At 41.8% G+C, this 72,089-nt stretch overlaps 2 protein-coding genes across 7 annotated transcripts; one reads left to right on the forward strand and one right to left on the reverse strand.

Moving 5' to 3' along the window:
- Positions 1–2,657: 2,657 nt before the first annotated feature.
- LOC140907483 (vitelline membrane outer layer protein 1 homolog) lies at positions 2,658–6,909 on the forward strand. The gene is made up of 3 exons (XM_073333563.2): positions 2,658–3,639; positions 3,731–3,846; positions 5,773–6,909. Exons 1-3 carry the CDS (start codon positions 3,367–3,369, stop codon positions 6,068–6,070), a joined length of 687 nt encoding a protein of 228 aa, XP_073189664.1. The 5' UTR covers positions 2,658–3,366; the 3' UTR covers positions 6,071–6,909.
- Positions 6,003–50,737, reverse strand: GALNT15 (polypeptide N-acetylgalactosaminyltransferase 15). 6 transcript variants are annotated; one of them, XM_073333555.1, is made up of 11 exons: positions 50,568–50,737; positions 46,743–47,306; positions 41,249–41,415; positions 39,214–39,418; positions 19,032–19,199; positions 16,343–16,460; positions 15,325–15,519; positions 12,714–12,845; positions 11,354–11,455; positions 9,549–9,689; positions 6,003–7,956 (listed from the first exon to the last, which is right to left on the reverse strand). In XM_073333555.1, the coding sequence occupies exons 2-11, from the start codon at positions 47,303–47,305 to the stop codon at positions 7,810–7,812; spliced, it is 1,938 nt and encodes a 645-aa protein (XP_073189656.1). In that variant the 5' UTR covers position 47,306; positions 50,568–50,737; the 3' UTR covers positions 6,003–7,809. The 6 variants fall into 6 exon arrangements, with proteins under 6 accessions (XP_073189656.1, XP_073189658.1, XP_073189659.1 ...); XM_073333557.1 differs by lacking the exon at positions 50,568–50,737 and adding an exon at positions 47,501–47,786; XM_073333558.1 differs by lacking the exon at positions 11,354–11,455.
- Positions 50,738–72,089: the final 21,352 nt, after the last annotated feature.

Genomic DNA, 72,089 nt, shown 5'->3' on the forward strand with positions numbered 1-72,089 from the left:
ATCCCCTTTAGGTTTGTCTTTCTGATTAAATGAAGAAAGAAGGATTAATGGGCTCTTACTGCATCTGCATGGTCTGCATGCTGTCTCTGTAGCTTGTCTTAGGCCTGGCCCTTTTGAACAGTTACCCAAATGCTGTTACCGTAGCTTACTAAAAACAGTCTCTTAAAAATATTCCTTGTATTTTTTTCCTAAGAATGAGTAGAAAGTCTATCTTCTCCTCTTTGTATGTATAGCAAAAACTTATCTTTTGTGTAAACATCATGAGAGTACACATCAAAGTCTGTGCAGAGAAATATTGCAGCTGTTTAGAAAGAGATTCAATTATTCAGCCTTCAGCTTGTACTGTACACTACCCAGGTTCACACTAGAATAGAACAGAATATCAATGCTGACATCTCACATCTGTTCTGTATCATCAAAGTTCCTGATTACCTTTCTACCTCATCCAGAAGCCTGGCACAATACAGCTTTCTGGTGACTAATATAAATTATAGATCACTTTTTAAAAACGTTAGAAATTATATTTTTGAAAATGCATATTGTTATGACAGGTCACTAGATGGTGCTGTTACACATAATCTTACAAGTACTTTTTCTTAGTTTGTGAGGAAATTTTAAACTTGAAAGAAAATGCTGTGTTGGTATTGGGGCCTGGGTTTCTTTTGGGGAGATGTGGTAAGCAGCAAGTGTGTTTTCTCTTGGCTTTAATCTCGAACTACAGTCCATTCTTGAGGCAGAGTTGCTTCCTGGAAATTGGGCATTGGTGTGTGGGCTGAGAACCCTGGAAGAAGGTATTGCCTGCAGGCTGTCTGTGAGAACCTCTGTTCCAGGACTGATGTATGTTTGTGTACTATACACCACACCTCTGATTTCTCCTCCAAAGGCAAGCTGACCTGCAAGGCCTGACATCTACTGCTTGGCAAAGAGGTAACAATATTACATGCAATATCTGTATCCACCTACTCTATAATCATAATGTTAGGAAATGTTTCTGCACTATAAGTGTCCAAGATGTGTGGTCATTCAGCAAGGTAAAAGTCCCTGAGGTGGCCTTTGGGGTGTTTCACAGGTTGTGCTCTCTAGAGGTTAGTTGCTGCAGTGCCGTCACAGACCTGGTCAGGCTCCCCTTTGCTGGATACACACCAGGCTGCTGTATTTGGATCCATACCCTGAATGTGTGCTTTTAAGTTCTTCTGGGACTGGGTAGGTTCCAGGCCTTTCTTTGGCCACTAGGCTCACTCCCTGGGCATAGACTCTGCGGGCTACCTCTTCTTGTACATGGGACCCAATATTCCAGCTGCCCTAGCCCCAAGACCAGTATTGAACCCATCCCAATACACTCCAGTAGCTTAAGCATACCCTCCCACAGAGCTCCACCCTCATGGGTACATTAGTTATAGTTTAACCCTTCAGGAACATGTAATATTTGAAGCAAACAGACACAATCGTTGCAGATGGATTTCTAAAACAAAGCATACTTTACTCATAGACAGCACAAAAGATATACAGATGTAGGTAAAATAGTAAATCCTCTGTAAACCAGTCTAGGACTTAGGTTTTTTTTTACCACTTTTGAATGATCCTTGGGATCTGGTCAGTGTCCTTTCAAAATTCCAAGTCCCATCTCCTGGACTTCACTCCTCCAGCCCAGGCTTCTCCTCCAGATCATGGAGTCTCCTCACTGACTCCTGCATCAACTTTGGCTGGTGTGCCAATCAAAAGGTTCCCTCATGCCCAGAAAGCCACGCCCCTTTTTCCTCCACCCTTGATCTTCTCAGCCTCTGTGTTTTTGAAGGTGTGCACTAACACGCAGATCTCCTCTTTCCCTTTGGGGAATCTTCCATTTTCTTGTCCTTCATAGATAATCTGGAGAGGACTGATTTTACCTAGGTTGCTGCGACACCATTGCTCTGCTTGGGCAAGGTCTATTCGGTTGTTTGATGGTCATTAGTGACTATCACATTCAGAGGTAGTTGGCCAGGTCCTACTCCCTCTCTCATTAGCACAACAAATGCAATGGAAGAATACGGTGAAGACTACCAAAAGGGCCTAATGCAGTATTGCAAACACTTGTGAGTTTTGTGCAAGTGACAGGATTTCAGAGGTGTCTGGAGCTCATCTCATGATGATGCAAGAAGCTCCAATCCCCTCACAAAGCTCAGCCCCACCAGAAGCCAGCAGAGTCTCTCCTCTCCACATGCCATGCTCACAGGGGAAGGAGGGAGCAAAGAGCTTAACAGCTCAGTGCAACACTGCTCCCTCATCCCCCCTCTCCTACTGTGAGAAAAATGGACAGGGCAGCATTTCTGCTCCTCCTTCTCCCCTTGTAGCATCTGGCCCAGGAAGGGACAGACGGGGGTGAAAAGTCCCTGGAGCTTACCCCTCATAGCATGGCAGGAGGAGCGGGGACCTGGCTGCAGTCCACCCAAGCATGGGAGAGAGTGAAGAACCCCAGGAGGAGTAGAGCACACTGGTGGAGGCTGAACGGGAGGGATGAGGCTGAATCGATGGAGGCTTGGACTGATGGGGGGACTGAACTGATAAAGGGACTGGGGACAAGATTAATTGCTAGCCAGGGGGTGGCTAGATGTGGCGGTGAGAGCTCCTGACCAGGAGGTCCACATCACCTTACTTAATACATTTGGGATTGTGGGCAAGACTAATTGTCGCATACAGACTCAGAATGGGCTGGGGCAGTTCAGTAGCCAAAAGGCATACTGAAAAAACAAAACATAATCTTTTTTAAACATCTCATGATTTTTTGGGCCAATCTCAAGATTTTTTTGGAGTCTGAATCATGATTTTGGAGTTTGAATCACTGAGGTCGGCGATGCTGATAACCATACACAGAGTTCATAATATCAAATAGCATTCATAAGCTGTACATAGATTGCCATATCATCACCGGTGCCTACTCAGACAAAACTCCTATTGACTTCAATGGAAGTTATGTTGAAGGACTATAGGATTTGTTTCCAAGTTAAGGTGGCACCAAGGAAATACAAATCTCCTACAGGGCTCTATGAGGCTGCTAATCAATTGTGATGTGGACACCTTTCCATTAGGAACCTTCCATGGAACTACTTTCAGAATAATGTACTAGTCAACGTGAGTAAGGGTGACAGAATCTGACCCTAAATAATTAAATAAACTATGTAATAAATAACCCCTAGGAACAAAAATGCAACATTTCACTGTGCACTGATATATTTCATTCAGGGCAGAACCTGAGGGCTGCAGACTTTCCAGATTTAATTTAAGAACACGAGCCAGTAAATCACCATTGCAAAACACACTGTTTGTTCTACTTTCCCATGTGACAATCTTGAACACATTTGTTATTTTAATCAAATTGGCAGAGATAAAATGGGGTATAAAAGACAGAGTGCAGTAACTAGTGCTGTGGCTCACACTACTTCATCCAGCTGTTATAAAATGCAGGCCAGTCCTATTCTCCTTTTGGTTGGCTTAGCCTGTGTCTGCCCAGTCTTTGGCGAAAGAGAAATCCGTGCTAATGGCACTTTTTCAAACAGAAAGTATTACAGCTCAATAAACGTCACTAATGGAGGACCTTGGGGCGCTTGGACATGGATTGATATGTGCCCAGAACATTTCTATGCTACGGGATATAGTGTAAAGGTAACTGAACCTGATTACTTTATCCATACCCTCGTCAGAGCTATAGGTTCTTATCCTGTTAATGATCTTACTGTATTTCTGTATATTTTAGGTGGAGGAGTATCGAGGAGCTAGTGATGACACTGCACTAAATGGGATCCGTTTATTTTGCATACAAATCAACAGTACGAATAGTGCTGTCTATACTGTTGAATCTGATTCTGGAAAGTAAGTTTAATGTTTTGTTTGATCTATAGTAAACCAGAAGATGAGGAACCTGAGAACTTGTAGCACTGTCAACCACAGTGCAGCCTGTTAGTGCCTCCAGGTTGCTCTTTTTAAGTTTTTGTGCTGGGAATATAATTGTTTACTACTACCGAGGAAGCGGCCGCGTTATGGTCTATGTTACACCAGGGTAGCCCAATGAATTTGGCTCAAGGTATTAATTATGCATGATTTGCAAAATTCAGAGAGAAAAGGCTACAATTTAAATAGCAGACATTGACTGTGTTGTGTCTGAATTTCCTACCTTTTCCCCCAGGCACGCTTTGATGGTCTTTAAAGTTAAAACTGACACCTCATCCTCACTTGAATATTTGGCCTTTACAATTTTCTTAACTTGTGTTATAGGGACACAGTCAATCTGGAATCTAGTTACTTTAAAAATAACAACTTTAAAGTAATTCCCAGGTACTTTACCTGCTCCTGAGGCCAAAATGTTGGCAATCACATTTCCCTGTTTTTATATATATTTTTTCTTTCCCCACCTTGCTGTGTAAAAAGTTCTGCCCAAGCAGCAGAAACTAAGTAACTAAGCCCTGACACTGCAATCAGATCTACTAGCGTAGACCCTTCCACCCCAATGGGGCACTGCATAAGTGGAGGGGTTCAGCTAATAGATCTGATTGCAGGATCAGGACCTGGCTGACTACAGAGGGGAAACAGTGAAAGTGACTATACACCAAGTTCTGCCAAATGCACAACGAAAAGAAACAGAAAAAAAAAAAAAGAGAAATATTTCCCCTTCATTTTTCAGTTATAATAGTCTTTGGCATTACTTGTAATGGTAATAGGGAAATGTTCAGACAGAAATGTGATTATTTTAAAGTTGATGATGTCCCCTTAAGGGCCCAGTTATCAGTTTCAACTTTGAATGCCTCACCCTCTATCAGTTGTATCAATGTATTTATGTAATATAAAGAGTGTTTTTTAAATGTAATTTGTGTATGAAAGGATCTGTGGGTCACTGATATATATGGCTCAGTCATTTAGTTGAGTTTATATTATCTGATTTTAGGAACTGCCATATTAGATCAGACTCAAGTCCACTTAGTGCAGTATCCTCTCCCCTACAGTGGCCAGCCCTAGATGCTTCAGAAGACATGCAATGATCTTCCAGTAGGCAGATGGGAGAATGCACCCTGCATAGGTCTAATCCTGGTTTCTGATAGTTAGAGATTGGCCTGAATCCTGAAGCACAAGGTTTAATATCCCTTCCAAAATGTTTGTTGACATTAATTATGAACACTCTAGATATTCTTAATATTCATGTAAATATCAAAGTTTTAAAGAGTAGACATAACATAAATCCAGATTTTGAAGTATGGGTATAATTTTTTTCCAGGCAGACACTTACAATTATTGCAGGCAACAAAGAGTAAACTGCAAGCTATTTTAAATTGATATTAAGAAACATTCTCCTCTTACTTCCACTGATGTGAATGGATTTACTTTAAGGCTTTTTCTGGTGTGCATATATCTACAGTGAATCTTGTTTTCTCAGGTTTTCTTGAGTTTGACACATATACTGTGAACAGGACATTCACATTTCTTCAGTTTTGTTCCAACTTTTTCCTGCCCTCAGACAGGAAAAGCTTCTTGCTGCTTTGTCATGAGTTCAGCTTGTGATAACCTGCTGTCATTGTGCTGTCACTTTATTTTTGGAATGTAAGGAATGGTATCCGCTGTGTATTCTGCAGAGTCCAAACACAGCTGGTGTTCAACACATAATAAATAATACATTCAAAATAATTCAGAAAATCTGGCATACTTCCCATTTTAAAAATTGATCAAACTTGATTAAAATAACATTTCACTAACTTTTATGCAACAAGTAGAGAAAAATATATTGAAATTCTCTTTCCCCCCCACTAGGTTTGGGCAATGGTCAGGAATCACTTGGTGTCCAACTGGGTTCCTAACATCCTTTCAGCTGAAAGTTGAAGAACCCCAAGGAATTTTAGACGATACAGCCGCTAACAGTATCAAATTCCGCTGTAGCAGTGGTGCTATCATAGAAGGAACAGGCGGTAGTTTTGGTGATTATGGTGGATGGAGTAATTCGTGCACAAGAGGTGGAATTTGTGGCATTGAAACCAAACAGGAACCATACCATAATATTTTTATTGATGACACAGCACTCAATGATGTTCGTTTCTTCTGTTGTGACTGATTTCTATTGTTGAATGTTATTTTCTGGGATTTCCCAAAGGCTGACACCTGGATTGTTCTGAACAGAATATTCTGTTATTTTCAGCCTTGTGCCAAGCCCCACTGCAAAGTCAATTTGCTCTAAATCTTAGTAATAGTAACATTTTCTGTCTCTTTAAAAAAAGTCACAATAAATTAGGTTTCAATAGTGATGTGCTGCCCCCTAATGACTGTCTGAAAGCTGTGATTGATTGATATGGAAATGAATTGTGAGCTGATCTAAAGGAAAGCCAGGTAGTTAAGAACAGGCTCCATCCTGCAATCACCTCTCTGTTTTGCCAAGCTTCTCCCCCTCCTATTTTGGAAGCACCTGAAGGTGTCAGCCCTATTTGATTTCATTCCTAATTTAAGGACTCCAGATAAAGTGTTCATGCAAGTTAGACTTTCTGACACAGAGAGCCTGACACTATGGTCCTCATATTATAATAATTGCTGTTAACTTCAGTGAGAGACTTGAGGTCAGAAGGGATGCATGATCACGCTCCCAGTAAAAGAACCTTGATGAGTTACTTTTGAGGACCATCTATGAGACCCATGGTGAGTAAGGGGCTACAGGAATCCTTTTCTAGAGTCAGCAATGTCAACACTCTTATTCTTTAAAGTAGCTAGCAGCAGATACAGGAAAAGGAAGCTAACACTAATATGTTCTTTTTACGTAGCTATAAAGTCTTGTGCACCTAAAGTTCTTCCATTTTCTGCTTTCAACTGGAAGTTTTACAACTTTGCTTTAGTACATTAGTGATACTTTGCTTTAGTACATTAATTCTTCCCAACGTTTTATGAGTCAAAATGGAATACCTTCAATAAATTTCATGTCAAAATACATGTTGTTTGGGAGGTTTTTTTCTCCTAAATATTTCACACTCTGCTCTTGTTGGGGGTCCTGAAGCCTACTAATGGAAAGTTTGCTGACAAGGAGTTACTAAATCCCAAAGGAAACTAAAGCGTGAACATTGTACATCTATCCATTTCTTTGGAGTCATTGTCCCATCCAATTTAGATTGTGGATTAAGGCGGCAAGAGACAATGGGCCAAAGACAGGGAGCCTGATTGTACTCCCATTGACATCAATGAGAATTTTTAACAAGAACAAGATGTAGCCCAGTTCTGAGCTAATTCACACACACTGTGCAATCTCACTGAGAATGGGGTATTGGCTCAGTGTATTTGGACAGGAATATATTAACTATTTCTTACAAAAGTAATTATGTTCTACTTTGATACATACAAAACCTACTTTGTTTTATATGGGTCAAGTACACTGTACAGCTTGGCTAAACTCTCATCTCAACAAGGCAGACTTCCTTTGAGAGAGTTTCTAAAGTTTCACAAAGATTCATCTTCCTGTTTTCTTAGAAGTTTTAGAAGAGAGACCCTTTGGCAATTTGTCTTCCAAGTTTCCTTAAAAGGGCAAACTTCTTGTCTTCTGCAGGTGTAGAGCTGCAGAGTCATTACCGATACTCACAGTACTTTTATTCTCTGGTTGAAGAGAACAAATAGTAATTTTTCGCTTGAATTGGTTAAACCAGGAGCCTACTGCAATTACTTGAGCAAGACTTTCCAAGCAAGGTCTTTCTAGCATCTCCTGAAGACCATGGCAGACATACATAACTTTCTTTTGCATGCAGGAATCTGTGTGTCTTGAATCCTAAATGAAAGTGACCGTGAGGTTTGGAGACAGTCTTCACATAGACCTGTCAGTCATCTCTCATCTAGCACATGTGAGTGATCAAATCGCCACAGCTGATTCTCATTCTTATTACATACACGTAAGGACAAGTCCTTCTCAGCTTCAATCTTCACCACCTCTAGGCATTTACCAGAAAGGATGTGGACAATCATTCCACTCTACAAAAAGACAGAAAGGGACAGAAGGAATGGAGAAAAAGTAAAGGACTTTCAATAAAGATCAGAATGTGTATTTTAAACTTCTAACAAAGAAATGCAATCAGTAGGGATCGGTGATTATTTCTTTGTTTGGAGTAATACTTTAAATTTAATGATTACTGAAAAAGCCTTAGGGTTGATCCTGAAAGGTGGTGAGTACCCATAGTTCCAATTGAGCCAATGGGAGTTGTGCATACTCAGCACCTATTAAGATCAGACCCCACCCCACTCCCAGTGCCTTCTGCTTTTTAGAGGGTAAATGTTGTCCCCAGCATAAATTGCTGGACTGTGTCTTGCCAAGACTAACCTAGTCCAATGCTGGGGAAAATGAATCCTCACTGGGATTAGGAAGTAGAATGGTAGCAGAAGTGCCCCATAACTGCAACTATAATAGACTCTGAGCTGTAGTACGCATGTGATTGCCATGCACCTGTTCTGTGTGTAGAAAAACTGGAAGTTCATCGAGTCAGAGTTTAAGTCCAGGAGGGACCTAGTCTGACCTTGTGTATATCCCAGGCCACCAACACCACCCAGCATCTGCACACTAAACCCAACAACTGAAATTAGACCAAAGTATTACAGTCCACAGAGGACTAGACAATGATGTGCCACTGGGAGAGAACAGGTGGGAACGACAGACACCAGTGCCCGGGGCTCCTGTAATGGCAGGGAAATGATTAAGTGAGATATACCCAGATAATCCTGGCAAGTGACTCTCACCCACATGCTGCAGAAGAAGGTGAAAAAACCCCCAGGTCACCACCAATCTGACCTGGGGGAAAATTCCTTTCCGACTCCACACATGGTGATCAGTTAGACCTTGAGCATATGAGCAAGAACCAGCCAGCCAAGCACCTGAGACAGAGAATGCTTCATGCCACCTCAGAGCCCTCGCCCACCCTGTCCAGTGTCCTTCCATCCTTTCACAGGAAGGAGACAAAAAAAAAAAAACAGAATACATTGGCAGCGGTGGGGGAATCCCTTCCTGACCCCTGCAGGTAGCTGTCTGAAGCCTAGACACATGAGCTTCTAGGAACATAAGACATAAACTGGTGAGTCCCAGGGCTGCTGAGCTCTGCCCCCTACCATGACAAGCAACCCATCATACAATCCCATTTATAAATCTGTCTAGATCTCTTTTAACACTTTGTTCCATATATTGACCTGGAGCCTTAAAATTTCCCATGCTGCAGATAATTTCCTACCTTGCTGGGTGAATTCCACTGAATAATACTGAATTCTTATAGAAGGAGATACTCCTATACTGCAGTAGAGGGGGAATTTTAAGGCCCCATCCTACTCCCAAAAGGGAGCCAATTCAAGCCAAGCAAGGGGTTCTAGAGCATGCGGTTCTATAGAATGATTGCTTTAACTCTTATTCTTAACTAAATTTGTATGAGGAAGTTGGTGTGAATAGGACAAATAGCTTCACAGTACCTCGGATGCAAACTGTGATGCAGTGAAACCGTAATCTAAAACTTCTGGTAACCCCTTCCCCACAACTTTTGGGCTGTTTTCAGTTAGTCTAGCTTCATCACAAAATCACTACACACCTCTTGGACATCCCATTGTTGCTGGTTATTTTCTGCCTCTTGCGTACAGTTTTGAAGGATAACCTTCTCATGTCTGACATCAAAGCAAAACTGCAGAGCGGAACCAAACCGGATTTCCTTCATACTGTTATATTCAAAATGCTAGAAAAAGAAGGGTTTGTTTGCATTAATAATATTCCAATTCATTTTTAGTTGCTAGTATCCAAAATCATTTCCTGTCTGTTAACATACAATGCCAAGATGAATGAAGGAGACACACTAGGCCTGAACCTGCAAACCTATTTTCTTACAAGTAGTCCTTGCACGACTACTTTCCTGGGACTATTTCCATAAGTAAAGGTTTTTAGGATTGGATAACATGTACAAAGTAGATGCAGAATATAATATTTGTAGGCAATGTTTTTCTGGTTTGTTTGTTTTTTTTAAAAGGTCTGGGAATGTCCGGCTGGTGGGACATTCCCAGACATCAGAATATGGGAAAAATCCATCTCTGTTATTCTAGAGTTGCTATATTTGTTCCCTAAACTTCCTAGTCTTCCATTTCCCCAGATGCTACTGAAAATAATAAATAATCACTTTGTACTCACAGGCCCAATCCACATGTGCTGGACAGTTTCAACTCCCACTGAGTTCATTCTCAGCATTCAAAAAGAGAGATGAATTTAAAAGTTCAGGGGAAAACATCTATCTTTGAGTCAATCAGGAAGCAGAACTTTTACAAACCAATCAAGACACAAATATTGGCATATACAATCTAAAGTCCTGGTCTTGTATTTCTTGAGCTACCAAAACTTCCCCTATCTTTAATGGGAGTTTTGGATGTAAAAGGATCAGAGCATAGAGTTCTAATTGTTTAACGTTATTGCAGAACTCAGTATTGTTGACTGACCTCTATGGAGATAAAAAGTAAAGACCTCATTTTTAGCTTGATGTAAGCCAGGCTTTCATTTTTGCATCCACAAATGGACAGAAACACTTTAGTTAATGTAGATTGAGTGTGCTGCAGATCAAATACTTAAATATCAAAATGACCTAAAATGTTCAAAAAATTTCAGGTGAAAAACAGAAGCCAGCTTTAAATATCTGTCATGGAAAATGAACAGACATATCCTAGGTGTTGGTGGTTAAATTACACTTTGCATATTACCTTAAAAAGGAGAGGCAGAATACAGTAAAGCTGTCACAGTGCTGTTTGTATTTTCATTAGACAAAGACTGCTTACTGAGATTTCATTTGAATGAATGAATGTTTTTGCTGTATTGTAAATCTTTGCTTTAAATTATTGTTCTGTCAAGCAGTGTGCTAAGTAATCATTCTGTTATATTAACTAAAATACGATTTTTCCCTTTCTTAACTTTCCAAAAACTGATTGAAAAAATAACAGTCAACTTCATGAAAATCTTGACATTTACCATTTGCGATAATTCAATATACTTCAGTATTTGTTGTGTTTCAGTCCAATCACATACATTTTTCATTTTTAGTATAGAGAATACTGAAAATATCATGGGATAGTGGTGTGGTGAACCTCAATATTTTAAGGTTCAGATGAACTGATTCCCAAATGGAAAAAAACCCATATTTTTTGGATGGGACAAAATCAGCAAGACATATTGTTGCAGTAATTTAGCTGGTCAGCATTTAGGCCCTGATTCAAGAAAGTAAGTAAACATTTGTTTAACTTTAAGCACGAGTACTCTTATTGAAGTCAATGCTTAAAGTTAGTTAGGCACCAGTTTAAATACCTTCCTGAATTGGGGCCTTAAATTTGATGCCAGTACACAAAAGCTTTAAATATACAATACCTGGTTAATATTGTCACTACAAGGAGACAGCTCAATAGGACCTTCTGCAGCACCCCATGCAGATCTGTAATCTGCACAGAAGCCAACACCAGTATTGTACAGCTGCAAATAAATATTTGTACTGAAATAAAGTACAATCAGTTAAAAAGGAAACGTCTTTTAATTAACTTTTAATGATGCTTGGGTTGTATCCTTTTTATTGTACGTGCTTTGGCTAATTATTCAGCCAGTAGAGTTCTTTCACTCATAGGCAAGATCAAATAGTCTCGCATATTGAGCGAAACTGAGCCTTGTCAGTAGAGTGACACAAGAGATTAGCTTGGCCCAATGCTATTTGGCAAAGTTAAAGTTAAACCTCCACTTTATCATTAGTAGATCTGGTCAAACCTTTTCCAACAATTTTTTTATGGAAAACTGGGTTTTTGACAAAATTAAAATTTTTGCAGAAACTGTCTGTATTCCCTGAAAATGTTTGACATTTTTGTCAGAAAAACTGAACACCCAAAACTCTCCAAATTTTTGGGTTTGGGTTTTCAGTTTTCAACAGAGAGTCACTATTTTCCACAAAAAACCCTATTTTCTGATGACCTCTAATAATTGCCCTGTTTGTGTATATGGTACTGAATTTAATACATTAGTCACAAGAGTGTTTTCAGTATCATGACCATATTACATATCCTGGTATGTTATGACAAACGTGGAATTATATATCATTCCATACAATATGAGGATAACTAGTAGTATATTATATTACAGTTTCTGAATCTATCAACCAGAATGCTAGGGCTATGTCTACACTCTGAGCTCAGGATATGATCCCCTGCTCATGTACACATACTCTCACGCTCATTGAGGTGCCACTAAGCCTTTTCACATTGGGTCAGATTTTGAGATCCTAAAACAATGCTTAGTCTTTTCTTGGGCAAACTCTCATTAATGTCAATAGGAACTTTCCTGAGAAAGGACTGACTAGAAACTAAGAGCCTCAGGATTTGGCCCATTAAACAGTTTTATTAAATGTGTGTTTTAATAAGTTATAATTATTAAATGTGAAATCCTATAACTTTTGGGGAGGCAGCATGAGCTAGGGAATAGGGCACTGGACTGGGAGTCAGGAGAAGTGGGTTCACTTCCTGAGTTGGAACTTGTTGTGTGATATTGGGCAAGTCACTTTACTTCTCTGTGCCTTTGTTTTCCCTCCAATTCTTTATCTGCCTTGTCTATTTACATTGTAAACTGTCCAGGCTAGGGACTGTCTCTTACTATATATTTGTACAGCACCTAGCACAATGGGATTCTGATCTCAATTGGGGTCTCTAGGTACTCCAGTAATACAAATAATAATAAATTTCCCTTTTACCTTGCCAGAGAATCTTGGTTTGTACGCTGGTGGGTAGAGTTCGGGGTATACATTTGATATAAACCAATGAAATTTTCTACAGCCCAGTCGCTTTTGGAGTTGAAGGCGCTCGTTGCAGTCTGGCTTCTCAGCCTTATATGAGAAAGCATAGAGCAGTTGAATGGATAGTAAACAAGTACTAATATATTTGGTTTTGAGAAGCTGTAAAAGAAATATACTACCCAGGGAGGGCTCAGTTCTGCCACCCCATATGTACAGCAAGTTACAATTACAGGTTTCAGAGTAACGGCCGTGTTAGTCTGTATTCGCAGAAAGAAAAGGAGTACTTGTGGCACCTTAGAGACTAACCAATTTATTTGAGCATAAGCTTTTGGGAGCTACAGCTCACTTCATTGGATGCATACTGTGGAAAGATCTTTTAAAAATGGGGCGGGAATAAGGATTTTCATCATCCATAACAAGTACAATTATCTTGCAAAATCAGTAATTCTTTGCCCTCTTTTTAACAAAAAACAAATTCTACACTAACTGCACTGAAACCAATGGGGTTGCATAGGCTGTTAGAATTTGGCTTATTAATTGCCATTTAATGCCCTGGCTTTAACAGACCAAAATCTTCTCTTGAATGAGCTTAGAAGTTGGTCTAACATATGCAGTAATACTGATCAAATTGTATATATAAACAATTGATTTGACTATTTTTCCCATTAATTGCTCATTTTATTATATGAATAATTTATTTCTGCAGACGCTCTACGGGGCAGCAACCATCATTTTGTTCTGTGTTTGTACAGTGCCCAGCACAATGGTGTCCTGGTCCATGATGACGGCTTCTAGGCAGCATGGTAATACTGGTAATAAATAATAACAATAAATGGTTGAATAATATTCATAGGATATGTTATTTTCTTCTGTCACATAAACTATTCCAGCTCTGGGCCTGCGATGAAGAAACCACATCCTAAGAGTTCAGACCCAGAAAAAATAAATTCTGAATGGAAAAAAATGTATAACGCAATCTAAATTGCTTAAAATCTAAATACTTAATAGATGTCAATGTTCAGCTAATATTCCCTGGATTTTTCCAGTGGCCAGTAGATGGCCCTATTTACCCTATTAATTCAACAAATCATGGAGGGACAAGACTATTATGATGATTGCAAGTGAATGCATTGCAAATTATTTCATTCATTACCTGTATGGATTAATACACCATGCTATACTAACACAAAAATACTGTATGTGGAAGAAGGTAATAGATTAATATTACATTAGCTGAACATGAATATCATTTCAGGGTACTTCACATTTGTGAGATAATAACAGTAACCTAAGCAAAATAAACTTTGAGGCCAAAGGCAAAGGTTTTGATAGCACATAAACTGCAACGCTGGAAGCTGAAGGGTTTACTAGCTCAGGATAAAGTTATTACCAGGTTAACAAGAAGCACCTTCAGTTAATTATTAAATGAAATAAGAAACCAGTCATTGATCTCTGCAGACCTGGGCTCACATTCTCCTCTCAGTTACACTGCTGGCTCATTGACTCAAAGAGACAGCAGGGGTATAAATTAGATGGAAATTTGGCCCATGGGGTTCAAGTCCTGCAATATAAGTAGCAAGAGAAAATTCAGTTGGAAAAAAATCAGATGAAAAATATTAGTTTGATATAGTCTCAAACTTATCATAAAATTTAGCATGATTGGGCAACTCAGGACTACAGCAACTGGAGTTTGGCAGATCAGGATTGAAATGCAGTGCCAAAATTGTTTGAGGAAACTCATACAGTGCTAAGTGCCAACCCACACAATGCTAGATGTAGCATCAGTCCTCAGTTTTGTAAGCACAGCATTTTAAAATTAATGACATCTCTCCTTTACTGATTCTACTTTTTCACCTGCTTGCTAAAACTGCTCAAACTTCTGCCCTACCAGTGAGTGGAAAAGGTTCCTGGTATAATGAAATGTACCAGAGCCAAAGAAATAGGGCTAGCAGCAGGATTGTCAACAACTCTGCTGTCTGGATTTTAAGAAACCCATGTTTGGGTATATGACATATTTCAGTCACAGGGTTGAACCCAAACAGCCACCACCTAAACTGTGGTTCTGGAGCAGGCTGAGTCACTCCAGGAGGATTTGTGAGGAGTGATGCTTTGTCATTATGGTACCACACCCTAATTGTAAGACAGAATGGCTGCTAGTATCCAATCCCCTTTTCAATACATCCTTATGACTCCTCAAATGAAAATCTAATTGTTGTATCATGGTTGGGGTGTCTGTCGCTCTTAAAGCCTTTCTGTTATCTTCCTGTGTGCTTCACTCTAGTTTTGTGAGAATATAGCCAGTTTCTTCTGGACAACCCTGAGCTAAACAGGACGTCACCTTTACTGTGAGTGTTATACCTCAATAAATGCTTTCCTGAGTCTGGTGTACTAGCTGTCTGTTTCTCTTCAGACAAAATTATTTCTCTCTGGAAGTGGCTAAACAATAGGTGGGACATTAACAGGCAGCATTCATCAGCTATGAAAAGAAAAACTCTCTCTCCTCCCCTTCCCCAAATGGTAAGGATTTACTTTACTCCCTCCTGAGATGGACCATCACTTATGTCTTTACTTTACTAATTAGGAATGCCACTGTGTCATGCTTGTAGAAAATCTCTTTAAAAGAATCCAGCCAGGTCTCTGCTATTCGGATTTTGTTCCTCACTGCAGCCTCTTCGTTGGGAAAAGTGTGCAGGATGTGATTTCGAAAGATGTGCCCCACCCGTGAGCATGGAAGGATTTCAACAGAACCACCACAGAGCCAGGCCTGTAACACAGATGAAGACAAAAAGGACTCTAACATGGTGTATCCGCTATGCAGGCAGTACATCGCTATCAGCACCATTTAGCAAATGGTAAGTAATCGAGGTGTGCAAAGCAAGGTGAAATAGACACTGACATGAGTAAAAATCTGTTCTGGCCAGTAGCCTTGTGGATTCATTTTATCTGATAGCAATACTGATGGGGCCAAATTAGGGGTGCCCCAAGGAGGAGGCCCTCAGAAGGAGGAGGAAGTCCATTCTCCCAGTGCACCCATGAAGGAGGCAGCTATAATTTGGTTGCTTGTGTTCTGAGGCCTTATCTAGACTAGGATTTGGGAGGTGTTAGCTAACATGTATTAACAGCCTAGTGTAGAAAAGGCAGTGTGTCTTTAACATGTGTGCAACTTGTTGATTTACTCAAGTCTTTAACATTAATTGTTAAACATGTGTTAAAGGCACACTGCTGTGTCCATTCCAGTTGTTAAGATTCTGCAGCTAACACTTTCCAAATACTACATGCATGAAAGGGTTCATTTGCAAAATGCAGCTTTCAGAAGGTGCTAAAAATATTGTCCTTTCATGAGATGAGGGTCAGCCAATGAGACTTTGTTTTGATGTCATACGGCTTCTAACTTAGTGGTTGTGTGTGTTGTCACTTGACATCTTGCTGGACAACTTTAGGGGTAGATTTCTCTGAGAAAACAGTAATTTCTCTTCACCTGATGCAGTTTTGTATTTGGTTTTTATTTTCTGAGTTGCTTCTGGGCTCTTAAATGCGGTTCTCTTCAACACACAATAGTTACTTGACATTTTTCTTCAGATTCTTACCCTTATAGATAATTCTAGGTTTTCTGCCCCCCAAAGAGTCATGTCGGAATCATAAGCGCCAATATTTTGGAAGTAATGTCGGTCCATTGCCACTACTCCACCAGGCACCACGGGACTTCTAGACAGAGCACAGTTTAAAAGTGAATCTTGCTGCAATTCAGGATGGAGAGTTAAACAGAGAATGAGATTTACTCTGATCATGGAGGTTTCAGAGTAACAGCCGTGTTAGTCTGTATTCGCAAAAAGAAAAGGAGTACTTTTGGCACCTTAGAGACTAACCAATTTATTTGAGCATAAGCATCCGATGAAGTGAGCTGTAGCTCATGAAAGCTTATGCTCAAATAAATTGGTTAGTCTCTAAGGTGCCAAAAGTACTCCTTTTCTTTCTGATCATGGAGAGGTCTCTATAAAACAATGTATGATCCTGTGGTGGGCCTTACAATCACTGAGAGGGCAGCAGGGGAATTTTAAAGTGTCAACTGTGTTTCTAGTTTAAAAGGTGTGTGTGTGTGTGTGTTGCTTTCCACTTGCTGACTACTGGCAGATTTTGGGACTTTGCAGTGAGCCATTTTGCTGTTGGGAGAGAAATGGGGCTCAGGGTATTTCCCAGTGTAATTTATTTATTTTACAAATGTACACAATTGCTGTTTACTTTAAACGGAGATGGCCAAAACTACACTTGCAGACACCCCAGGCAAGACACTATTGTGTAAAGCTCTGCAGAGAAGAAGCTGCTTCCTTCCCTCTGACCCTCTTGCTCTTAGCACCCTCTCTGTTTTTGAGTCCTGCCCTCAGTCTTCTCACCAAGGTTACTCATTAGCCTAGATTCTAGGGCTTACCTACAATTTTACCATGTTTGAACATGGTTATGAACACCTGAGTTAGCTGACCTGATGTTGGCCATAAGTTTGCGGTCAGCGTGGACCAGCCAAGAGATGTGCCTGGCATTGGGTCAACTAAACTGTGGAATCACTAAAGGCTGCTGCTTCTTTGATCTCTCAGTAGCAGAGTTCTGTCTCTCAGGTTATTGCCTCATCTCTTCCAACATTCCCCAGCCCTCTGTGACCTCCAGTCCATTCAAGTCTATGACTGCTCTTCTATACTCATTCCCCCCCGCCCCTCCCCATTCTCCCTGCTCAATCCTCCTCTTTCTCCACTGACTCTGTTGCTGAATCCCTTCACTTCTCTCCTCCACCATTGACTCTTTTCTCCTTCTTGACCCCCCACTGTAAACTGTCCTACTAACCCGCAACCCTGGCTCACCTCAACCTCCAATTTGTTTGTTCTGTCCCACTGAATGCCTCAGAAATCATTCTCATTGTTGCACAGACTTCTTCCACTACATATTTGTTCTCTTTTCCTTCATGTTACCATTTTTCTTGCCAAACCAGCACTACACTGCCACCTTCATTGAATGCCTCTGACCTCCACTCATTCTCTGTCACTACTGAACACACCACCATTCTCCCTGTCACTCAGTAAACTAGGTCTGAACTTCAGCTCCTCCCTCTTCGGACACTTCTAGGTGATATCCAAATCTTGCAGCCTTTTTTTTTTTTTTTTCCTGCACAATATTTTGAGGCTCTTAGCTGGGTGAACAGAGAAAAAAAGATTAAACCTCCCCCAGATTCTCATTTCAACTACTTCATCACCTCCTCCAGGCCATAAAAATAGAGCAGATAAGATTATCCTCACATGTTGATCTGACCACATCTCCCCACTTGAAACCCTCCTCTGCCCCCCCCCCGCCCCTTGTCCACCTCCACTAAGCTCAAACTTCTTGTGGCTGCCTTTAAGGCTCTGCATAATTCTGCCACACTTTACTTTACTGCCACACTTTACTTCTCCCTACTTGTCTCTTATTTTGTCATCCCTCTCCCTGCTGCTCCACCTCAGTCATCTGCAATTCCCACACTTTTTTCTACTCCATATAAAATCCTTTTGCTTTCAATTTGGAGTTAGGTGCCTAAGTATCCTTGAGGATCTGAGCCTAATTGAGTACATCAACTATTAATCTATTTCATTTATTGCATGACTGACTTGTTCAACTCTATGGAGGGAAGGAAATATGGAACTGAAGTTGGAAATTGGTACAGGAGAAAGAGGCAAGAGAGGAATGGTTGAGTGAGGGTCAAGGGATGGGGAAATTAGCATATTTTAAACTTATACACACACATACACCCCACATCAACATGTAATTAATAAGCCATGTGACTATCATTATCCTAATAACTTTGTATATGGCATCTTCCCCTCCCCCCATTCCTTGTCTTTTCAGTTTGTGTAGGTGCTGGAACTAGGGGTTCTGGGGGTGCTTCCATACCCCCTGGCTTAAAGTGGTTTCCGTTATATCCAGGGTTTACAGTTTGGTTCAATGGCTCTCAGCATCCCCACTATACAAATTGTTCCAGCCCCGCTGTCAGATTGTACACTGTTTGGATCAATGTCTGTGTCTGGAAGCACGTGCCATAACATAGACCTTATTGTAGTGTAATAATATTATAAATAAATTAAAACCTACCGGATATGTAAACTTAATGTAAACCAATAACCCTCTCCTCTCAAAAATTACGGGCCAAAAAAACCTGTGAATGTAATCCTCTCTCTTCTCAGTTAGCTGGAGGGTGTGTTAGATTTTGTGATTGTGTTGCTGAGGGGAGAATAAGCATATTGGCTGATGAACTGTTACCTGATGGGGCTGATGGCAGACTGGCGTACCTTCTCTTCATGCTCTGGCAGCGGCTCCCAATGGAAATCTAATTTCCAATCAAAACCACCTCGTTGCAGGTCCACAGACTGATGATACTGAAAAGTCTTCCAGTCAATGACATCTATGACAGGGGAGACGATTCGATTTCTGAAAAGAATTTATTTTCTTTTGAAAGCCAAGTTGGGGAATAAGTTGGCAGTGTGTTAGTAAACCATTTGTTCTAGGATTTGACCCTGCAAGGTGCTGAGCACTCCTGTGAGGTACCGATTGCCCTCAACTCCTCTGCTGATGGGAGTTGAGTGTGCTTTGCCTATTGAAAGATTGAACTTATAGTGAGTAAAGTAGGGGACACTAATTTATTAAGAATGTATAATCACAGTCATTTCACTGTTAATTGGGTCTTACTTTGGTTGCACTATCAAAATGTACAAATACAGAACCAAGAGATGGTCCTTGCCCCCAAAAGCTTACAATCTCTGGATTTGGCACTGAATCTTTTACACAGCTGGACACATTCTGCCCACTGTTCTACCTTCTGAGATCTCAATTGCATAGACAAAGGGTCACAATCTGCCCTTACAACCTCACTGGTTTCAACAGGGTTTCATGGGTATGACTAAGGGCAGAACTATTCTTGAATAGTGGAATTTAGGAGGTGTATTTTGCTTATAATTTTCCATGGACTGGTCATTGGAAGAGACCTATTTTTCATCTGAAGAGACCTATTTTTCATCTGATAAGGTTAAATTGAAAACACAAGTGTTCAATATATAGTATACTTATTCTTTTTCTGTACTATATTATAATGGTTGCTTTGTAACAATCTGTGTAGTTAACATTTCCATTCCCTCTTAGCATATACTTGTAATTTTCTTGCCACTGCACTGTTTCCATTATATTGTCTGTCTGTAATAGCCAGAAAGGAGCCCATACCCCATGGACATATATCCTTTAATTAATTTCTAACTTCAGTTAAATCTGGCTTTATCTGAACAGGACTATTCTGCATTTTTCCATGTCAGACATCTCATGATGCTTAACAATGAGCCTCATGACATCCTGAAATTATCAGGAATTCGGCAAAGAACAAATTCTGTGGTATCAAAACCTGTGTTTCCTAATCAATGGTGCATGACATTTGGAAACCATCTTAATAGTTCAACTGCTACAGCATTACAGATTTGACAGCTGCAGGAAAAAAGCTGTTTGGAAGAGGAAAGTAACCCATTTCTGCTCTATTACACAGGAGCTACTCCCATTGACTTCAGTATAATGGCTAGTCTACACAGGGAAGCTGTTCCAGAATAAGGTAGGGGTGCGTATAAAGTGGGAATAGCTGTTGTGGATTAAAGCAAACCAGAAAAAGACACTGTGATTCTGCAATAAGAGTAGTTTTCAGAGTAGCAGCCGTGTTAGTTTGTATCCGCTAAAAGAAAAGGAGGACTTCTGGCACCTTAGAGATTAACAAATTTGTTTGAGCATAAGCTCATACAGCTCACAATAGCTCACTTTACCTGATCACTCTTGTCACAGTGTGTATGGTAACTCCCATTGTTTCATGTTCTCTGTGCATATAAATCTCCCCACTGTATTTTCCACTTCATGCATCCGATGAAGTGAGCTGTAGCTCACGAAAGCTTATGCTCAAATAAATTTGTTAGTCTCTAAGGTGTCACTAGTACTCCTTTTCTTTTTGAGGATACAGACTAACATGGCTGCTACTCTGAAATCTGTTCACATGTAGACAAGCCCTAAGTGAGAGAAGAATCTGGCCCCCTTTGTGTAGAAAGCAGCATGTTTTGCCAAAGAGACACCAAAGGCCTTCTCTTTAAAAGTTTTAGCCCTGCTGGTCTGAGATCATTCTTAAGAGGAGCTGAGTTTAAATACACTCCAGCCAATAGGGAAAGGTCAACACCATAGTCTTCAGTATCCTGTTATCTGTTCACTGTTTGCCAGGGCAATGAAAGAGAGACTGATGTCAGCTTTGGGAGCTGACAATTCTGCGTGATGTTTGTATGACCTTGGCATATTTTTGCTGCATTTACAATCACTATAGTGATGGTTTTCAGTGAAAGTAGGGAGGGACTCAATCCTTTTTTCTATTACAGTTCTCATTCCACTAGTGAGGATTTTAGAAACGTGTGGAGAAAAACTGTCCATGGGTCTTCAATGGCAAGAGGGGAGTTGTAGTATTATGGAGAGTATAGTTAAAACTGCTCAGTCTCTCCTTTGTCCCATAGTAAGAGAAGAGGGAGTGTCACCTGTTGAGGTAAAAGCAGATAGATTTAAAACAAGTAAGTGAAGATACTTGTTCATAAATGACTATATCAGCCTGTGGAATTCACAATCATAGGGGCTCATAGAGACAAGCACTGGATTTATAAACTAGATTAGATAACTTTATGACCAATTATAACATTTGTAATCATACAGGTTAAGACCAAGTAACTCATTGTCATGCTCCAGGGTATGAGCCAATTGCAGTAGGGTTCAGGAAGGAATCTCCCTATGACAACATTGACAATCGGCCAGGAATATTCTGGGCATCACTTTCTTCTGAAGCATTATTATACTGTATAGGCTATATGTTTGTACAACACCTAATATAATGAAGTCCAATCCTGACTGCAGTTTTATGGTATTACCATAATACAAATAATAAAGATCAAATTCTCATTGCATCCTTTGATGGTATCCTGAGAGATTTCCCTGTATTCAGAATGACAGCATTCCACTCAAACGAAAGCCAACAGAAGTCTTTCCAAAGAAAGCTGGTGTCAATCCTTGTTCTCCAACTGAGAACACTAGGGCAAAGGAAAGAGGCGGAATAAAAGTCACCACCTTCTTCTGGGATGTGCTAAAATTGAACGCAGTTTACTGCTGGGTTTACTTAATTGGTTCAGTCATGCATTTTTTTTGTTTTCTTTTTACTAAGGAATAGCCAGATGAAGCTAAAAAATGTAATACATCTTGCATGACTAAATTTCAAAACTTAAAGAATATCATACAACTCCAATGCAAGTCAAGAAAACTACAATTTAAATGGCAAGCGACAGCAGTGTGCACCATTTAGAGTAAAAATTACTACTGAGCTCCTCCTCCAGCATAAACACCTCAATGCCTCTTACAGCTGCCTGAGTGGAAATGGGATTGATGATTATAATTGGAACTAGAAACTCCTGCTTCACTTTGCTGCTACTAGATGAACACACTCTAGTCTATTGCTTCTAGTCTAAATATTCTTACATAGATAGAACTGATAAACTAATTGTCGTAAGGTAGTTTATTTTAGAACAACATTTCATATTCGAGTGAGAGAGATTAGGAAGAGAAGTATGAATGGGGAATTATTTAGAATAAAAAATTCAAAGATGCTTGAGTAGGATGCCAGATTTTTACCTAATGTATAGTTGTGTAAATCTAGAACAGTGGGTTTTCAACCTTTTTTCATCTTGAATGTCCTTTGGAAATTCAACCTGTGGTCTGCGGACCCCTACCATAGAAGTCTTAGACTGAAAACTGACTGAGCAGAATTCAACTATGAATGTTGCACATGTTCAGCACAGCATTTGACACAGCACGAGACAGGGCCCTAAACAGCCGGCTTCTCTAGTAATGACAATACTTCAAAGTTTTGACCTGTAGGTGGGAGTACTCACATACCCAATGATGGATCAGAAAAACGGAATGCCTTTTTTGGGATCTGAAATTTTATTTTCCTAGTCACCTTTCCCGGACCTCTTCGACATAGTCTGTGGACCACCAGGGGTCTGCATGCCACAGGTTAAAAATCACTGATCTAAAATAATGACAGGTTTCAGAGTAGCAGCCGTGTTAGTCTGTATTCACAAAAAGAAAAGGAGGACTTGTGGCACCTTAGAGACTAACCAATTTATTTGAGCATTAAGCTTATTATTAAGCTTATGCTCAAATAAATTGGTTAGTTTCTAAGGTGCCACAAGTCCTCCTTTTCTTTTTGATCTAGAATGACTGAAGCGAAGTAAATATTGTCACTCTGGATTTACACTAGTATAACTGAGATAAGATTCTGGATCTAAGGGTGTGATATTGGCACAATTCTTCTTATTATATTTTCCATTCATTTACGTCTCATCCTTTCTGGATTTAGTTCTCTAATTTGTTGCCAATATCAGAGCCCAATCCTCCAATAACACTTTTGACTTCAGTGGGATTGTTCATGACAATAAGCACTAAAACCAGAAGTGTTTGCAGGAGAGGGTCCTTTTTTAAAAACTATATGTTGTTGTTGTTTTGTTTTAAATCTTGGATCCAGACAGTCAGTGTTATGAAAACAAAACTTCTGCACTACCTGGAATAGGCTCAGCCAATCAGGAAACCAGAACCAAATCAATCACAACCACCAAACCAGGTAAAAATGTGCTTTCAAAACAACCTACTCTTCTGAACATTTTGCACAATTTTGCCTACTCTCTTAATCTGTCAGAAGCAGAATAAGTGAGGCTGTTTAAAATTTGTTCAGCAATGGAAAGATTGATATAAAACTAAAACAAGCAAGTTTTTTTTTTTAAAAAAGGACTTTTGGATAAGCATTAAATAAAAAGTTTGCACGTGGAAAATTATGAAACTGAAGACAATTGATAACTCATTGGATATGCCATATTGCACCTTACCTCAAATTCTTCAGTAAAAGAACCAGTAATGTATTTTTTCAAGTGAATTATATGCACTACAAACTGATATCTGTGTTTTAAAAATATTACTGTATAAATGATAACACCTTCAGAATTCCGTGCTTCACAGGGTTTTAAGATACCATTTAGAAATTTAAGAGTGAGATCCTTAGATGGTGTCAATAAGCATAGCTCTACTGAAATTAGTGGAGCTGTGCTAATTTACACCAGCTTAAACTTCAAATTGTTACAAGGTCCTTCTGATCATAAATAAGGAATCTAGCAGCTTTAATTTTAATAAAACTAATCAATATCCAATTCTTATTTTAATCAAGTGTTGCCTTATCTTTCTTGTAATATTAAAGTATCCTTTCTAAAACATCTGTTTTCTGCATGTTCAATGGTGGATTTAGTGTTCACATGGCTAGAAATGCACATTTTCAGCCAAAGGTAATTGAAAGTTGGAAGATGTTGCTTGTAATTTGTTTTGTTCTTAATTCAGTAGCTGGCAGACAGTCAGCACCTTCTCGGAACTTTGAAATGAAATGTTCACCCTGGCAGACAGCTGCTAATTTTATTCCATGGAATCTGAAGAAGAAGGGGAGGAAGGAAACTCAAAAAGAACTGGCAGCAATGCTTTGTGCAATGTGAGTGGGGCGTTATTAATTTGTGAATATTTCAAATGCCTGGCGCACATGAGACCTACGAAAAAGCAAACAAACATAATTTTCCTGTTTGGGGATTTCTAAACCAAATACAATTGCAAATGCAATGTTTTCCTGTTACCCTCTACGTAAGCTGTGGGCATTGTGTTCTTTGCTTGTAAAAATACGAATAATGAGAGAAAAAGAAGAATTAATTAACCATTCTGCTTAAAGTTTCATACAGACTGCTTTTAGAAGGGCTTTGTATTGATTTGTACCATGCTTTGCTGGGAAGGGAATAGATGGTTAAAATGAGCACAGGCAATGAAAACAATTGTAAAAATGTTCCTATTGTCCTCAATACACTCTCAGAGTGGATCTTTTCCTACAAAAATGAGATGGCTCAGGAATCCAAGCTACATGTTGACTCTCTTGCTCAGGCCCAAATTTGGGGCAAGCATCTGCCTTTGGGCACTGTCTGGGCACCTGCATTTCCACTGAAATCACCTTGCAGGAAAGCTCCCAAGAAAAATAATACTGCAGAAAGTTTTAAATGAGGTGGAGCTAATAGGATTAAAAGGAAGCTTCTGCAAGCAGAAGGCTAAGGCCATGATTTAGCAAGCACTTCAGCATGGGGTTTAGCTTCAAACATGTGAAAAGTCCCTTTGAAGTTACTGGTTCTTCTCACATACTTAAAATTAAACATGTGCTTAAGTGCTTTGCTAGATCGGGTCTGAAATCAATATTTGTTTTTAAAAATTCCAGAAAATCTACTCCCACTGTGGCCGACAAGTCTCTTAGATCAAAAGTTTCAAATTTGGGTATGAGATATCAAAATCCATATTAATTATCACCTAAATCAGTGGCCTGATTTTCAGAGGTGCTGAGGTCAGTTGGGAGCTGTATGGGTGCTCTGTACTTTTTAGAATCAAACCTCTTTTTCATGAATCATGCCTGACTTTAGCCAGCCATATTTGAAAGTCTTGGCTTTCAACCTTAACTTTTCTTTCCCCACCATTTCTAAAATGGGAGAAATACTTATCCACCTTTATAAAGGGTTGTGAGATCTTCAGATGAACATACTATATAAGTGCAAAACATATTAATGAGTATTGTTCTAGACAAGTGGAGGGCCTGAAAAGAAGAGCAGAAAGAGAGACAAAGTCCCTGAAGTCAGCTACATAGTTGCAGGGGACTAAGTATGTGAAAGGTTTTAAAAGCAAGGTCAGTGTTGAACAGTATACTGAAATGAATGCTGACCTACTGGCATTTTGTGAGAAAGGGAGTGATAAGTTCATGCTTCTTTGTGCATGTGAGAAGGCAGGCAGCAGTTTTTTGTGAATTTTGGAATCTGGAAAGCTGGGATTTGCAGGCCGTACAGAAGGGAGTTGCAGTAGTTGTGCTGAGAAGAGATGAAGACGTTTGATTTTTGTAGAAAACATTTACATTCTTTAGGCTAAATCAGCATAAAACTAACACCTGCACACACATTTTCTAAACAATAGAACTGTTTTTGTCTGATCCTGGACACCTGGCAAAACTCTGATTTCTAACAGCAGCAAACAGACAATGTGGCAATTTTCAGTTGCTGTAGTAATTCTTAATTATATTTAACAACAATTTTATGAATAATTGGTGATCTACATTGTAGAACCAAATGAAGAGATCCAGATTGTTAGAAGATAAATTAACTTCTTTTAACAATTTTGAAGCCTTTGGACCCGGCTCCACAAACTCTCCGTGTTGTAATGCCTAACACCTAGAAAAATCATAGGAACCACACTGTGATTCACAAAGCCTGAGTTAGGTGCCTAGGCTCCCTCTACAATATGTGGGGAGAGATAGGTACCTTAGAATGTGAGCTACAAAATCCAGCATGCCAGGAGGCGTGATGCCTAACCTTGCCAATGAGAGATGTCGACCAGAGGGATGTGTCCTACACCCCGTCTGCCTCATGAAGACAGGTGCCTCCATAATGCCTGGATTTAGTCACCTCTCTCGGCTAGCAATCCATGAACCAGGAGAAGATAGGTGCTCCTCTGCCAAACACGCTTCTGGGGTCCAATCCAGCAGACATGCTCAGAGGCTGCCTAATGCCACACAAAATGAAGAGGCTCACCTTTATAGCTTTTAGCCCAGTACTTAGGGTACGCTTCCAGGATGTAGGAGGCCACAGGTTGAAGTCCCTCCTCCACCTGATGAAGAGAAGGGATTTGAATAGGGTTCTGCCACCTCTCAGAAGAGTGTCTAAGCCACTGGATTATAGATTAGTCTGATGTGGATCTCCCTCAATCTCTTCTATGAAAGTTGTTCCACTTGATTAATTAATTAAATACTAATTGAGCACCAGAAAGATTGATAATGACTCTATAACCTGGTAGCTAGGGCACTCAGCTGAGAGGTAGCACATCCCTGTGTAGATCCTTTCACCTCACCAGGCAGAGGGGGGATTTAAACTGGGAGGTCTCTCACATCCCAGGTGAGTACCCTAACCACCTGGCTAAAGGTTATAAGGGAGGTTCCCCCTCCAGCTCTTTTGTATGGAGTTAGGCAGCCTCTGAGCATGCCTACAGGATTGGGTCCCTGAGGCAAATTAGGAGTTTCCCCACCTATCTTCTCCCAGTCTAGGGATTGCACTGAGGGTTAGACAGGAGATGGGCATCCAGACACCTAGAGGGAGGCAGTAATACACATGTCCAGAGGCAGAAACATAGGCACATAGGGAACTTTTACTGCAAAAGCTTAGGCGCTGAGTGAGTTTGGATGCTTACAGGGTTAAGCAGTAGCTGAGCAGGTGGCTTGTGGATTGCAGCGATGCCTAAAAATTGAATTTAGGTGCCTAAATCTGGGGTTTAGGCACCCAAGAACCTTAGTGGATCTGTGTTTCTGTTCCTAAGTCAGTATTTGAGTATATAGTGTCCAGTAATAGAGGGAAATATCCCATGATGATAGATTTTAATCTAAAATAAGGGTTGAGGGAGAGGTGCATCCAGAAAGAGGTCTAGTGTGAGATATTTTGACTGCTAAGGGATGAGAAAACCCTGCCTTCCTATACTCGAAACATGGAGTCTGTGCCTTTTTACAGTCAAACCTTCCACAAAAGACATAACCAGGCTAATTTTTTCTCCATTTGGTGTTCTCAGGGGCCAAGCATCAAACCTACTTGATATGCTTTTCCCATATGCAAAAAATCAGCTATATCCTCTCAGTCTGAATTAATTGTATTTTAGATTAAGGGCTGTGTGGTGGGCTATCTACCTCATATTGGCACTGAAAGGGTTAACTGGAGCTAGAGAGCTCAATTAAGGCACCTGCTTGCACCTGGAGGGAGGGCTAGGTCCAATTGAAGAGGAGGCCCAGCTGGGGGAGAAGCTGAGTCTTCATAAAGGAAAGGACCACAGAGTAGTGGAAAAAGCCCAGGGAGAATACCTAAGTGAGAGGTAGTTGGGAGTTTTCTCTCTTGGGCTACAGGCAGACAGATGGCTGGGAGGCCTGAAGCTTGCAGCCAGAACTAGAGGGGCCTGAGCCAGGAAGAAATCTGAGAGCCCACACTCTGAAATAAGAGCCAAAAAGAACTTCACAATCATTAGGATGAGTCATTTCAAGAAGTCCTGAGAAAGGAGGGCATGGGACCTGGAAAGTTAGCCCAGGAAGCTGAGGGTGTTAGGCCTGGCCACCTGAGGCTAGGAAAACCTTGTGTGTGGACAGTTAAAAGGCAAAGGCTACAAGAGCTGGTGATTCTCACTGCATTGGGCCCAAACAATGGTTTAATATGGAGCTGTGACTGATGGAGTACCAAGATGTCAGGAGATGTGGGTTCTCCCTTCATGACAGGGTTTAGCAAAGTACTGGCAGCTGAGTTTGACTAGAACTACTTGTGTGGGGATTTCCTTGGATGGTCTATGTTGAAGATCCCAGCTGAGGACCTGTGGGCCTTAGTAATTCCCCAGGAAGAGGGGTGGAAGAGAATGGAACTTTAGGTATCTTTTTATGTAGACTTGGGACAGCAGTCCTTTGGAATAGGAGAGACTTTAAAATGACATGCCTGGAGGGTCAAGTTGCAAGGAGAGGCAGGACTGGAGTGACTGTCAGCAAGGGGTACGAGAGAAGAAAGCAACTGTGCCACCATCAGCTACAAATGGGCACAGTAGCAGTGAGTCCATTCTTCTACAAGAAATAACCAAAGCCAGATCTTCATGATAGAGCACAGTATGTGCATCGTCTGCAACAGGCTGCCACAAAATGGCAGCTCCAGCAGACTCCTGAGATTTAAAGGTGCAATACACAAAACAGTAATAATTACATAGCTATGAAACTATATATTATTCTTGATCTGGAAGCAGACTGAAATATAGGCTGGTGTAGGATGAAACTATCTGAGGGGCATCTGAACTGTTTTCCAAAACACTGTACAGGTTGTTATATTAGTCATCCCTGAACAACTGAAATGTCAAGAAAGTCTTTACAAATCAAAGATACATTCTTCAAGGAAAGACAATATATTGTAACTAACATAAGAATGGCCATACTGGGTCAGACCAATGGTTCATCTAAACCAGTATCCTGTCTTCTGACAGTGGCCAGTGCTAGATGCTTTAGAGGGAATGAACAGAACAGGACAATTATTGAGTGATCCATCCCCTGTCATCCAGTCCCAGTTTCTAGCAGCCAGAGCTTTAGGGACTCCCAGAGCATGAGGTTGCATCCCTGACCATCTTGACTAATAGCCATTGATGGACCTATCCCCCATTAACTTATTTAATCCTTTTTTTAATCCAGTTACACTTTTGGCCTTCACAGTATCCCCTGGTAATGGGTTCCACAGGTTGACTGTCTGTTTGTGAATGAGTACTTATATTTGTTTTAAACCTGCTGTCTATTAATTCCATTGGGTGACCCCTGGTTCTTGTGTTATGTGAAGGGGTAAATAACACATCCTTATTCACTTTCTCCACATCATTCATGATTTTGTAGACTTCTATTGCATCCCTCCTTAGTCATCTCTTTTCAAAGCTGAACAGTCCCAGTCTTATTAATCTCTCCTCACATGGAAGCTGTTCCATAACCCTAATAATTTTTGTTGCCCTTCTCTGTATATTTTCCAAGTTTAATACATCTTTTTTTAGATGTGGTGACCAGAACATCACACAGTGTTCAAGGTGTGGGCGTACCTTGAATTGATATAGTGGCAATATGATATTTGCAGTCTTCTTATCTATCCCTTTCATAATGGTTCTTAACATTCTGTTAGCTTTTTTGACTGCTACTCCACACTGGATGTTTTTAGAGAACAATCCACAATGACTCCAAGGTCTCTTTCTTGAGTGGCAACAGCTAATTTAGACCCCATCATTTTGTATGTATACATAATTTGGGATTATGCTTTTCAATGTGCATTACTTTGCATTTATCAACATTAAATGTCATCTGCCATTTTGTTGCCCAGTCACCCTGTTATGTGAGATCCCTTTGTAACTCTTCACAGTTAGCTTTCGACGTAACTATCTTGAGTAATTTTGTATCATCTGCAAACTTTGCCCTGATCTACACTACAAGTTTAGATCGAATTTAGCAGCATTAGGTTGATTTAACCCTGCACCTGTCCATACGACCAAGCCTGTTTTGTCGACTTAAAGGGCTCTTAAAATCGATTTTTGTACTCCTCCCCAGAGAGGGGAATAGCGCTAAAATCGACCTCGCTGGGTTGAATTTGGGGTAGTATGGATGCAATTTGACGGTATTGGCCTCCAGGATCTATCCAGAATGCTCCATTGTGACTGCTCTGGACAGCACTCTCAACTCAGATACACTGGCCAGGCAGACAGGAAAAGCCCCGGGAACTTTTGAATTTCATTTCCTGTTTGGCCAATGTGGCGAGCTGATCAGCACAGGTGACCATGGAGTCCCAGAATTGCAAAAGAGCTCCAACATGGACTGAATGGGAGGTACTTGATCTGATCACTGCATGGGGAGAAGAATCCGTGCAGGCAGAACTCCGTTCCAAAAGATGAAATGCCAAGGGCATGATGGACAGAGGCTACAACAGGGACACACAGCAGTGCCACGTGAAAGTTAAGGAGCTGAGGCAAGCCTACCAAAAAACAAAGGATGCAAATGGTCACTCCGGGTCAGAGTCCCATACATGCCGCTTCTATGATGAGCTGCATGCAATTCTAGGTGGGGCCCCTACCACTACCCCATCACTGTCCGTGCACCTGCAAGGGGGGAGTCTCATGCTACAGGGATGAGGATTTTGTGGATGAGGAAGAGGAGGAGGTTGAGGATAGTGCACAGCAGGCAAGTGGTGAATCCCTTCTCCCCAGCAGCCAGGAACTGTTCATCACCCTGGACCCAATACACTCCCAAGGCGGGCTCCCGGACCATTAAACCGGAGAAGACACCTCTGGTGAGTGTACCTTTGTAAATATAATACAGGGTTTAAAAGCAAGCATGTTTAATGATTAATTTGCCCTGAAGACTTGGGATGCATTCACAGCCAGTACAGCTATTGGAAAAGTCTGTTCACGTGTCTGGGGATGGAGTGGAAATCCTCCAGAGACATCTCTATGAAGCTCTCCTGGAGGTACTCTAAAAGCCTTTGCAGAAGGTTTCTGGGGAGGTCAGCCTTATTCTGTCCTCCATGGTAGGACACTTTTACCATGCCAAGCCAATAGCAAGTAGTCTGGAATCATTGCAGAACGAAGCATTGCAGCGAATGGCCCAGGCTTTGTTGGCATTCAAGCAACGTCCATTCTTTATCTCTTTGTGTTAGCCTCAGGAGAGTGATATCATTCACGGTCACCTGGTTCAAATACAGGAAATTTGTTTAAGGGAACAGTCAGAGGTGCCCGTTCCTGCTGGGCTGTTTGCCTTTGGCTGAAAAGAAATCATCCCCGCTGTTGGCCACGCTGTGGGGGGAGGCCCTTTCATGCTGAGCTGTTTGTGTTTGGCTGACAAGGATCTTCCCTGATACTAGCCATGTGGTGGGGGGCGGGGGGTGAAGTGATCATCCTAGAGAATTGGGGGGGGGTTGGGTTGTGCTTTACATTCACCCTAAAACTGCAGTCCCTCCTTTTAAATGGCCAACCCAACAAGCTTTGCTTGGTATGGGAAAGGAGGGCGTTGCTGTTTGAAACCGTTCCCACATGTTATGAAGATTGAAGAAGACGAAACCCTTTGCCTTACCATGACTGCCTGCAAGCCGAATACTGTTGCCCAGCTGAGCGTGTGTGATGTCTCACACCAAACCGGCAGGCTCTCAATATAAGAGGCAAAATGCGACCTTGTACCAAAAGCTCATGTGCTATATAATGTGAATCACTTGATTCAGTGTGAAATAGTCTTCCCTTTGTTCTCTAAAAGGTATCTTTTTAAATACTACTCTCCCTTTTTTCCTCCTACAGCTGCAAATGTTTCTACGCTCCCCCTATCATCTCCGTCCCAGAGGCTAGCACAGATTAGAAGGCGAAAAAAACGCACTCGCGATGAAATGTTCTCAGAGCTCATGCAGTCCTCCCGCACTGAAAGAGCTCAGCAGAATGTGTGGAGGCAAACAATGGCAGAGACCAGGAAAGTGTTAAATGAATGCAATGAGAGGAGGGAGGAATGTGGTGAGAGGAGGCAGGAGCACGATGAAAGGAGGCAGGATGCAATGCTGAGTCTAATGGGGGAGTAAACTGACACGCTCAGGTGTCTGGTGTAGCTGCAGGAAAGGCAGCATGAGCACAGACCACCACTGCAGCCCCCGTATAACTGCCTGCCCTCCTCCACAAGTTCCATATCCTCCTCACCCCGATGCCCAATAACGGATGGGGGGGTTAGGGGGGAGGCTACGGGCACCCAGCCACTCCACCCCGGAGGATTGCCCATGCAATAAAGGCTGGCATTCAAGAAGTTTTGAACTGTAGTATGGCCTTGTCCTTCCCTTCTCCCTCATCCACCACCCCACCCAGTGCTTCCCTCCTCACCCACCCCTCCCAGGCTATCTTGCGAGTTTTCCCCCTATTTGTGTGATGAATTAATAAAGAATGCATGATTTTGAAACAATAATGACTTTATTGCCTCTGAAAGCGGTGACTGAAGGGGGGAGGTTGGTTGGCTTACAGGGAAGTAGAGTCAACCAAGGGGGCAGGTTTTCATCAAGGACAAACAAACAGAACTGTCATACCGTTGCCTGGCCAGTCATGAAACTGGTTTTCAAAGCTTCTCTGATGTTCAGGGTGCCCAGCTGTGCTCTTCTAATTGCCCTCGTGCCTGGCTGTGCGTAATCGGCCACCAGACGATTTGCCTCAACCTCCCACCCCACCATCTCCCCCTATAAACATCTCCCACCCCATAAACATCTCCCCCTTACTCTCACAGATATTGTGGCGCACACAGCAAGCAGCAATAACAATGGGAATATTGGTTTTGCTGAGGTCTAACCTGGTCAGTAAACTGTGCCAGCGAGCTTTTAAACGTTCAAATGCCCATTCTACCACCATTCTGCTCTGGCTCAGCCTATAGTTGAACTGCTCCTTACTACTGTCCAGGGTGCCTGTGTATGGTTTCATGAGCCATGGCATTAAGGGGTAGGCTGGGTCCCCAAGGATAACTACAGGCATTTCAACATCCCCAACGGTAATTTTCTGGTCTGGGAAGTAAGTTCCTTCCTGCAGCTGTTCAAACAGACCAGAGTTCCTGAAGATGCGAGCGTCATGCACCTTTCCTGGCCATCCCATGCTGATGTCTGTGAAACGTCCCTTGTGATCCACCAGTGTTTGCAGCACCATTGAAAAATACCCCTTGCGGTTTACATACTGGCTGCCAAGGTGGTCCGGTCCCAAGATAGGGATATGCATTCCGTCTATTGCCCCAGTTAGGGAACCCCATTGCAGCAAAGCCATCCACTATGACCTGCACATTTCCCAGAGTCGCTACGCTTGATAGCAGCAGCTCTGTGATTGCATTGGCTACTTGGATCACAGCAGCCCCCACAGTAGATTTACCCACTCCAAATTGATTCCCGACTGACTGGTAGCTGTCTGGCATTGCAAGCTTCCAGAGGGCTATCTCCACTTGCTTCTTAACTGTGAGGGCTGCTCTCATCTTGCTATTCTTGCGCTTCAGGGCAGGGGAAAGCAAATCACAAAGTTCCATGAAAGTGCCCTTACGCATGCGAAAGTTTCGCAACCACTGGGAATCATCCCAGACCTGCAACACTATGCGGTCCCACCAGTCTGTGCTTGTTTCACAGGCCCAGAATTGGTATTCCATGGCATGAACCTGCCCCATTACCACCATGATGTCCAAATTGCCAGGGCCCGTGCTTTGAGAGACGTCTGTGTCCATGTCCTCATCACTATCGTGATCGCACTGTCGTAGCCTCCTTGCCTGCTTTTGCAGGTTCTGCACATACTGCAGGATAATGTGCGAGGTGTTTGCAATGCTCACAACAGCAGCAGTGAGCTGAGCAGGCTCCATGCTTGCCTTGGATTGGCGTCTGCAGGAGAGCAGAATTGCAGTGGAAGCGGTGGATGACGACAGATGCCATGAGAATAGATATTTATACAGAACGACGAGAGGACCTAGGAGGTGGATTCATAGCACCGGGAGAGTGGAGTTGCAGCGGAAGCGGTGGAGGACGACGGTTAGCACCGTACACATTTCCCGAGGAAGAACACAAGTACCCGGGAGCACATGACAGACAACATGGAGAAATTCACTATGGAGACAAGAGCAGCAGAGCAGAGTTGCAGCGGAAGCGGTGGATGACGACGACGGTTAGCAGTCCTACTGCACCGTCTGCTGACAGCAGTATGGCCTCTGCATGGAAAAAGGCGCGAAACAATTGTCTGCCGTTGCTTTCACGGAGGGAGGGGCAACTGACGACATGGACCCAAAACCACCCGTGACAATGTTTTTGCCCCATCAGGCATTGGGAGCTCAACCCAGAATTCCAATGTGCAACGGAGACTGCAGGAACTGTGGGATAGCTACCCACAGTGCAACGCTCCGAAAGTCAACGCTAGCCACGGTACTGTGGACGCACTCCGCCAGCTTAATGCGCTTAGTGTGGAAATATGCAATCAACTTCTGTAAGATTGACCTAATTTCATAGTGTAGACATACCCTTTGCCACCTTACTGTTTACCCCTTTTTCCAGATCATTTATGAATATGTTGAATAGCACTTGTCCCAGGACAGATCCTTGGGGGACCCCACTATTTAGCTCTCTCTATGGTGAAAACTGACCCTATTCTCATTATTCTTACCCTTTGTTTCCTATCTTTTTACTGCTGCACTGTTTCATAGTAAATCTATGGTTCAGATTTATGGTTCAAAGAATTCATCCTAAACAAGTCTTACTTGAGGGTGTGTGCACATGGTAATTATTTTAGGAAGATTTTGTAGTTTCTGGGGAAAGAATTTTGATAAGGTTATCAACTAAAGCCCGAAAACCAAAAAATAACACAAACTAGTCAAGTACCCCTGCTAAGTGAATTCAGTAATCCAATAAGGTGTATAGTGATCCTTTTTCAATAAGGATGGAAAGAGCTCTATAATAATGTTTCCTTTCTCTAGAACCTTTTATAACAAGGTATTCCAAAGGGCTACATAACCTTAGGCAGGATGTTTTTCTGGGTGAGCCATAGGGTGGTGACTTGGGAGCCCTGGGTTCCATTCCTAGCTCTGCCATGGGCTTCCTTAGAAAAATTCACTTCACTTCCCTACTTCCTCATCTGCGAAATGGGAATAACACGGTTTATCTGCCTCAAATGGGTATTTGTAAAATGCTTGAAATCCTTGGGGAAAGGAACTATTTAATCAACAAATAATATGTTATATTCATGGATGAAGCTGGCAGTCACACCTATAGTTTAGCTTACCTAACATTTTGCTATTGAAACTTACAAATAAGGAGCACTTTGATGATCCTGACTGAAATGTAGCCCTCTCTGAGATGGAATTCAGTGGCACACAGTAACACAACCCAACATCTGAGGACAGGAAATGGAAAATGACACCTCTAGCTAAATCTTTAGGGAAATGTAGGCAGGCACTAGGCAGCATGACATTGGCATTTGTGTGGGGTAGTAGAGTTACCAGCATGATACCTGAGGGCATTGTACTGTGGAAATTAGTTTATCTTGGATGAAACAAATTATACTTGTCTTAGTTAAAGATCCCATGGCATTTTCCCCAAGAAATAAGGTTACGATTGATATCCTGCATAAATTCCAATTCTATTACTTACACACTGCCTACAAGTCAGTGGAACTGCAGGTGTACAGCAGGTCTGAAAATCAGGTGTCCAAGGTGAGCACCTAACAACTGAGGCATCCTAAAGTTAGTGGGCACTTTTGAAAACAATTGGCCTGATTCATCAGATCCACTTCCTGGAGCAACTAAGTATTTCTTAGGGGTCTGCCATCCATCCTCATGGAGTCTTGGAGAATGGGAACCTTTCTATATATAGAACCTATCAATATTCTCTATTTTAATGCTTAAAAAGTCTACAGAAAAGGATATGATTCCATATGGAGGGTTTTTTTTAAATAATTTCTATACAAACCTACTGGTTTCATACCTGTTAAATTGTATAGGTCTTTGCCATAAGAGACTGGGCCTTGTCTTACTCTGAGGTTTTATCAACTGGTGTAGATACACCAATATAGCTACACTAATTCAAGCCCTCAATGTAGAAGCCTTGCACCAACATAAACTGTGATTTGCTCCCGATTTGAAACTTGTACAGTTGCACCAGAGCAGCTAGAACTGTGTAGTTGTACTGGTGTCTAAAACCCCCAGTGCAGAAAGTGAGCTGGGTTGGGATTACCATGTAATTAGTCAGTATTTTATATGACAAGGAATCTGTGCTTACCTGTATTAGGTTACTATTTTCACCAGCTCCTACTGCGTTAGGATAATAAATGCAACTCGGGAGACCTGCATTCATAGTAACGTTTCGAAGCTGTATTAAGTTAATGTTCAGTTGTAAACTTTTGAAAGAACAACCATAATGTTTTGTTCAGTTATGAACAACCTCCATTCCTGAGGTGTTCATAACTCTGAGGTTTTACTGTAAGTGTAAAGTATTATGAAACCATCTTTCTGCTGCTTATTCTTCAAACTTGCTTTTTGCAACATGATTGATTCACGAATGTGTTTGGAGTCTTGGGACTGCATGATTTTCACAAACATCTGAAATTGTTTGCTTATGACTATTTCCTTGATATCAGAAATCGAAAACCAAAAGTATGATGCTGTTGCCAGAAGCCTGTATTTTGTATTTCAAAAGGAATAACTTAACTCAAGTTGAAGCTGTCTGTGTAGATAAAGTATCTGATTCTGCCTTCATGTTGGATATTATATTAATATCACATTTGTCTCCCTGTAATAAGTTAGTTTGAAAATATATATATATATATATATATATATATAAATATAAAAATTTGTTTTGTTCTTTCTTTTCCTTTTTAACATTAGATCTAGGAGAGCATTGGATTGTTATTGGTTGGAACTCCTGCAAAGGTTCAGACATCAGAAAGGCAGTATATAACCCAGGCAGTTGCTGAGTCACTTTCTGTAGCTGATGAAGTGCTCTCCTACGCTAAAGCACTTTCTTTTACAGCTAAAGTGAGTGAGTGACAACTTAATTAGTGCACAATGAGGAAAAGAGGTGGGTGTTTCGTGAGTCAGTGAAACTTTGTTTTCTGCTTCACTATTGTATAAGGAGGTGAATATAGATTCAATTTCACAGTCCCTCACCTGCTTAATGAATTCAAGTTTATTATACTAATGCCTTGCACTTCTATAGCACCTTCCATCCAAGCACCTCAAAGACTTTATGAAAAATAATGACATAACTTCCCCCGCACCATCACCTCCATCGGATAGATGGCATTATCATCATTTTACAGATGGGAACAGTGAGACGTGGTGAGGTTAATGATTTGCCAACTCTCTTAGCAAGTCAATGCAGAACCAAGACTAGAACCCAGTTCTCCTGACTGACAACCCTGTGTCTTAACTACTACAAAATTCTCCCTTGCTTGGAGTAGGAACACTTCTGCTATGGTATTTAGAAAGAGATGATTTGGGCCACCACTGTTTTCCAAATCAGGCTACATTTCTACTCATGGGCCGCAAATCCTGCAGCCTTTATTCAGGACTGAAATCCTGGTTCCCTGTGCAAAACCAGAGTAAACAATCAGCACATTGGCTCTGCACAAGGGTTGTTGGTGTGTGCTGTAGGGGTCAGAAGCCTTTCCCATGGGGCACAAGGCACCAGTGAAGCTGCTCCATGATCACTGTGGAAGCCTTGGGGTGACAGTAGCATTGGTGGCTTCCTCACTCTCTTGCCATGGGGAATGTTAGCCAGTGAATCAGTGTGGCATGAATTTGTGCCATTGGATCCATGGGCCATGCTTCTTCTCCTGCTCTTGTAATTTCCCTATGAAGTGGCATGTGAAAATCTTCCATGGAGCAGTGTGTCACTGTGACACTCCTTTAAGGGTTTCTGTAGCTCTTTTAGGGTACATCTACATTGCAATCAGGAGATATGATTGCAGCATGTGCAGACATTGGATACTAGGTCAAAGCCAGCTTGAGTCACAAGAGCAATGAAGCTTCAACAGCGTGGGCCAAAAATAATCCAGAAGACAAAGCAATCTGCTTTTACTGGGAGACCCTTTTAGAAAAGGGCAGACATGGAATCCTAGAACAGTATTCTATTCCACATACTTACAGCGTCTTTCATTTTGCGTTTGAACAATGCAATCATCTCTAAAAGCGAACATGAATGAATTTAAAAGCAGATATTGTTAGCAGTAAAAGCAGCCTGTTTCATTGCCTGGGAACAACCTTGTTTGCATCTTCTTACTATGGTTACTTACTGATCTAGTAAGTGTTTTAAAGGAGGCATTATATTTTTCTTTTCAAAATACACCCACACTGCCTCAGCAATTCATTGTATTACAAACAGTCTTAGTTTACTGTTATGTTACAGAATTTAATGTTCAAACATTTACTTTTCAGTGGCTTCAGAATTCTTTCTTTATTAAGGGGTATGTACTTACTGCATATGATTCTTGAAACACTTCGGTAACCTAACCTCTTTGTGATGCTTGGTGATTGCTGAATGCTGATCACAGCCAGGCTTTATCTCTGTTTGTCTTTGTGAACTTGGTGTTGGTGAAATAGCTAGGATTTAGGCAGCCCGAAAAGTCTTCTGTTTTTCCATGGATCAACCACAGGTACAACGTGGGAGAAAGCAGTGCAGCCCTTCCCACCCTGCCCCGTCAATGTGCATCAGCTGTGATCTGACAGGAGCAGCTCACAGGAGGAGAAGGTAATCCAGCCTCTGGGCCTATTCAATCCTTGGCCTCACTACTAAGACTGCCAACAAGTGTAGCAAATAATGCCAACTCTTGTAGCAGTTTTTCTGATGGATGCTTGTCATCTGTTGCTTGCTGTCTGGGATTGCCAACTCATTTCATGTTGGCCACCATATGCTTCAATACTAATGCATTTCAGACACTACAGACACAGGCTGTATTCCCTCTAGGCAGCCCTAGAGAGAAAGGGTTTGGTAGTGTGTCTTATTAAGTGCCTGATCTGTCTAGTCTCCTAAATTTCAGGTTAATGCACATGGAGTAAAAGTAAAATAACACAGTATGGATAAAGGGATGAAGAGACCATGAAAACCCAAGGTAAAAATGAATTTTAAGAGATCACAAGTGTTGTCCTATTATCAGGAATTAGTATAAACTTGTGCATTATGAACAATATAAATAGTTCAAGGATCACAGTTCTTCATGGTGACACACTCCCTTCTAACAAGCATCTAAACATTTTGTACACTAAGCCCAAAGGGATATTTACCTGTCAGTGGCTAGTCTGCCCAACAGGGGTTCTAACCAGCCTGTGTGACACTCACAGTGGGAGTCCATGAAGACCAGCACATCCCCAGTTGCCCGTGCAGCTCCCAACATACGACCCTGGATGACCCCGAGCCTCTTGTTGCTCCTGATCAATTTCACACCATCCAGCTTGGAGATGTATTCACTTAGGGCTGACTTCAGATGCCCTGCAATAAATATAATAATCATTCAGATTTTAGTGCTGATTCAATCGATCACCAAAACAAACAAAACAAAAACCAAAAATAGTTTGTGGCAAAAATGGTACTCCCCAGTTAGTAAAATGATTTTTGGGTTAGCTTTGTTTTCATCCTTCTCATTCATGCAGGGAGTAAAGGGGAGCAAAGCCTCATCTCCAACTCCTATTTAGCTAAGTCAGACCTTTCTAGCTTGCAGTTCTGGGCATGGGGGCTGTGCTGAGCCACCCCTTTCTTCCCCCTTCCTTCTCATCCTCCCCCCCCCCCACTGTGAGGAAATTGGGTAGGTAATGATGGAACCATGGTTTTGCCTCCCCACAAGTCAGCCAGGAGAATTGGCTGGGCATACTGGAAGGCATGTGCAGGCCCCTGGAAAGGAGTGCAGTACACTACTCTCCCCACGTGACATCATTGTGAAAGGGGAGAGTTGGGAAGGAATGATGACTTTCTCAGTCACAGTTCCTCTTGAGGCTACTCCTTGGGCAGTGAATCTTAACCACCAATTTATATGCCAAGGTCACAATCTAGCATTTTATTTTTAATGTGGTGTTGGTTTAAAAACAGACGCAAGGTGAAGTGAATTTAGAACTTGTAATAGATGTTGGACTAACACAGTTGTGGAGACTGAAGTCCTCTGTTTCCAATAGGGACAAGCCAGGAGTAATGTGACCTTCCCTTACATTTCCCTTATGTGTCCTTCCATTATAGACTGGAAGAACAAACTCTGAGGTGAGAGTATAATTTACTAGCAGTGAAGAATCCATGTTGTCCCAGAAGCAATCTATGGAAGAAGATCTCCCGGCAAGCAGTGTTATCAGAAACGATGCGTGGGGAGGGGGAGAAACATGGGTCACATGCCCCCCAGATTTGCTACTTGGCTTGTACTGAACATGTTCACATGGACTGAGCATGCTCAGTAACATTTGCTAAAGCCACTGCTCTCCCTCTGCCCTCCCCACTGTCAGCAAGTATGGGTCATCTCTGAGTGTTACCACCAGCTTTCCCCAAATTATCACAAGTCTCATGACATCTGTTCTTTTTCTTAAAGTTGCAGCTCCTGGAATTCTGTAAGAATCTCAGCTTTCATTGGGAAAAAGTTGTTCTGCATTTGGAAAGAAGCAGGATGATGCACTTTGTGTCACATGAGGATGAGGAGATACTTTCCAGTCCATTAGTAACTAAGGTGTCTTTAAGCAGCATCTACTAGGGATAAACATCTTTAAATCAGCAGGCCCGGATTACTTGCCCCCCATGGATTTTAAAAAAGGCTGGCCATTTTCATTTAAAAAATTAGCACTATCCAATATTTTAAAAGCACACATTAAATGGATTGAGAACTGGCTAACTGAGGCATTTCAAAAAGTAGTTGTAAATGGGGAGTCATCATCAAATGGGGGTGTTTCCCAGTTTGAGGTCCACCATTATTCAGCCCCTTTATCACTGATCTGAAAGTAAAATATAAAATCACTGGTGATTAAAATTTGTGGTTGACACAGATTGGTGGAGTGGGACGTAATGACTAGGACAGGGCAGTCATGCAGAGCAATCTGTTTGGTGAACTGTGTTTAAAAATAAAGGCTTTAAAACTATTGGAAATGACAGGAAAACAAACACTTTCAAACGTAGGATGAAGCTGAATTGTAGGGGAGGAAAAGTAAAATTTGGCAACCAGTTTTCTCTATATTTAGCTTGCTTTTGGAGGATCCTTCTAGTTCCATTCTCCCTGACCCTGCCATGCAGTATTATAATTTCCTTCCAAGAGCTTGAAAATAGAATTTAGGGAGAGCAAAAGGGAGCTACCTTGTTGACTGAGGTCATCGACAAGGATAATTTCCTTCAGAGAGGCCCTTGGGGCTGTATCCATAACACTGTGCACAGTTCTCAAGAGAGTAGACCAGGCTTCATCATGGAAACAGATGATGACACTAGCAGTAGGAAGGTTGGGGTCATAGTCCTGTTGCAGACAGCTGTATGTGATAGAATGAGAGCGGCACAATATGGAAGGTTGCAACACTTCTTTTTTGTTTACTTATTATTATGAACACATCCATTTCTCTGAGGCTGAAAGTCACAATCTACCCTTACTTCATTGCAGACAGCTCAAAATCTTTGCTCAGGGTGAAGTGATGGTTAAAAAAGCAAACAAAATGTTAGGATATCTAATGAATGGGATAGAGAATAACAGTGAAAATATTGTAATGGCGTTATAGAGAACAATAGTTTGCCCTCACCTGGAACATAGTGCTTGGTTCTGGTCATCCTACTTTGAAAACGACAGAGCTGAAATAGAAAGGGTCCAGACAGACAACAAAAAGGATTGGAAGCATGGAAAGACTTTAAAGATTTAAAGATGTGGCAAATAAGGAATAAGATAGAAATTAATTAATTAATGACAGGTTTCAGAGTAGCAGCTGTGTTAGTCTGTATCCGCAAAAAGAACAGGAGTACTTGTGGCACCTTAGAGACTAACAAATTTATTAGCACATAAGCTTTTGTGGGAAGTGGTCTGTAACCCACGAAAGTTTATGCGCTAATAAATTTGTTAGTCTCTAAGGTGCCACAAGTACTCCTGTTCTTTTTTAAATTAATTAATGTTATAGAGGAGGTCAGTCTGATGCGCCTATTTTCCTATTCTCACAAAACAAGAACAATTTATTTGTCTGTTCCTTGAAAATCAACAACTTTTAAATGGATACTACTAATTTACACAATGCATAATAAGCCCGTGTAACTCATTGCCACATGATATTATTGAAACTTAGTATGATCAAAGGAAGATCAGATGTTTATATGGATAATGAAAACATTTATAGTTACATTACATAGGTTAAATATATTTTTTTTCTAAAAAGGGTATACATTCAAAAAGGGTTATGGTTCAGGGCATAAGCCATCCATTGATGGATGGAGGTTAAGCAGAAACTCTCTGAGTGGGCAGATTATTCCATAATTGTCTACTTCAAGATTTCTTGCTCCTTCCTTTCAGGTTTTTGGTACTGGCCAGTTTCAGAGACAGGATTTCTGACCAGAAGGCTCACTGTTCTGATCTGGTGTGGCATTCCCACATCGGGTATATTCCTGATCCTGTTGACGTTAATGGGAGTTTTGCCATTGAATTCAATGAGGCTAGAATTTCACTCATGAAAGTCACACATTGGGCCAAATTAGTTAACAAATTAACAATAGTTGGGCCAAATTAATCTATGGTGTAACTTTATTAAAGGCAATGGGATCAATATGGCTCAGGTTTGTTTGTTTGTTTTTTTTGTTTAATATCTTTGCGTTGTCACTTAAGACAGGAGAAAAGGGATAAACCCAGTGTCTTGAAGGGGGCAATTTGTGTTTCCAAGCAGAAGAATCTGATTTAACAATTGTATTCAGAGACAGGGAAAGGAAAGCAAGAAACTGATGCCGCCTCTGAACGAGGAGCAACAAATACTGCCATAACCAACTGTGGATTTTTGCCACAATCCCATAATGCTTTCTATCTTCTAGTGTTGTCATGACAAGAAAGTTGATGCTATTTTGGGGGGTGTTGATCGAAAAAGGACTGAAAATGACTGCTCTGGACTATGAAGCCTAGCTGGTGTGGCATTCAGTTGCCATGGTGATTGGCAAGGAATTAAAAATACAAATAACTAGTCTTCAGTTAAATGAGAGGGGCTGTTGGCGCATGAAACTCCTTTTCTATACTTCGGGGCAGCTGCACAGGCTGTCAAGAAGGGGCCCATAACTGGCTGATCATTTCAAACAAGTAAAGGTCATGACTGATAAGGGACAGAGCAGAGGGGTCTAATCTGACCCATGAACAATACTGAATTGTGGTCAACACTACATGAATTCAGACAAGGCAAGGGCACTGTCAAAGGAGACTCCTGCTCGGCTTCAGAAAAATGTCTTATTGAGATTCAATTCCCAGCAGCATTTCAGTGGGAGCTGTAGTTTTGTGAGGTAATTTAAAACCTTTTAGACATTTTGTATGTTTGCATTTGCCTGGGTACATAATATTTGACATTTAAAATCCCAAGAGAGAACCACCGTGGTTTGTGGACAAGGCCCTGTCATAAAGTCAAGATGACAGGATTGACTCACCCCCACTGTCCAGGGGGATGCTAACTGCACCTTGGCAAGAAGAAAGCAGGTGTTCTCAAAGGTGGCAAATGCACCCCCAGGGGATGATACTGGAAGGGTGTTGAGCATTTGTACCTTCAGGGTCCTGGTAAACGAGAGTAGCATTAAAGTACAATTGGCCCCATTAGTGGAGGATTCCCAGCGGCTAGGCGTGGTCACCTGGCCACGCCCTCTCCCCAGCCAGAAAAGTAAATGGGATTACATGAGGTATGATTTTGTCTTATTAATAAGCTTTAGTGAGAGGGTGGAGTGCATGTTGGCAGAGATCCAGGACTTCTATTCATACATGTTTTGAAAAGTACCACCGACATGCACCAGGGATAGGCAGGAAAGACTGTGGTTGTACGGAGCAATGCTTGATGTGTAAGGTTGTGGGGTGTAGCTGCAGAGATCAAAGGGGCCACCCTCCACATTGGATGGTCGGGTCCAAGACTTTATGGACAGCACATGAGTGGCAGGCTGCAGTGAACAGCAGGCAATTTAGTTGTTCCAGTGCACTGCTTTAATGCAAAAGACAATGCAACGGTATGGTGTCAGCTCTAAGGGACAGCACTTCTAAGAGTATGTTCTATGACAAACTCCATACATCTTAAAGCTGATTTATTAGTAGATGAAATATATAGAAGTGGGGGTTTATCATTATTATTTTGCAGCATGCAAGTAAGTTAGGTGCCTCAAAATAAGTAGGTATGGTCCCTGCCACAACAGTTTACCACCTAACTTCAGACAGGCTGCAACAAAGGTAGAATTGTATAGAAATAACTCTCTGGAACATTTCTAGCTGGTTTTGGTTGGGTAATTATAGAGGGCCTGATTCACCCCTGCATTGCTCTAGTTTTCCATCCGTGTAACTCAGCTGAAATAAAAACAAATTAAAGATAATGTATATCAAACACTGTTAGCAAATATGGAAAACATCCTCTAAGTCTTGAAGTTTGTCTCCTCAAACATGGACTGCCATTTGTCTCTAGCCATGAGAAAATGACCACTGCAAAAGATATGTGAAACCTCTTGCTTGCGTAGGGCCAGATCACGTCTTTTTGGTATGCTGCACTACTCAAAGGGGATGCATCAGAGACAGTCTGCCTCAGAAAGGCAGGATGCCTCTCAGAGCTCTCCCAGTGCTCTGGGGAGCATGGAAGCTGCTATATCTCTCTAAGACTTGCTACATAACCCATCTCACATGGCTAGCCAGATCAGAGGGAGGCAGAGCCATGGCTCTACTTGCTTATTCCGGAGTCACCCCCCCCCCCCGATGATAATTGGAGTAGCAGTGAGTTCTGGAGCTGCTATTCTGCCTTAAGGAATCCATTCAGGAAGGGGGATTGATGCTCTCTCTGTCCTCCACTACCTACTTGGCTAGGTACCAGGTAGAACCTCACCCATCAAGACCAACTGATGCACAGACTAACTACCAGTGAACTTTTCACTAGATCTTCTTAGCAGGCTATAGCCCTGTAATCTACCTGTGCCTCAGTTCCCCCATGTGCAAAATAGGAATAGTCCTTCCCTACCTCTCAGGGGTGTTGTGAGATAAAATTAATTAGTGACTGGAAGGTATTCAGATACTATGTTGATGAGGGTTATATGACTACCACGACATAAAGAGGAGAGCTTACAATCTAACCAAACAAGACGAAGTGTAGGAGGCCCAGAGATTTTCGGTTATTCTCTGCCCTTTCCCCAGTGTTAGTGGTATCATCAGCTCCTGCAGGGAATACATGAAACTGTCCACTTGAGAATACAGAATATAATAGAAAATAATGTTATCGCTTTACTAACTGAGTGGCAATGGACACCCAACAGATCAATACTTTTATAGCCCTTTGGACATGCATCAAATGCCCTGGCATTCTGTTCACATCAGGTGCACTGCAAAATATTCAGCAGTCAGGGAGCAAAGTCATTTTTAGACCAAGATTCTGCCCACAGTGACACCCAAGCAATCCTACAATAACTATACGCAGGGGTAACTCAGTGCTGAATTTGGCCCAAGTTGTTTTGCTTATTTCAGTCCCCAAACAGTCAGTGGTCCCGCACGAGTGAAATTCAGAGCAGAATCTGGGCCACTACCTACATATGAAGCACTCTGAGAACAAAGGATGGCATCAGCTGAATAGAATACAGTAAATAAATAAGTTTAAGTATATGTGCTTATTTAACAAAAGACACCTAAACAAGCATAAATAAGTCCCTTATATTGGCATCTTATGGCTAGCACAATTCATCTGCATAGCTTGCCTTTCCAACAGACCAACCAGCTCCATAGTTCTCACACACCAACAGATGGCTAAATAGCACTGACTGGCCCTGGCACCTGTTAAATAAAGCAGCCAACTGCAACATTTTCCCATTCTGATATGTGCCAGCAGAGGCCGCCATACTCCTCATTAAATGAGCAGGCTAATAAATAAGTGCACTCACAGGTTGAAAAGTCAGAACTTGTTGGCTACCTGGGTGAAGTAGGACGATTGCCTCTGCCAGTGAAAGTGAAAGGGCAAGAGAGGTACATAAACAAGGAGCAAAAGAGTTTTACAAATAACATAGCCTTGTACACTAATTCATTGTATACTTGTTCTTCCCTCTCTGCTGGGACTGGAACCCCCAGAGTGACTGGTACGTTGGTCCAATAAAAGATACTACCTCACCCACCTTGTCTCTCTGGTACATTGCAGTTATTCTTCCTTCCACACCGCCTTATTGTTTTAAGAAAACCGAAATCCCCACAACAACTATAGTATTTAAGAAAGGGAGAAAATGAGACAAGTGTCTCTCATGGCTCTTGTTATAGCATTTGCTGTGCTCTCAGTATCCCCAGGGGATGATATAATGGAATGAAATGAAAGCTGTTGTACTCTAAGTTATTTTAGGAGACAGGAAGAGGAGTGTGCTTTGTCTAACTAGGATGTGTCTTGCTAGTTTGAGCTCCAATTTCTGATCTGTGTTTCAGGGTCCCAGTTTGTAGCATGGAGTTTGGGAAAGGGACATGGATTTGGGGGAATGGATATATTTCCTTATGGGGAGGACGGCTGGTTGCTCCAATGAGGAAGATGATATGAAAGAAAGGGGACAGGTTTCTCAGGGGTCAAGGGAAAGGTTTTTTAGGGGGACAATTGGGAGGGGTCAGGTTTCTCATAGGAAATAATTAGGATGTTTTACTTACAAAGGATGCCGCACCTCAGGCAGCTCCCTGCGCAGAGAAATCCGCTCACTGAGCGCTTCATTAAAGCCATGAGTTTCCAGGCCAAGGATTGCCAATTGCTCACCCCCAGCAGCCTCTTCTGAATCCTGTAGAGGAAAGGACATGAGCTGGGACTCTTGGTTTCCCCTGGGCTTGACATTAGTCTTTTCCTCCTGCCTTTTGCTCTGCTGCTTCACCATTCGGTATCCTTTTCTAGCCTTGCTGTCGTTTCTCCTGGCTATGGGTGACACAATGGCCACTAGCAGCTCGTCCTCCCGGAGGGAAATGAAAGGGGCTAACCCCACCATGGGGTAGTACTGCTGGCTCTCTTCCTGAGTCTCCAACATTTCCTGGGTTTCCGGAAAGTCCAGCTGATACCCTTCTCTGGCACTGAACTTTAATGGCTGGGATGTCCCCGCTTTGTTCAGGTCCCGGAATGGTGGATTCAGGATTGTAACCATCAGTAATAAAAAACCCAGCATCAGCAACAACAAGAGAAACTGAAGCTTACGTGATCCATATCTGCACCTCTTCTTCAAGAGCATACTGTTGGTGACAAAACAATACAGATGGTCATGCTAAATATCACTTGGATATTTTTTACAGCACAGCTCTCTGGTTTCTTTGCAGCAATAAACTGGTCATTACTGTCTGCTGTGAGGTTCCCCCTCCCCCTCGCATTTCATTGATGTTGTTTCATGCTTTCCCGTATATTTGTAGACAAAATCAAAAATACCTACTTATGAGAGATAACATAGATCCAATTAGATAAAGGAGATCCTTTATTATACAGAATCCCAGATTGTCTAAGAAAGAATGTATTTAGCTGACCAAAAAGCTCATTAAAAGGTGGTTTAAGTTTGATTTTCGTTTTTAATTCTGAGAAAAAGTAAAAATAAATTCCATTTTTTATAGTTTCCTTCCAGAATATTTCCTGCCACTGCAAAGTTTCCAATCGCTGCCTGGGCTGGAGTGATATTATCTTTGCAAGCAGATCTGACAGCTTCCCCTGTTTTGACGCGTCAAGTTAACTGTGATCAACAGATGAGAACTAGTCAGTCCCTGACTTTCTTTCACACATAACTACAGCACTCAGTCAAGGAACCCTTTGCCAGACATAATACAAAGCAATGTGTGTGTCTTTCTCTTGGTCCTAATGCCCTCACTGTTCTTGTCCTATCAAATCAAAACTTTGCATAGAACTGTTAGAGGTGCACTAAAAGGAGGCAAATGCTGTTTCGGGAAACAAATCAAGAAGCACACATGATTCTAGTTTAGAATATCCTTATTAAGCAGGGAATATATATAACAAACTGAATTGAACAAAGGGTTGAATGAACATGATATATTGAATGCTAAAATGTGTTTGATTCATAACATCTTGACTCTGGAATATATAGGTATTTTTATGTGTAATAAATATTTATATCTTTAGTCATTTTAGCGCTGGCAAAATGTACTGAATTATCAACCCTGGAGACTGGCGTCCCTAAATCAGATATTGCATCGGCAGTAACAGTGCAAGCTTTTCCACCAGTGGGTACTAATGTGTTGCAACCCTGATCTGGAAGGACCACCTATGGGACTGAAAGGGTAGTTGAGTCTCTGTGGCATCTTTGCTGATACTACTAACAAGGTTGGTGCTAGTTGGTGCTGACTGGGGCATTTGTTTTGTGAGACGAGAATAGGAATTGGCTGAGACTATCAACTGCACATCCCATGGAATCATGTGCCTCTCAACCTGGCAAGGCCCAAATATGGGACATCACCACAATTTTATAATGAGACTTGTGATATTTGGTAATTTTCTTAAAGCCTCAGCTCCTGGAGGCAAGTGATTATATGAGAATCTCTGCTCAGTTTTTAAAAATGTATATTTCTAGCCCTTTTAGTTGTAGAAAAAAGCCTGAAAACATAAACTGAGTGTACCTTAAAGCTTCAGGAACCAGACAGCAAATAAAAAGAATCCAAAATTTATTATTTTAACAAACAGTCTCATGACTTTTAAGCCAATCTTACGATTTTTGGGGCCTGACATATGATGTGTTAACACTTGGGGTTCACAATATAAACTGATCCTAAATGAGGGACACAAAGACGTATTCCTGCAGGACATTTAAAATGCTACCGGATTCTTCCTTTAGTCTAAATAACCCCTTTGTTATAAACTACAACTGTTTCATGAGTCTTTGTTGCTGATGTAAATAATTTTCAACAATAAAAATGAAGGCACTAAAATGAGTGATGTCCCATTAAACAAGAAGATATGATGTAGCATCCTCTAGTGACTGGAGGCTGGCTCTTTTTAAAAGGGCGTACTATCTGCCACTTCAGAGTGCACTCCCACAGCACCCTTACACACTAGTATGCTGTATCTTGGCTCCTTCCCTATCTTAGTTGTGCTTTAAAAGGTATGCTATAGCCCAAAGCATATCTTGGGGAGAATTGGTATGTAGCTAATGTTTTGGAAGCATCACCATTGTGTGTGCCTTTTCCACTTTTACCCACATAACCAGTAACATCCCAAGCCACCATTAGTTCAGAGTTTGTCTAATGAGAAAATATTGCTCTTTTTACTGGATTTCATAGAAAACATTGTGATGTCTTCAATTCAGCTGGGAAGCATTACCAATTTGCATGAAAAAAATCTGAGTTCAAAGCCTTCATTGAAATAACAATGCATGTCAGCTACAGAAAGGCAAAATGAACCGTCAATGAAGAGACCTGTCCTAGGCAATTTGCAAAGAGCTGGCACCAGCAACTTGCAGACTATTCAATTCCATAGGAAGGGAGAAGCAAGGATTAAGGAAGAGGGGAGTGGGTGAAGTATTGTTGATTTTTCCCCCAGTTGACCTAACAAAATGCATTTATTTGATTTGTAATATATTTTTTAGCAGGTAAACCGTTATAAGATGCTGCTATAATAGCTCTGGTCAATATAATTCTGGGCTGGTGGTGGAAATCGGAGTTATAACATGACTCTGTTCTTCACTGAAATGTTGTGTAGTGCTGAACAGCTGCTGCTCATCTTTCTCTCTAGGGATAGCTGCATTTCAGTGGCAGGTAAAGTAGTCCAGTTTGCAAACACACAGATATCTTTTCTACTTTTAAATTAAAGGTTGCCAGTTAAAATTAAAGTGGAAACACATAGAGTCTAACAGATAAGTAAACCCTAGCCATTTAGAACCATGGAACTGAACAATTGAGGAAGTTATTTGTACATAGATATTTCAATATGCTCATACAGTTCACACAGTCGAGTAAATAAAATGTACATGGGTAAAATTGCACAGTCCAAAACAACCTTAATTCCTTGTCTAGCTTCAGTCTCTAAACTCAGAACTTTCTTACACACCACCACACCATAGGTTTCAGAGTAACAGCCGTGTTAGTCTGTATTCGCAAAAAGGTGGAGGAGGTATTTTTTCATGCTTTGTGTGTATATAAAAAGATTTTCTACACTTTCCATCGTATGCATCCGATGAAGTGAGCTGTAGCTCATGAAAGCTTATGCTCAAATAAATTGGTTAGTCTCTAAGGTGCCACAAGTACTCCTTTTCTTTTCACCACACCATAGTATACATTTCTAATATAATCAACAAACGCTCATAAACTGTTTACCATCCACAGAACATTTCTTAGGTCACCTCCCCAGTTTGGGTCAGAAAAATGAGCATTGTGCTTCCTGCCTTCTCTATACAACCACTGCCATGTCATTCCCACGTGTCAATTTTACTCTGGTAAGGAAGCTACTTCTATCCCATCTTACTTTCCATATGCAGTCAAGATACAGCACCATTCTCTCACCTGCTATTCCACTCAGAGGCAGAAAGGCCAGTCTTCCCAATCCCCCTGTCCTGTCCAGATGGAAAATTCAATGTATACCTTCTCTGTGTACCCTGCCAATGTGAGACAGAGGCTCCTCCTTGACATACAGACCATAAAGAATCTAGAGATGAGGTCAGCTAAAAATCATGTTCAAACAACAGGAGAGATGTTTCAGGTCTGGGAGAGAAAGAACCCAGGAGCTGTGAAATATGAGGAATGTCACTTTCTGAAAGTTAGCGGTGTTCCCAGAACAGTGTGGAGGGATTAGTAAATGATCTGCAAGATGGCAGCTGCCAGGAAAAAGAGAAGAACTTTCTTCTGATGTTAGTTTAAAAAAAAGAAAATCAATGCCATTACATAATACATTATTTTAGATTGTAAATTCTTTGGGGCAGGGAGTGTCCCAGTGCCTAGCACAATAGGTTGTGGCCTTTAGGCACTATCACCATATAAATATTAAAGAATGATTATGTTGCTACAAGGTGAGATGAAAAAAGAGCTTTCCTTTAAACTTCTCAAACTCATTTACAGTATTACAATATTGGTGCTAGTGGCACCTTAGAGACTAACCAATTTATTTGAGCATGAGCTTTCGTGAGCTACAGCTCACTTCATCGGATGCATGCCGTGGAAACTGTAGCAGACTTTATATATACACAGAGAATATGAAACAATACCTCCTCCCACCCCACTGTCCAGCTGGTAATAGCTTATCTAAAGTGATCATCAGGTGGGCCATTTCCAGCACAAATCCAGGTTTTCTCACCCTCCACCCCCCCACACACAGATTCACTCTCCTGCTGGTGATAGCTCATCCAAAGTGACAACTCTCTACACAATGTGCACTCCGATGAAGTGAGCTGTAGCTCACGAAAGCTCATGCTCAAATAAATTGGTTAGTTTCTAAGGTGCCACAAGTACTCCTTTTCTTTTTGCGAATACAGACTAACACGGCTGTTACTCTGAAACCTGTCAATATTGGTGCTGAAGCCCTGACTCCTGGAAGCACGTAAATACAGGAGAATCTCAACTTTCATTTATTTAAAAAGGTAAGTTTCTAGCCCTTGTGGTTGCAGAGAAAAAATTGCTAAAAATGACCCAAGTGTACCCTTATAGTTAAAAAAACAGAAGGCAAATTAAAAAAATCTCAGATTTATAATTTAAAGACGAAATCGTGATTTTTAAACAAGTTCATTACTTTTTGAATGGTTGTGATGGGCAATATTACATTTAAACATTTTAGAAAGAACCACAGAGTTCATCTTGGGGCTTTAAGAAGCTTGCAGCCAGTTGCTGTGGACAGCTGAAACAAATTTCATTGTGCTCTTAACAAACAAATAATAAAATAATAGGTTGTTCATAGTTGAATGGCAAGGGCATTCTCATTTACAATGTCTGCGGGTACTGGAATCCTACAAGTTTCAAATGGCTGTAAAATTCCCAAGTCTCATGTGACTGAATTATATTGGTAACGCAGGCTGAGCACTGGACAAGTCTTCCATGTGTTTATATGAATGTAAAAGATGAGATGTTTGTGTTGCTTCCTCAAAGTGGGAAGGGGAAATAGAGGATAGTCTCTTCTTGTGTAGCTGGTACATAAATAGTGGGTTAGTGATGCGTATATTAGTACCTGAAATACTGGACAGTATGGTATTCACTATTCAGTACTGATATGATATGAGCCATACTCAATCCCATGCTAGTGTGTGGGTATAAATTTTGTTTTATGTTTGCGCATAAGTAAGGGCAGAGTTACGGTTATTTTGGGGGCTTGCCTCAGTTCTGCACTTTCAAACATTTGGGTTTTTCAGAGTTTAACCATAACTTAGAATTTCCAGGCTTTTAACAATTTTACTGTTCATAAAATTGCAACATTTCATAAGGTTTTCTTTCTTTAAGTTAGGGTACATATTTACGAAGTAAATACAGCTTAATGATGTTTTCTGTCCAGGATTTATTCTTCTAGTGTGAAAACAAGTTATGTGCTTCCTATGCTCTTGCAGCTTCCCATGTAAATTTGAGTTGATCATTAATCTACTCTGATTCTTAGGGCCTCTAGTGTCCAGATAGCCATCAGCACCTAGCCCCTTCAGCTTTCTCCACCTGATGGCAAAAATAGAAGGCATTCGCTGTCACCCATTGCTGAGCAATCTGCTTGCTAGTCATTAAGAGGTAGAACATATCAAACATAGGATTTAGTATTCATTTGAAATACAGGGGATTTATCCAGAGCAATAAACCCTTCAATCACCATGTTACATCACTCATGCTTATTCTCCCCATCTCTCTCATTTTTGGCATGTATTTTAGTCCCAAACATTCCCTTTCAGTTCAATGTTAAATATTAAGTGGCATGTTATGTTATCCACACACAAAGAGCCAACATATCCTTTCAACCTGCATAGTTTTTATTTCATATTCAGGAAAATCACTAAAAAAGAAAGAATGAACACAAGTCTGCCCGGGAGAGAGACTGTATATGCATAGGTTGCTACTCTATAATTGCCATCTCGACTTGATTTATACCCCTGCACCAGGAGCAGATGATCAGGAAGACTCCTTATATTTAAAGCCCTGCATATATCTTAACACCTCCCCTCCATTTGCATAGCTACATACACCCCATAGTACAATTCTTTTTCTGTATCCTAACATCAACCTTATTTGCATGGATGTGAAGAAAATAAGTATATAAAACATGGAAGTAATGACATGTTATGTGTAAGCAGAGTCAGGTTGTGCTCCACCCTGACATCTGGTGGTGAGTTGTGGCAAGTTGTGGAAAAGAACTTCAGGGGCTGATCTCATTTGCATAGGCACACCCACCCCGCCTAGCATGAGTCCACAGCTGCCCAAATGGTCACTTTGGCTGCTGTGGGATCCCCAGTTTCAGCTTTTAGTAATTTTAGCTATGTCATGATTTCAGCTTGTAGTAGGGGAGCCTCAGTGCTGATGCACCATTGGCCCAAAGTGAATTCAGCTCAGCAGCCTGTAACTAGACTCTTAACGGAATCAAAATTAGCTCTGATATTCCACAGTGGAGAGAGAGAGAGAGAGAGGTGGGGGTGGGGGGGAGTTTGAATTAAATATTAGAGGAATTTCATTTTCATAGAATCATAGGACTGGAAGGGACCTTGAGAGGAAAGATAAGAATTATGGCAAGAGACCACCCTGGTTTAACCAGGAGAGCTTCAATTATTGGAAACTCAAAAAAGAGTCCTACAAAAAGTGGAAACTAGGTCAAATTTCAAAGGATGAATGTAAACAAATAACACAAGTATGGGGAGAAAATTAGAAAGGCCAAGGCACAAAACAAGATCAAACTAGCTAGAGACATAAAGAGTACCAAGAAAACATTCTATAAATACATTAGAAGCAAGAGGAAGACCAATGACCGGGTAGGCCCATTACTCAATGGGTGGGAGGGACAATAACAGAAAATGTGGAAATGGCAGAAGTGTTAAATGACTTTTTTGTTTCAGTTTTCACCAGAAAGGTTGGTGGCGATTGGACATCTAACATAGGGAATGCCAATGAAAATGAGATAGGATCAGAGGCTAAAATAGGGAAAGAACAAGTCAAAAATCACGTAGACAAGTTAGATGTCTTCAAGTCACCAGGGCCTGATGAAATACATCGTAGAATACTCAGGGTGCTGACTGAGGAGGGCAACTTGCCATTAGCAAATATCTTTGAACAGTCATGGAAGATGGAAGAGATTCCAGAGGACTGGAAAAGGGCAAATATGGTGCCCATCTATAAAAAGGGAAATAAGGACAATCAGGGGATTTACAGTCAGCTTAACTTTAATACCCGGAAAGATAATGGAGCAAATAATTAAGCAATCAATTTGGAAACATTTAGAAAATAATAAGGTGATAAGTAACAGTCAGCATGGATTTGTCAAGAACAAATCGTGTCAAACCAACCTGATAGCTTTCTTTGACAGGGTCATTCTTTTAACACGGTTTCTGCTAATAAATCATATGGGTGTAACCCTTCTGCCCGTCAGAGTTGGCAGCAACAAGGGCCGGGTTCAATATCTAGGGGTTCCATTCCAATAACACAATGCAAACCGGCTCGAGCCCCCACCCAGTGACCTGGGACAAATATATACCACCCCCGCTGGGCGCCTCCAAGAGGCAATACTTCCCGTCTCGCAAGCACATAGTCTGAGTGTAGCAAAAGCCTTTTAATAACAGAGAGAAACAATGTGGCATTATGTTGGGGAAACACCACCAACAGGATTCATAACACAACCCATGAGCAAAAAAAACCCACCCCAGGCAATTTGCGGCATGCCCTTTTCCCTTTGGTTCTTGAGTCCAGCAACCCCAAATCACCCAAAGTCCCAAAAGTCTCTGTCCCTGGTCAGGGCAGCCCCAGAGTTCGAAAGTTTATCTGCGGAGCTTTACCTCCCAACCTGGGTGGAAATGGGACGGGGGTAAGAGGCACCTTACGTGATCTGAAGCTGACCGCTCCATAGCGGCACTCCGCTCCGCCAGCCGCCCCACAAACTCCTTCGCTCAGCTCCACGGCCCACAAGCAGCTCCTGCCATCCACAAACTGCTCCGCGTCGAACTGCTCCACAATATAGCTTCAGGCTCCCCCACTACTTAACACAACACTCAGTGATTTCAGCTCTTAAGTGAATTCAGCTTGTAGTAGGGGAGCCCCAGTGCTGGTGCACTATCAGCCCAAAGTGAGCTCAGCAGCCTATAACTAGATTTCTAGTGAAATCAAAATTAGCTCTGATATTCCACAGTGGAGAGAGGAGGAAGTGCAATTAGCATGTAAGGCCCTCACCAGGGGGCCCATACCACCAAGTATTAATACTTGTCCACAGCCTCTCTCTATTCACACAGTTTTGGAACCCATGACCCTTGCCTAGCGAGTGCTACTTAGTTGATGGTGAATCCCTCCATCATAACAAAAGGCCACGTACAGTTCCAAGCACAGTTCCCATAATCAGGGTAATAACAATTTATTCTTCCTGCCCCAATAACAGAGACACTGGGGATCCCACAGCAGCCAAAGTGACCATTTGGGCAGCTATGGTCTCATTCTAGGCGTGGTGGGTGTGCCTATGCAAATGAGATTGGCCCCTGAAGTTCTTTTCCACAACTTGCCACACCTCACCACCAGATGTCAGGATGGAGCTCATCCTGACACTGCTTACATGGGCAATGTAAAATGACGTCTGAAAACAGTGCAATAGTCCTGGGCAAACTAATTCCTATAGCTGAGCTCTCAACTGCATTGTGCAAGCAATACTGTGGACATGAAAGCCATTAGGGTCTTGTGGGAGGTGGGCAGAGTGTAGCACCTGAGTGGCTGCTGCCAGACGCACAGTACCCCAACCCCTAGATAGCAGCAGCTGCTCCCTTATAATTTTTAGCCTTGAGGAGAGGGTACACACCTTGGTAGTAGGAGACGCGCTGCCTGGGGGGAGAAGGAATGTGAACAGGACTCTGTCACCTCTCAGGTGAGTGCCCTAACTCCTAGGCTGTGGAGTATTCTGATGTGGAGCTCCCTCAGTCTCTCTCGTTGTTCCACTTTAATTAAATACTTGAATAATTAAATATTAGGCCAGTGAAAGAATAAGACAGACTTTAAAGCCTTGTGGTTAGGGCACTCATCTGCCCTAACCAGAGCAGAGTCCTGTTCAAATCCTTTCTCCCTCTCCGAAGAAGGGGAGACTTGAACTGGGGCTCTCTCAGGGTCTGGGTGAGTACCCCATCCACTAGGCTAAAGGTTTTAAGGGAGGTGCCCCTCCCCTTCTCACTGTTTTGTGTGAACACAGCTCAGGGGCCCAATCTGGTAGGCAGCCTCTGAGCATACCAGACCAGGCCCCACACACAATTTAGGTGGTCAAATGTCTATCTTCCCCAGTTTGTGCATCACTTTCGGGATTAAGCAGGACATAGGACATGTACAGTGAGGCAGCTGTGCACATGCTCAGAGGCCAAAGAGTAGGCACCTAGAAAATGTTTATTGCAAAAATGTAGGCGAAAGTGAATTTAAGCATGTACAGGCAGCAGCAGAGTGGGAGTTTTGTGGATAACTTAGGTGCCTAAAAATGGGACTTAGATGCCTAATACGTTTGTAGACCACACCACTAACCTTTCCCTTGCATTGTATAGGGAGCCTTGGCTCTTAACTTGGGACTCTCAATTCCACTGTGTGACAGGAAGCCTAAAAGTTCCATGGTGGATCTAGGCCTGTGTCACTACTGGTATGGATCACATGGATAATCAAACACTGTTTGGAATATGGTGTTTAAGAAAAATAGAAAGTTCTTTCAATTGATATTTCCCATCCTTCTGATACACAAAAATAACACATACTATATGCAAAAAAGTACAACAAAAGCATAATCTGTCCTCAGGCTCTGGAACAAACTACTTGGCTATGTATTCCTGTCACCTGAACTGGGATTATCATTGACTGTGTCTTTGTCTGTGTTCAGTATATTCAGTATTTGATAACCAGGAACCTGCTGAGGTATCAGACTTTTGAGGTTTGTCAGAGAATTTTGGCAGTAAGGATAAGTTTAGGAAAACTCCCGATGACAAGACAGTTGTTAATGAGAGTGTGACAAGCAAACAACTGATGTGTTATAGGGGGGATAAAAGCCATAGGGTCTGAGTTTAAAGTTGCTGCAGGTGTGAAGCTTAATGAGGTGCAACTGGGTAGCAGGTGGGCATCAACAGGACCAAAGAGGGCATATAATGGAGTTTTGTGGTGGAAGAGCCAGTATACGTACCCAGAACTGAGTTCTGTAAAAGCATAAACTGCATATTATTTTTCAGTGCTACTGTCTTTGTTATGAAGAAGATATAATGGAAATGAGAGTGTCTGGTCCTGACGATATGATAGGCTTGTGTTTTGACCCTATGTATTACTGTGAATTGTGACTTCCCTTAATGTTGTCCAGCCAAAAACTACATTATTTAACTGAACATTTGGTAACAGGTACATGGAAAAATACCAATTGCTCCTGGTTGTCATTATTTGTCCTTGTGATGGAGTGACTATCCCACACTTGCCCTGCTGTCATAACCATACAGCTAAAGGTAGCCTAGAATTCCTCCTTACCTGTAAGGGGTTAAGAAGGAAAATAACCTGGTTGGCACCTGACCAAAAGGACCAATGGGGAAAGAAGATAACTTTCAAATCTGGTGGGGGAGGGGGAGGCTTTGTTTGTGCTCTTTGTTTTGTGTGTTCTCTGGTGAATCAGAGAAGCATCAGGTCAGAAAACTCCTTCTCCTAAAATGAGTCTCAATATTGCAAAAAGAGTAAGTAAATAAGGCAGGGTGCATTAGATTATCTTTTGTTTTTAGCTTGTGAATTTTTCCTATGCTTTGAGGGAGGTTTATCCCTGTTTTTTGTAACTTTAAAGTTTTGCCTAGAGGGGAATCCTCTATGTTTTGAATCTGATTACCCTGTAAAGTTACCTTCCATCCTGATTTTACAAAGGTGCTTCTTTTACTTTTTTTTCTTTATAATAAAGTTCTGTTTTTTAAGAATCTGGTTTACCTATTTGGTTGGCATATTATTCTCAAGCCTCCCCAGGAAACGGGGTGAAGGGGCTTAGGGGGATATTTTAGGGAACAGAAATTCCAAGTGGTCCTTTTCCTGAATCTTTGTCTAATTCACTTTGTGGTGGCAGCAGTACCCATCCAAGGACAAGGAAGGATTTGTGCCTTGGGGAAGTTTTTAACCTAAGCTGGTAGAAATAAGCTTAGGGGGTCTTTCATGTGGGTCCCCACATCTGTACCCTAGAGTTCAGAGTGGGGAGGGAATCTTGACACCTGCAAAGTTCAATACAGGCCAGATGGGCCAATTAACCCATTAGGCAGCTGATTAAGGAGGCTCAGCTGGGCAGGAGTAGATGGGGCCTATAAAGCCCAGGAGTTGAAAGGAGAAGGAACTGCTAGGAAAAGTCAGACGCTCACAGGAGAAAGGGAGGAGTGAATGGAGACTACAGTCACTTCCTGGGAAGAGGGAGGAACCTTTAGGAATTGGTAGGCCCAGGAAGAAAAAGGGAACCAGTGGTAGGAAGAAGCCTAGGGATAGAGCGCTGAGGCCAGAGAGAGAAGGCCAAGACTGCTGAGCTGAGGGTTCTGGGTTGGAACCCAGAGAAGAGGGCAGGCCTGGGTTCCCTACCAGCCATGGGGCCAGGGCCGCCCAGAGGGCCCCCATGAGAGTTTTCAGCAGGGCTGCGGCGGCGGGGGGGTCCTTCAGTGCTGCTGAACATACCCGGAGTAAAGGACCCACCGCCGCTTCTTCCACTCCGGGTCTTCGGCAGCGGGGGTAAGTGCCCCGAAGACCCGGAGCGTAAGGACCCCCGCTGCCAAAGAGCCCAGGCCACCTGAATCCTCCGGGTGGCCCTGCATGGGGCAAGTGGTAGAAAACTATCACACTTTTGAGAAGTTCAACTCCCCCGGAAGGGGGGGAACACAGACAGTAACACAGCTGGAGGGCTAAGCCACCGAGAGGATGCTGTTGTTCCTGAGGATGTGGGAGGAGCTGCAGGCAGATGAAGTGACAGTGTGCAAGCTGCAGACATGGAGAGTGTTGGCCTCCAGCTAATCCCCAGAGTCTCAGGGGAGATGCTAGTCTGGTGGTGAGTGGTGTGTCCTGTGATAGTTCTTTATGCTGAATATGCTTTTTAGAGATAAAATAATATATTACATTTATTTAGCACCTCTCCTTGTGATGCATTCCAAAGAACTTTACAGCTGTGCATATAGAGCCAAATTATGAGGTCCTCAGTTAAATTCCTTTGACAACAGTGAGGGTTTGTCAGAATAAAGACCTATATTTTTGTCCCATATACTAGCATCAAAATGTAGCCACACTTAGGTGTGAATGGTGGCAACTAATTGGTACAAAATACATTTTACAATAGTGGATGGTTTGGAAAAGCTTGGTTAAGAACACCAGGGCAAAACCTCCATCCTTCTGAAAAGTGCCTTGAAATCTCCAATGTCCACACAGAGCAGAAATGACTTAACCGCTAGTCTTATCCAAAAGTGCAGTATGAAAATAATTTGGGGCCAATCTAAAACACACACATTAATATCCACAAACATAAAGGGCTAACTTCTGCCTAAAGATCTAGGCATGCGATCCTTACCGACGACAATGGGAGTTGTGCACGCCCCGCATATTTAAGAGAAGAATTTGGGTTGAAAGAGAATAACAGAAACCCTTGGCCGCATTTGGTGGTGAGTTAAATGGGTTTACACAGGGAATTAATCAGCACAGGAGATAACAAAAGTATAGCACTGAAAACAGGGTTGGTGAAAAACTCATAATTTCTATACATTAGTTTTCTATGCTGCCATCCTATTTTTGTCTTTAATAGGGGACACATTTCTATATAACTGCATAAAACTGTCTGATTTTATGAGTTAGTATCAGTCTTAATTTTTTAAAATGCTTTTTATATTTGAAGTTTGTTTACTTTTTGGTAGAAGAATGGCATTTATATTTTGGGATGTGTCCCAGTTGCTCAGTAACAAGATTCAATTTAAAACCATGTTTCCTGGAAAACTAGCCTTAGTGCTTTTTTATGAATTTGTTTGCTTTTTGAAATTGTTTGAAATTTTTATGTGGAAATACTTTTACCCAATAGTTACTTGCAGTCTTAGCTCTGAGTATTGCATACTTGTGAATTAATGTACAAGCTGTCTGACTGGTCACATGGTATAATTCATGTTATAAATCCATGGTACGCCCACACCTTGAATACTGTGTGCAGATGTGGTCATCCCATCTCAAAAAAGATATATTGGAATTGAAAAAGTTTCAGAAAAGGGCAACAAAAATGATTAGGGGTATAGAACAGCTTCTGTATGAGGGGCGATTAATAAGACTGGGACTTTTCAGCTTGGAAAAGAGGCAATTAAGGGGAGATATGATAGAGGTCTATAAAATCATGAGTGGTATAGAGAAAGTAAATAGGGAAGTGTTATTTACGCCTTCTCATAATACAAGAACAAGGGGCCACCAAATGAAATTAATAGGTAGCAGGTTTAAAACAAACACAAAGTATTTATTTTTTTCACGCAACTCATGGTCAACCTCTGGAACTCCTTGCCAGAGGGTGTTGTGAAGGCCAATATTAGAACAGGGTTCAAAAGGGAGCTAGATAGATTCATGGAAGATAGGTCCATCAGTGACTATTAGCCAGGATGGGCAGGTATGGTGTCCCTAGCCTCTGTTTGCCAGAAGCTGGGATTGGGTGACAGGGCATGGATCACTTGATGATAACCTGTGTGTTCATTCTCTTTGGGGCACCTGCCATTGGCCACTGTCAGAGGATACGATACTGGGCTTGATGGACCTTTGGTCTTATCCAGTGTGGCTGTTCTTATGTTCCATGACTGGAGAGCCTATCCTTTATAAATTGCTACGTCCCAAAACGACTTCAGTTAGTCACCAAGGCCCAGCTTCTGCAAACACGTATAAGTAGCTTCATGTTCATGAATAGTTCCAGAAAAATCAATGAGTACTCGCAGGTGTAAAATTATTCACGTGTGCCAGGCTTTGTACAATTAGGGTTTAAACTGAGGTAATGTACTGATTAAAAAAGCTTGTTTAAAGACTTGAAATTTTGCTTTTCCAGGGACATTCATAAACAAAACTTCACTAGGAAAGTTCTATCAAAGTTCTTACTGAGAATGTTGACAACATGGGAGCTCCCCTAAACTCTTCTGAAAAGAAGTTCTAACTGTATAAATAAACAAAAATGAAAATGTTTGCTAGCAATGGAGAACTGAGAAATTAGGAAAGTGGTTGAGGTCCATAAGGTCATGACAGACCATAACAAAGAGGAATTTGGAGCAATTGGAAGCATCACAGCACAAGGAAGGCAAATGATGACTGCAAAATCAGGCTTAGGCAGACATTTGGATTAATAAATATGCTTCAGAATTTTGACAGATTAAGTAAAATTCTGTTGTCTGTTACACCCCATGCAACCCCAGTGAAATCACTTGCTTTATCCCATTAACTTCAATGGGTGTCACACAGAGTGGAATTTAGTCCAAAAATCATATTCCAAACCACAGTCTAACATGACATTGCTCATAAAAGCTGGATTAAGTGCTGATGTGTTTTTTCTGCCGCCTGACATCACAGAAAGCAAGGGCAACTAGCTAACAGCTGTGAAGAGAGAGCAGTTTATATCCACCAAATTGTGCTGCTGTTCATTATTCACAATTTATCTCTTGGGGATGTTTAGAATGATGGCAACAAAGAAGGAGGCTTCAGACACTCACAACATTGTTTTTTGTCTGGTAGTTTTTCTTTGATCTTCACATCAGTGAGCTTAATCTCTGGAATATCCTATCTTGCAAGACTCAAAGCTATTTAATTGGCACCAGTGGGTCTCGAAGGTATTAGACTCCACAGGTTAAGTTACCGGTCCAAGTGTATTAGTCTGTGGTAAAAGTCGTATTAATTACGAAAGGGGAAGCTTGCTGTCTTTGCTCCAACATGTGCCAAAGAGTCTAAAGGATTTTTACTTGAATTTCTTCCTGTCATTACACTTGTTCTTTGGCAGACTATATCTTTTATCGTATTTAACTTCATGGAGGTAGGTTGACCCCTGGTTTCTCTTGTCATAAACTGGGATGTAGGATCCTGGTTGCATCAAGGCTGGCAGGGACCTGAGGCCACAACCTCTTTTTTTACCAGGGCAACTACATACCAGCATAACTAAAAAGAAGGGGCTGTTGTGGATGAGGAGCCCAATGCCTGGGATATGTGGTGATTCAGCATATCCCTATAACAGTCTCTATCACCTGGAGTCCTTAAGCAAACTACAGCTGTCCTTTCCAAACACAGTCCCTTGAGAGGAGCGTGGTGGAAATGGCCCCTGCTTTTCTCTGAGTAAATACTTTTCTGGGGTACTGTGGGCATTGATTTAAGCCAAAATGTCAAACTAAACAAAACATCCTGTAATACAAAAAAAGTTTGAAGCTTGGGATGCTTCCAGGCCCACCCGGGGATTTTACAATGGGAAGGGTGTAGTCTAACTAGGTATGCGCCTCAAAGACCGTTATAAGAGGTCACTTCAGTCTTTGGCCTTTGTGTACTTTATAGTTTAAAGGAGTTCCTGCATCCTATCCTTAACTGAAAGTCTTAGGCAGTAATGGGGATTTCAGAAACTAACTTATAGTGTAATTGTTGTTCATATTTCTAAAACTTGTGACTTCTTGGCACTGTAATCAAGCAGGAGCAGTGGTAGATAGGGATCATTACTGAGTGCCAGACACGCAGGGCTAAGCTTAAAGAAACTAAAAGACAAGTGATCAGTTCAGTCTTTTGTGTGCAAACTAGATCATTAATAGCTGTAACTAAGCTTTTAAAAAACATTTCTATAAATGCCCTTTGGATTATAAACTCTTTAAGGCAGGGATCTTGTCTGTCAAGCAACAGGCCATGTAATACAAATCATCAAACTATGTGCCTTTGAGCTATGCAAGAATGAGACTTCTGACTAGGGTTCTACTCCATTCTCTTAAAACACTGATTGTAATAAGCTGAGCTCTTCTTCCCATATTAATCAAGGGCAACGTGTAAAGCATTCCATAATAAATATGTGCAATATGATCCAGATATCTTTCACTGACCAGCCCACTCCTGGCATTACCTCTTGATGCTTTGTATAGAAGGAGCATGAATAGGAAGTAACATGGATTATAATTAATAAAGTCCCTTCAGCATGGGAAGCCAATGGTAGGATGCTTGCTTGTGAAGGTTGGCGGTTACTCACTAGTAGTGCATTAGTCCCAGCAGCCTTTCAGCCATGTGTTTCTGACAATGTTCAGAGATGATGAAGTAAACTTTCTAGTTGCTGAATGTGGTGAGGAAGGGTGGAGGAAAGGGCTCCCACGGCAAGCTTTGTACTTTTTGGATCATTCTACCAAGTCCTACTGAAAAGTCCAACTGCTGGTGCTGGCACACTGGGCTGGAAAATACCAAGCGAATAAATTGTTAGCAAAAGAATACTGTATTTCTAAAGGTGCACCTTGGAGAATGACAACATCACTGTTTTGAGCACCAATGGACTACAGAGGTACATTGTGGTACCCACATACATACATTAATAAGTATTAATTAATTGGCTACTCTCCAGCCATAGGCATGGGAATTAGGGGTTCAGGGGGTGCTGCAGCACCCCCAGGATTTATGCCAGCCTCTGCTCCGGGGGCTCCGCTTCTAGCCCCGCACATGGGGTCCCAGCCCAGCGCCCAGGGATCTCGGCTTCCGGCCCCAGCCTCTGCCTTCTTACCCCTGTCCAGGTCCCCCATCCCAGAGACATGGCCCTGTTCCTGACCCCAGCTCGGGGGGAGGACAGGAGCAAGGGGATTGGCTTTCAGCACCCCCACCATTAAAAATGTTCCAGTGCCACTTCTCCAGCTGCTAGCAGTAGTTGTTTTGCCAATTATAGCAAGTATCAATTAATCTTAATGCCACAATTTTAAAAAGTCTTGAATGGAACCTCAAATGTGAGCCCAATCCTAAATTTTGGGGACATCAGCTTCTAATCAGTGACTCTGCATCAAAATGAGAGAGGGCACATTTTCAGGATCCAGTTTATGTTAATGTTAATGGCCAGTTAATGTTACAAGATTTCTGCCACTTCCTGAAATGATCTATCAAGGGTAGGTCACCCTGTTAGACTTTCTGCTTGGGGCCAAAATCTCATCAGACTAGGTGGTAAGATTTCAGTACTGTCACTTCAACCCCAAATCCTAGCCCTGGTTCAGCTTTGAAACTGACCTCTAGCCTCAGCATAGACAAGATCAGCATCTGGATCTGAACACTATCTCCTTGGACCTTCTCCAATTATTAAAAAGCCTGTTTCATTCCTGTGTTTACTCTGTAGTCTGCAACAGCCTATTTTACAGTAGAGCATGTGGTAAATCTGGATTAGAAATATGGATGATGTTGTGGTTTTGCAGGATCTCAGTATATCAGCAGTTGGGAGAGGAAGTGGTTTAGAATTTTGAGGACCTTCTTTATGCCAAAAAGTAAACTCTGTTTATATTCAGGATACTGTCTGGAAAGTATCACTTTGCAGGTACATAAGAACAAAATAGTGAGACTTTATAGTGAATTTATTGAAGTGCACATTATACCACTTCTCACCTTCAAAGAAGGAAACCAATTTAGCTACAGGGTAATTTATTTGAAACCAATGAAGTTACACTGGGGGTGCACTTTCCCTTTTTACTAATTCAGGTCATGAGTTTATAGGGCTATTATTTTGTATCTAAGTTGTCACAATTGGGACAGATTTCAGCCTCAACTCTAAATTACTGTACTTGGGATTTTTGAGGCTTTCTGATGCTAAATGTACAAAAACCTGTATCCAAGATATGTATGCAAGTTATCCAACTGGTGTCCGTATGGACAGTTACCTGTTTGGGTCCCTATGCACATATTTTGTATATACTTTTTAATATCCAGTACCACTCCAGTGGAGAGAATTAGGGTAGAAGCTGTTGTGTTTAGCTTTGAGAATCTGACCTATAATGCAAGCAATTTTGTCTTGGGATGACCTGTAGTTGCTGCCTGAGCTCTGTTATCTCTGTTTTCATTCAAATGATCATCCATTCTCGGCATTCATGAGAATAAGGAGTTGCCAGGAAATGCACTTGAGTATTATGTGATAACGGTGCTGTAAGTATATAACAATTCTTATTGGAAGTTGCACAGTAACTGCATCGTGACCGGTGGTAATGGTAAATAACTCTAGAGCATAAGCCCTGCGAGTACTGAAGGAACTAACAAACTGGTAGACCAGAACCCAAGAGAGATGCAGTTAGTGGCTGTAGTGCATTTTGCACTTTCATGAAGGTGGGTACAAAGAGCTTGATTCAGGTTTGCACTAGAGTAACTTCAGCGACTTGAGAGGCAGCATGTTCCTGGGAGTAGGGTAGTGGCTGGGATTCAGTGGACCTGAGTTCTAGTCCTGGCTCTAGTACTGACCTACGGGTCACTTTGCCTCCTATCCTTTGTCTACTTAGAGTATTATAAACTGAGGGGTAGGGGCTGTCTCTTACTTTGTGTTTGTATAGCATCTACCACAACCAGGCCCTGATCTCAAGCACTCCTGTAAGATACATAATGATAAAATTACTATTGATTGTACTTGTCTGAGTGGAATATCAACCCCACAGTATTTAATCAACAAGTGAGATGTGGTAAGGTACGATGTGGAAGAAAATATATTCTTCAGACTGGGGAAGTAAGAGGGTTTTGTTTTTTAGGAAGTGTTAAAGTTTTAAATTGCAACATCCACCACCCTAGATTAGAGGTTCTCACGTTGGGGGTGGGCGACAGGCCCCCCCACAGTGGGTGCAGAAGGTATTCGGGGGGGCATGAGAAGCTTTAGGGGGGAAAATTTACTGCGCACATTTTTACCCACAGCAATGACTGACTAGCAAAGCTAATTCCTCCAGGCATATCAGGTCCTCAGATGGCGCTGTGCATTTTGACGGATTTCCGTGAAGCTTGCATAGCATTATACAAAGTTGTTGCCATCTGTACATTAATCCATTTGCTATGATGCGGTGTGCTCATTTAATTTTAAGCATTGATCACAAGTACGGTTTTGCTTTTGCTCTTCTTGCAATGGATTGTTGGCTCTGTTTGAATGAATGCCTTACTGTTTTTAATATTTAGTGAGTTTTTCTTATCCGTATATGTACGGGGGGGGTGGGGGAATGGACTTCAGATACAAAGCAGGGTGGCGCAAACAAATAAGTTTGAGAACTACTGCCCTAAAGCAATAGTGCAAAACTCAGTACTACGGAACTGCACTGTGGTGTCTTCTGCCTAGGCTTGGGAGCAGAGGTGCCAAACTTGTCATTTATTTATTGAAAGGTAAAGCCACCCAGCTCATAACTTTTTTTTTAATTGCCCTATAAGGAGTAACTTGTTACGTGTAAACTTTGTCTGGTCCAATACACTATGGTCTTGGAAGTTTACTTCAATATAGCTGTGACTAGCAAAAGAGTGAAATTCCCAATAGTGTTAAAAAATTTACCTTGTTGGGGTCTAACAATTCTCTATTGACTGACAGAAATGGGCTCGGAGGGGCTGTGTCTACATTAGAAAACTTCGTAGCTCTTTCTATTTGGGCAGGCTTAGCTGAAATGGTGGTTTACAAAAAATGGTATTCTGACTACACTACAGCTTCCACCATTGCTCTTCCAGGTTGTGCACTGGTTGTGAAATCAGGCCACAATTTTCTGGACTAGACCAGACTTAGGCATTTCATTAAAAGTTTCATATAAATTCTATGCTTCCATCATACTCTGTATCTTGAAAGACAGGATCTTTGGTATTTTTTCTGGCCTTTACTAGAGAGATGATATGGATGTTCTATTGCTCAATCAATTATTTAGAGCCAAGGGAGGATTAAGGCAGGAGCCTTGGGCTTGGGGCCCTGAAGTCAGAGGAAGATGGATACAAGAGTGAGTCAGAAGCAGAGATGTAAGCAGCAATAAGTTTATTTGGGTAGACTTGGACTTACCTCACTTGGCAGAAAAAGTCTGTCTAGTGACAGGAGGAGGCAGCTAAGGTTTAAAAGTAGGAGAAACAGTCTGTCGGAGGCCCCAGACGGATCCAGGAGAGGAAGTGTGGTCAATTTGTGAGAGAAAGGGACTCTAGTCAAATAATTATTCAATGTCTTGTTTCAGTGAATGGAAGTGGATAAGGTATTTGGAATTTAAATGCTACAGTTTCTGGGCGGGTCCACCCTTAAATGTGTTACTTCTCTGCCTTGCAGACAGTTCCATTGGAACAGGTGAGAGAATCTCGATTATCCAATCTCCCCTTCCCTCACCATATGCCTTAGACCCTAACTTGCTATATCTAGGCAGCTACATTCTGAGAAACGCTTTATTCCTCTTGCTAAACTCTTTGGGAAGGATTCTCCCCTCTGCGGCAGCCTTTGTATACTACTGTGGCAGTTGTACAGAGGCCAGGAACACTCAATAGTCCGCTCAGGGAGAATTTCCCCTGGGGCAGATGCTGCACTGATAAAGCAGGTTTATAGCTTGGAGTGCTATCAAGATTCTGAGGCAAGAGCAGCCCATTGGCAGCTTGGGCAGAGCAGCTCTGTGGACTGCCTAGGGTGTATCAGAGATCACTGTAGGCTCCAGAGCAGTCCAGAGAAGGTTTAAAGCCACTTTTGCCTTCCATCCCTTTGGGCGCGCTTGTGTGTGCTGCACTTCCAGAAGGCACAGCACAGAATCTTGCCCTGTGTGTCAGAGAGATTTGGAGAGGGCAATTGTTTAACAGTGTGAGGATATAAACCTCCCTGACAGATGGAGAAAATACAAGAATGTAGCCCTTTAACTTCACAGCTTCAGAAGCAACAGCAATGCTCTGCCAAGACTTTGGTGGGTTTCAGCTACAATATAGACGTTCTTTCTGAATTGCATTTGTAAGTTATTTTCTAAGAAATTAGAGCCATTGCACATTTTCTTGGTTTAGTTTTAAAAGCACCAGAGCAAATACATCCCTTTCTGGGAGCTACCATTAGTACTTCTAAAAGGACAGCAATGCCTTTCTTCCACACACAGCCCACAATAAGCTGCATCCAACCTACAAACCTGCTTTATCTGTTGGAAGCACAGAGACATGCAGACAAACTCTGTTTGACATATTGGTTCTCATGGAATTATTCAAACAATGTCACTTTGTATGGAAGTTAATTAAAAAACCTCCTCGTACACACGGTCAAATGACTAGCCTGCTCAGCACTCTAGACTTCTAGGTGCATGTTCTACTCATCTAGGGAAGTATTGAAGTGCCTTCATTAAAGAGCTTGTGTCAGCATCCAGATGCAAAGAAAAATGTTGAACCACTCCAAATTAAGGCAGTGTAGAATGGTGGTGGTAAATGCAGGGGGAGGGGGAAATCTTAGCATGGCAATTGCTCTACCCTTTCAGGGGGCTCTTCAATAGAACTGTTCATTTTGTAAAAATATGAAAATCCCTGAAAAGAGTCACTCCATCACTGTTTGTTTCAGGCTGGGTTCTGATTATAGGCCCACTCCAACACCCACTGAAACTTAAATCAATAACTGGAAGTCTGTCCATTGATTTCAATGGAAGTTGGGCGAAGGCCCCGAACAGGCAACTGTAAAATAGGGAGGAAGCTGGCAAATCTAATTTTATCCAACAAATTATAAATAGTGTCTGTGCCACTGCTGACTAATCTGCGAGGTATGCCAAGAAAATACTCCCCCACCTTCCTTCCACGTACATCAAGTCTACCACAGTATTGTACTGTGTGGGTGGGGAGGAGTTGTTAGGTTTTTTTTCTTTTTAATGGAACATAAAATTGCCCCAACACAGTTGCTGGACTGGAAGACCAACAGCATATAAAATATTAAAGCATCTGTCTGACATTTTTGGAATGCTGAGGCTGAATTTTTAAGATATGGGAACTGAAGCCTGCTAAGGGATTAATTCATATCCTGCTCTTGTTGTCACCATTCTATCATGCACCATTGTCAGAAGTTAATGCCTGAGTGCTACTCCCTGGATTGTACACGGCAACAATGGTCTGGCTTCTTCGGTCTTCATTCTAATGTAACTAACTGATCACCTATTGGAGCAAGCAGAGTGAATCTGCTAGTGACTGGGTATAGAGCCTCTATATCTGAATATCAGCAGGCAAGGAATTAACTTTCTGGTTACCTCTCCCACAGGCGTCCCAGGTGGAGTAATGGAGCAGATCTGAGAACTGAAAGCCCAAGCAGACGTGAGGAAAGACCGTGTGCTCTAAGTGTGGTGATACCATAACTATGGGTGAGGCGAAAGGACTTTCTTTGTTAAAGTCCACAGACCTGTTACAATGGGTCTCTAGATAGCTACTTGGACTTAGGGGGCAGAAACAGTCATTAGTCACTGGCAGCAAAGAAATGCCCCTGCCTCTGGAAATGCCCTCCATTTTTTTGTTCTGTATCCACAGCGGCTGCTGGCTTAGCCCAACCTGCCTGCTGCAGAGCTTCTCTGAGGGAAATTCAAAGCTTTTAGTTCAGATTTTAGAACAAGAGTTCAGCTCAATGTGTCCTTAGGGCATCAACCTTATTCCAGTCACAAGGTCATAAATTATGACCTTGGAGCCTCATTCTGTTCCCTACAGCACTACCCAGATTGAACCCTTGCAAGACGTATCATTACTCTTCTTATCCATTAGAGTAGACCCTGCCCCCAATAGTTATCTCTGATCAGATGGGGGGGCGGGTTAATTTGAATTTAGGTGCTTTCTCTAACAAGACCCAAAGTATTGTACTTTTATCCAGACAAGTAGTCCTCCCACCTGTAATAGTATTCATTATCTAAGTCAATTCAAGATATATTTCACCCTTTGGCTAAGCATCAAAGTCCAGTCCGTAGGAGCACTGACAATCTCAGAGCAGAGTAATCGTAGTCCTTGTAGCGAGATCTATTAGATGGTCATTTCTCCAATGTCTTCATATTGGTCACTCCCTGATAGTCAATGCCATTTCCTATCTTTTGAGAGAATTCTCCTCCATGGCTTAGTACCCAAAGGAAAACAGAGGAGATATTTATATATAATCTACCTTGTTTTGGATGTGCATATTTAAAGGATGATCCTGCTTCCCACCTGGGGAAGACACTGTTATGAAAATCCCATTCTTAATTTATCTGTGGATCTTGGCATAGAGAGCAGGAAAATGCATCCACACTTACCAGAAAATCTCCTTTCTTTGAATTATAAGGTCCACAGATCCAGATCACCCTGGTGATAAATGATCATCCACTACAGAGATGGAAATAACATCGAAGGATTTGGGTTTGTGTCATTAGGTAGAATTCACCATGCTCTGCAGTAAGATAAATTGTTGCATTTTTTTCTTCAAAGTATTTTTAATGCAGTCTTTAATTTAGGAAAGTAGATTTGAATTATCCTGGCTGTGGAAGTTCTCAAATGGCAGGAACTCTAGAAGATGGAGCATTCTCCTGCTGCCAGTGACTAACAGGTCTGGTTCTGCCCCCATGCTGCGTGCAGGCTGAGACACCATTGTAATGGAACTGTAGACCTTATTACTTGAAAGGAAATTTTCAGATATTTCTGGTTGAGGGAGCAAAGCTTCATAATTAGCTGTTGATCAGCTGGGATGTAGCCTGATCATATTATTTTCTGTTTATACAAAAGACCTATGGTTAAGCCATGTCCAATCTTTTGGTTGTTGCTGGACTGAGTGGCCCAGTCAACCAGCTTACATCACCCCAAAGACCTGATATTTTTGAAACATAATGGGTCAAATCCTGTAGTGTTTACCCAGGCAAAATTTCCCTTGAAAGAAGGAATGCCAGGCTTTGGCCCACTCACTATAAACCAGCTTCAGTTATATTCCTATGTTTAGCAAGGCCTAAAATCCTGACAGCACCACTAAAAGGTTTAGGACTCTGTTATCTGAGATGCATGTTCCATCCCCTTATACGTACACTAAATTGTTCTAGCTTAAAAGGCTGGATAGAATTCCTTCTGTAGCAATCAATGTCACTCTTCATAGAGTAGAATCACACTTTAAAGTGACTGTATAAAAAATGGCATTGTCTTGCTCAATAGATCTGCTCCCTGTGCATCATAAGTTTTTACTGAAGTCACCAGTTATTTTAGTCATTGGGTTTTTTTCACTGCTAGCCCTGCAAAAGTCAGCCCAGTTCAGAGAAAGTGAGCTGGATTCTACTTCTCATATGCCTCATCCACCAAGTTATTTATTTATTTATTATTATTATTATTTATCCACTGAATTATTTATTTACACCTGTGCAAATGCGCTCACTTCAGAGGGTTTTCAAGATGCCCCTGAAGGCCTAATATGAAAATTGTGCGGTTGCACGGTTTTCATGAGTAGGGTAATGTTGGGGACACTGGGGCATGGCCACTACGTAACTTGAGGGGATGGAAGACCACGAGTGTCGATGAAGCCCCCCTCGCACTAGGCCCAGGTGTCCTTGGCCCACCCTCCCGCCTGGAGGCACTCGCAGCAGCTCTGCGTACTAGGCCCAAGTGTCCTTGGCCCCCCCGCCTGGAGGCACACACAGCAGTTATGCTGAGGATCTGCAACAATATGCTGCAGAGTCAGACTGCCTGAAACTAAGCAAGGCCACACAGGGTAGATATGGAAGAACAATGCTGAATAAAGCAGCTTTATGTATAGTTTAACAAATGATACAGAGAACCAGGGAACTAGCTGGGAACTGGATTGGCTGGCTATATGGATACTTGGGGCAGCTTGCTATTGGATAAGTATGCTGGGAAAAAGGATGTATAAAGCCTGTGTAACTTCCTGCTCTGGGTACAGGATTTGAGATTCAAATCTCCCTGTACCTATTTGAAGCTTCAAATAAACTTTTCTGCTTCTCCACCCCGTTGTGATAATTGGGTGTAGCACACCGGGTAATGAACCAACTCAAGCTGTTGTTC

Source organism: Lepidochelys kempii, chromosome 2 (genome assembly GCF_965140285.1).
Source record: "Lepidochelys kempii isolate rLepKem1 chromosome 2, rLepKem1.hap1, whole genome shotgun sequence".
Taxonomy (NCBI): Eukaryota; Metazoa; Chordata; order Testudines; family Cheloniidae; genus Lepidochelys; species Lepidochelys kempii.

Bases quoted from the DNA above. Each gene is read 5' to 3' on its own strand.
- LOC140907483 (XM_073333563.2), top strand. From the start codon at position 3,367: ATGGGGTATAAAAGACAGAGTGCAGTAACTAGTGCTGTGGCTCACACT. The intron at 3,640-3,730 runs GTAACTGAACCT...TGTATATTTTAG, and splicing joins CTACGGGATATAGTGTAAAG to GTGGAGGAGTATCGAGGAGC. The intron at 3,847-5,772 runs GTAAGTTTAATG...CCCCCCCACTAG, and splicing joins GTTGAATCTGATTCTGGAAA to GTTTGGGCAATGGTCAGGAA.
- GALNT15 (XM_073333555.1), bottom strand. From the start codon at position 47,305: ATGCTCTTGAAGAAGAGGTGCAGATATGGATCACGTAAGCTTCAGTTT. The intron at 19,200-39,213 runs GTAAATATCCCT...AATTCTTTTCAG, and splicing joins GGCAGACTAGCCACTGACAG to AAATCGAATCGTCTCCCCTG. The intron at 15,520-16,342 runs GTAAGAATCTGA...TCTGTGTTACAG, and splicing joins ACCTAGAATTATCTATAAGG to GCCTGGCTCTGTGGTGGTTC.